This window comes from Urocitellus parryii, unplaced genomic scaffold (genome assembly GCF_045843805.1).
Source record: "Urocitellus parryii isolate mUroPar1 unplaced genomic scaffold, mUroPar1.hap1 Scaffold_37, whole genome shotgun sequence".
NCBI lineage: Eukaryota > Metazoa > Chordata > Mammalia > Rodentia > Sciuridae > Urocitellus > Urocitellus parryii.
This window is the reverse complement of record NW_027553327.1, coordinates 1,498,102-1,570,190: the sequence shown is the minus strand read 5'-3', so window position 1 is coordinate 1,570,190 and position 72,089 is coordinate 1,498,102. Positions and strand designations below refer to the sequence as shown.

General features: G+C 44.1%; 1 long non-coding RNA gene and 1 pseudogene across 2 annotated transcripts; one reads left to right on the top strand and one right to left on the bottom strand.

Moving 5' to 3' along the window:
• Window positions 1-37,690: 37,690 nt before the first annotated feature.
• LOC144252153 (two pore channel protein 2-like) lies at window positions 37,691-53,322 on the top strand (annotated as a pseudogene).
• Window positions 53,323-56,055: 2,733 nt separating this feature from the next.
• Window positions 56,056-63,463, bottom strand: LOC144252204 (uncharacterized). Of its 2 annotated transcripts, none has more exons than XR_013342922.1 (3): window positions 63,394-63,463; window positions 57,716-57,822; window positions 56,056-56,376 (listed from the first exon to the last, which is right to left on the bottom strand). It is a non-coding gene; the product is annotated as an uncharacterized LOC144252204 (long non-coding RNA). The 2 variants fall into 2 exon arrangements; XR_013342923.1 differs by having other exon boundaries at window positions 63,407-63,456.
• Between the last annotated feature and the right edge of the window lie 8,626 nt (window positions 63,464-72,089).

Below are 72,089 nucleotides of genomic sequence, written 5' to 3'. Positions count from 1 at the left end.
ACAGGGTCTCACTAAGTTGCTCAAGCCCTTGCCAAGTTGCTGAGGCTGGCTTTATAATTGTGATCCTTCAACCTCAGCCTCATGAGTCTCTGGCCTTACTCTTTTTCATAAAGAGGGGTAAGAAAATAATTTGTGGCTTTCCTTTTTATTTGTATCTTCACTATCAAGGTCCCTCTCTCTTTATACCAGAAGCTATTTTTTCCAAGACAACCGCACTGGGGATATTCATGAATCAGACACTTGGGTACTTTGGGGATGGCAAGGAAAGCCCAAGGGTGTTTCTTCAGAGCTGTGAGTTCCACACCCTTCCACACAAGAAGCAAAACTAGATAAGGGGATGTGACCAACCAGGGCAACCACACAGAGTTCCAGGTGAATCTGCCCATTAGGAGGGCATGGCCACAGGTGCCTGGCCTGGATTTACCCTGCAGATAGCTAGGCCTTGGTCACTGTGCAGTGGGTGGCTGCACTGGAGGGGCAGTGGAACAAGGCATCTGCTGGGCCCAACAGAATTGTGACTCCTACTGCAGCACACACAGATGACATGTTGGCTGGATGGGGCAGCTGGCCAGGGCAAGAAGAAGTGAGTAGTGTGAGGTTCTGCTCTTCTGCCAGGAACAGATTCCAAGAAAATAGGAGCAGGAAGCAGGAGTGATGGCCTTCTCTGAACAAGGCTGTGCTGTTTGGACCAAATGCTCACTAGAGAGTCAGATTTGCACACCTGTCAGGACCTCTGAGAGTGAACTATGAACCATGGAACATGGGTGCCGATCAGGTGAGACCCACTGCTTCCCTGACCACCCTGGGGTCAGTCAGTTTGGTTAGGACCCTAGGGGCAGGAGAAAAACTGCTTAAGGTGGGAGACAGAAAATTTGGAATCTGACCCCTTCCATTGTTGAGCTCGTGAAGACAGCCAGCCCCAACAAGTCCTCATGCTGTATAAGAAGGGACTGTGTGTCAAATCAATGTGAATTTTTAGGATAGTGGCTATTGTATTTAAGAAATAGAACTTCCACCATGTGGTATGAGGAATGATACCAGAAAAAAAAAAACAACTCATTTTGTGTGCCATCTTGGAAGTCATAATGCATTTAGAATAGGCTTTGGAAAAGGCATCCTGACTACCATATGGGTTAACTTTTATTCCTTTGGTGACCAATCCTTTTTTATTCAAATTCAATCAGGAATAACCCCCGGACAAAAGACTTTGTTAAAGGTGTTCCCACAACTTGGCTACAAGGTCTTTTACATTTGAAATAGGCTTTAATGGTGCTCATTATCATATCTTTCAGTTAGCTGTGTGGTTGAGTGAGGTCCATTATCCTGATTACATGGTCATTATACTATCTATTCTATTTTATACTAAGTCACTGTGAACAGAAAACAACAGTTTTGGATATGTGAACAGAGAGCTAGAAAACTAGGGGTTTATTCTGAGACCTATGGAGAGATACACTGAAGTTCTGGATTTCAGATTTTTGTTCTGGATTTGAGATACTGCTTCCTCTACATTCAAAAATGTCAGGACTCATGAAGAGAATGAGTTAAAAGCCAGCATCATCAAATTTGTTAGGCCCAAAGAAATTGAAAGGGACCCTGTATCTAAATACAAATATTTAAAAAAGGGGGGTGGGAATGTGAATCAGTGGATGAATGCCTCTGGGTTGAATTTCTGGCACCAAAAAAAGAAAACAACACACACCCACACCCCTCACACACACACACACAAAATAAAACAAACAAACAAACCCTCACGAGTATCAAGCCCTAAAATCAACAGCCTCTCTCATGCATGAATACAATAAATGGATTTGTAGTTCTCTCCTTGTAATTATCTCAGTCTTCACCATGCAATCTGGAGACATGCTGGACTCATGGCACGTGGAAGCCCATAAAAGGCTTTAGAAAGAAGCTGAAAACACCATACAATTATGGAAAAAAATGCCCAGGTTTTCAACTGCCAATCTAAGCCTCACTAGACTAGTCAGAGGCAAGTGAAGGCTAAGCTGCCCAACAGAGACCTTCTGGCCACAAGATTCTGGAGAGGACCACGAGGAGTCTATAGACACGATTGCCAGTTTCCACCATTACCACTCCTGTCAGCTTTAAGCCACCTTCCTACCCAGTCTCAAGATAGCAAGGCACACTTACCATTTTCTGGTTTTCAGGGTTCTCAGCATTCTCCCTGTGATTTGTTTTCAGATTTTGCATAGCACAAACACCTGGGCTCTGGATCCAGGACAGAAAGCCTACAAAAGATTGAAAAAATGGAGGCTCCAGACAGGAAGGGAACTGAAGATTATGGAAACCTGCTCCCTCATCACCAGCTGCATGAGGATTGGAGAGTTATCACCTAAGAGACTGATTAGTCAAGGATTCAGGTCATGCCTCCAACCTGAGTCAAGTGGGTGCAGAATCAAAGTCTGAATTATAGGCTTCTCCATTGTCATTGTTAAAAGACTAGAGATCAGGCTTGAGAATATAGCTTAGTCAGTAGAGTGCTTGTTTTGCTTATATAAGGCCATGGATTCAATTCCTTGCACTACAAACACACACTCCTGCCAAAAAAAATTAAGTAAAGGACTTTGGGGACTAGGGTTATGGATCAGTGGTAGAGTGCTTCCCAAGCATGCACGAGATACTGGGTTGAACACCCAGCACCACATTAAAAAGCCAACCAACAAACAAACTACTAATGGTATTGTGTCCATCTACAACAAAAAATATTCAAGAAAAAATAAAGACTGTGTATTGGACTTGTGCACCCTCACTACAGAACTCATAAACAGTTTTTATATATAATTTATACATATATGTCTTCAGATAGTGTATAAAATTCCTCTTGATGGCTTTTCAAGTAACTTATATTACAGGTATGCTTCACAATTCTTAAATCATCCCCACCTCTCCTCCTCCTCTTCTTCTTCTTCTTCTTCTTCTTCTTCTTATTATTATTATTATTATTATTATTATCATTATTATTATTAGAGGGTCTGTGAATGCAGTTATTTTAAGGCAAAGTTTTCTTCCAATACTAGGACCTATCCCAGAAGGAAGTGCATAGACATTCATAACTGTTTATAAGGTTAAAGCAATTTGTGAATAAATGTCTATATTTATGAAAATGATATCACAATTTATTTAATTTTTTTCAACTTCTCTGTTCTTTGTCTCATAAAAAACAGTTTGATCTTTAAACTCATTAGCAATGTCCCCATATCCCTTCCCCCCAAAAAAGTGACTCACAGTTATAATTCAAATTATTGACACTCATAAATTTTGGATCCTTTATTTTAACAAGTGAAGTCTATAGATTTTCTTTTTATTTTCACCCTTAAATGAAGCCCAATTTTTATAGCTTTCTTGTTGTGTAACTGATCCCTAATATTCTGCATATTTTCCCCTGAAATTTGATCACTTTGGACTATTGATGTTTTGATGGAGGGGATCTCAAAGTGGTCATGCACAAGGCAGAAAATGGTAAGATGTAAGACTGGAGATTGCTGAGTATGTAGAATTTGCATTACAAAATAAGTATCAGTGGACTATATGGAAGTAGGGAGAAAAAGAGCAATGAAAAAAAATAGAAAAACTTGAGCAGTAGACAGGTTCATATGCTACAAGTCTACAATGGTGGGATGAATGTAGAGGAGTAGTGTTCTTGGAAGCAGCAATAAAATTTGGAGGGAAAGAAAAGGTAATTTTTTGCACAGTTCCCAATTGAGAGAGCCAGGTGAATGGGTTCTGTGTTCAACTCTTCCCACCTAGGAGTGGAATTTATAGTTCATAGAGTATATCTCAGTAAGCAGGAAAACACCATTTCCATGTACCTTTACATTTTTCATTTCCCATTATTTATTTGTTCCTTTATTAATTCACTTTTTCTTTAGTAGTAATTGTTTTTACATTACTGGTGATTATATAATTGCATAAATATTCTGAATGTTAACTTTTTCTTAAATATTGTTTTATGTGTTTACTCATATACTGACTTTTCATTTAGATGTTTTTTTTCTTTGCCAAGCCTGATTTATATTAGAAGTTAATCTTTGTTTTTGAAGACTAGATAAAATCACATCATTCCAAATGACTCAAGGATCTATCATCTTGGCAGAACCCTAATAACCCACTAAAGTTGACCCAGTCTGGATCAGCTAAAAGCTGTGTTAAAACTCCTTTTTTACTTATATAAACTTTAATAAAGAATTCATCTCTCACTTTTATATGATGGAGAGCAGACTAACTTTCCAAAGCAGCAGTTAATAACCTATATGTGTTTTCCAACTAGCTCATTATTATTTTTAAATTATTTACATCCTTGACACTAAGAGTGTCACTGATTACTTTTTTTTAATTTTGCAAGATATCTCTTTTTCTCTCTCTCATATTACAAATTGAAATCAGATATGCTTTTTTTGCTAGGAAACACTCTCAGCCTTTAATAAAATTTTCTATAAAGAAAAATGATTTGCTGATTTTCTTACAACCTCACTAAGTTGCTGCAGCTGGCTGACTTAAATGTTTTAGGAAATAATGTTATAGATGTTAGCATTATATATATACCATTGTGTGTGTTTGTGTGTGTGTGTGTGTGTGTGTGTATCATTGAATACTCAGCAGTTGTATATACACAATAACAGTAAACCAAAAGTGAATGAAAAAAATGTAATGAATAAATAAATAAATAAATAAATAAATAAAACAGATAAAAAGTACAAAGATTTTATGTGACTGGAATTGTCAAATGTTGATTGTGGCCACAGAAATTTGTAAAGCTACTTGGAAATGGTTTTATACTACCTACTTAAATATACTCTGTGAATTATCAATTCCACTCCGAAGTGGGAAGAAATAAACACATAATCCATTCATCTGACTCTTTCTTTTGGGTACTGTGACAGAGTTACCTTCTTCTTTTGCTTCAACCTTATTTCTGCCTCCAGAGAAACTACTCCATACCCTCATGCTACTATTGATCCACCACTAGACTTTTTAAATCTGAACCCTTGAGCTTGTCATTCTTTCCCTCTTTCCTTCACAGCACTTTTTTTTTCTCTACCCTCCAATACTTTTTCATGAATACTCACTATTACATACTCACCAATACTTTTTCATGAATACTCACTATTACATACTCAGAATCCACCAATCTCACATCCTGACCCATCCCAATCCTGCCTTTTCCATGGATCACTTGAGATCCCCTCCACTCAGATATCAATAGTCCAGAGTAATGTCAGATTAGGGTGTTATATCTACAGGTACTTAGAAGTCATTTACATAACAATAAGCCTATAAAAAGTGGGATGTATTTTAGCTGAGGTTAAAAAGAAAATCTACAGACTGCACTGTTAAACTGAAGGGTCTAAAATTCACTAATCTCAATAATTTGGAAAAAGAAATTCTATAAAAAGGAGAGTAAAGAAAAGAACATAATATATAAAGTGACAAATTTGAAGACACAACAAGTATATATATACAAAGAGTGTCATATATTGGTGCTTTCAAAAGACAAATTAATCTGAAATAAATGTGGTTAATGTGAGATGTAGTAATCATTTATTAATTATATATAATGGTACTATATATATATATATATATATATATATATATATATATATATATATATAATGCATGTCATATAATCATGAGTATATGTTGCAAGAAAAGAACTCTACAGATTTTTTTTTTAATTTTGCTAAAACACTAGAAATACCTAAATCTGGGTTTATGTATTACCAATTATTCAGGATACATTTTACACTTTATAAAGTTTATCACCAACCAACAGACTTTTTTTCAAGTTTTAAAATGAATTGTATTTATTTCCAATTAGAACATAATGCCATCATTTATTTTTCATTTTAATTAGTTTTTAATTTTATATGACAGCAGAATTCATTGCAATTCTAATTAAACATAGAGAACACAATTTTTCATTACTCTGGTCTTATACAAAGAATATTTACATGAATTCACTTCTTTATACATGTACTTTATATAATAATATACATCATATTCCACCATCATTTTTAATAGAGTTTTTTTTTTGAGAGAGGGAGAGAGAGAGAGAATCTTTTTTTTTGTAGACGCACAAAACACAATGCCTTTTTTTTAATGTGGTACTGAGAATTGAACTCAAGTCCCACCCATGATAAGTGAGCATTCTACCAGTAAACCACAATCCCAGCCCTCCACCATCATTTCTAACCCCAATAACCCTCCCCTCCCAACCCCCAACAGTCATTTTGATATACACTGAAGTATGCTATGAAGTTATAGAAAAGAGTATATACCTTATAATAATGTGAACAGATAAACTTTTGTAACTAATACATAGCTTAATAATAATAATAATAATAATAATAATAATAATAATAATAAAAAACAACTTTCCATTTAGAAAACAATAAAGTATACATCTGGTAATACTGATATCTTTTTTTAAAAATGACATCTTTTCCAGAAGAAAAAAGAGGTTTATTTGTGGGAAAAAAATGATATTCTATTCTTTCTTAATATCAAGAATAAATGATTTTCAGAAGTAATATATATTTCAATATAAGAATAAAATAGAGCAAGGTTCCATGGCACACACCTCTAATCCCATTGGATTGGGAGGCTAAGGCAAGATAATCCTGAGTTCAAAACCAGCCTCAGAAACTTAGCAAAGCCCTAAGCAACTATGTATGACACAGTCAATGTGTGCCCCTGATTTAAATTTCCAGTAAGAAACAACAGCAACCAAAAGAATACAGAGTATTGATGAGGACACAAAACAAATTCTCATGAAGTAAAGATGGAGTAGAAATTGCTGTTGTTTCTTCATGAAAACTGTTTATGTATATATGAAGTATTCCTCACCAAGCAGCATAGACCTGTAGAAGTTATAGTATGTGTTTACCATGACAGTGTACAGTTACATAATAGCATAAGGCTAGAGCTGTACTTGTCATAACAGTGGAAATCTGGGGCCTTGGAGGAAAGAGGAGGTACATTCAAAAACATAAAAATAATAAAGCTTGAGAAAAGTTGGTAAATAGAGCCCAGAAATTTTTTTTTATTTAATTAGAGTACAAAATACCACATAAATGTATTATACTGAAGTTACATCTGTTCAATACATTACATGTATAATGGCTTTCAAGGAAAATATATAGAACTTATCACAAACTAAATAAAAATTACAAAACACATAAAATACCATGTGTAAATAAAACTAATCATTACAAAGACAATTATTTTAATTCAATATAATATATAAAATTTTCCAATCAAAATTTTAGCATGTATTTTTTAATAAAATAAGAGAGCTGGATGTGATGGTGCACAATTGTAATCCCAAAACCTTGGGAGACTGAGACAGGTGTATTGTGAACTCAAAGCCAGCATCAGCAAAAGTGAGGCCTTCAGCAACTCAGTGAGACACCATCTCTAAATGTCTTACAAAATAGGTCTTGGAATGTGGCTCAATGGCTAAGTTCCCCTGAGCTGAATTCCCAGTACCAAAGAAAAGAAAAGAAAAGAAAAGACCAAAAAAATTCATCTTGGAAATAAAATATGTAAAATACTTCAAAACCTTTAATAAAAAAAACAAATAATATAGTTATTTTTATGTGATACATTTAATTATATTGCAATAATACAGAAGAATAAATCATAACATGAATCAAATCTGAAACCATATGTATATCAATAGTACTGTTAAGACAAATAGAAAGGCATATGTAAAACCAGCCATATGAAAAATAACATTAGATTGAATGAATGAGTCAATCCAACCTAAAGTTAGAATTGGGACCTAGTGGCAAAATTCATTGAAAGAGTGTGTGTGTGCACAATGTGCAAGGTAGTCAGTTCCAACCTTTGCAACACTATAAAAGGCAAATGTTAAGAAGGAATGATGTTGAAAATAAGGCAGAATATTAAAATGAGACACTCTCTCTTCATCTATAGATACATTTTAGAAAAAACTGCTATGAGTGTCTCTTTGGCAAAATTATAATGAATAGGGAGATTTATATATACTGGATATTAGTCATGTCTTGAGCAATGTATCACATTTAAGACATAATTCCCAATTACCATCATCACTTATAGTAAACACAAATGTGAGAGACGGGCTGAGGATGTAGCTCAGTTTTTAGAGTGCTTGCCGTTTATACACAAGGCCCTGGATTCTATCTTTAGCATCACAAAAAAGAAAGAAAGAAAGAAAGAAAGAAAGAAAGAAAGAAAGAAAGAAAGAAAGAAAGAAAGAAAGAAAGAAAGAAGAAAATATGGGAGAAGTGATACAAAAAAAAATATGGTGATAGCTAGGAGCCATAAAAGCTTTTTCATGTGTTTCATCAGCTGTGATCAAGACACAGAAGTACCCAAATATCAAAGCTGTCAATTTATCTCAAAAAACATCTGCAAGCATATTTTCCCAATTGCTGTTGCTGACAGATGAAGTTCACTTGAGCTTGTATTTTAGGGGAAATAGGGAGGAATCCAGTAATCTACTCTTAGCTTGAGTGACATTTTAGCACTTCCTGAATCTTGCCCCAACCCTGACACACTAGCAATAATGCAAGAACTACCAATTGCTCCTAGAAAAAGTTGTGTGTGTGTGTACTGAATGTCTCAAATTTAACATATTGTTTACATTACTATGTCTCTGATACACTAGTAATAATTCCAGAATTACCAATTGCTCCTAGAAAAAGATTGTGTGTGTGTGTGTGTGTGTGTGTGTGTGTGTGTATGTGTGTACTGAATGTTTCAACTTTCACATATTTTATGTTACTATGTCCTGAAGTTCCAAGCTCTGGAACAAAAGGTGACTGAGCTTATGTAAATCTCTGTAGATTTCAAACAAATGAATTTACATACTTTCCCAGCACTTTTATGAACTATGATACCAAAGAGTAATTCAGAAAGTTTAAAAACCAATGATCCCTGTTTATTCCAACAAATCTTTACTGAATAGTCCTACATTGGCTACTTCATATAAACTTTCCTCAGAGATAAATTGCATCAGTCAAAGAGATTTTTTGTAGCCTGATCAGTGTTGTTGATTAGGTTATTATAATAATCTCAAAGAGCTAGGTGTGGTGGAAAATATACTAGTGGCTGGAGAGGCTGAGTCAGGAGAATTGTAATTTTAAAGACAGCCAAACAAAACATACCTTTAGACTGCACTTGGCCTGTGGGTTGTTGGTTTGCAAGTGGCTATGCTGAAGGACACGAGGTGTTTGTCCTAATGCCTGTTTGCAGTCACTCACTCACTCACTCACCCTTCTTGCCAGAGTGGCCAGTGCAGTGCTCTCCACCTGTGGCTGCTGTCTGTACAGGATGCCTGCTGTATGGGCACTGCCCCAGCTTCTCCGGGTGGTCTTTCAATGTGGAAATGTGGGATCACTCATCCTCCTGGAGAGACTGCAGTGTGAGATGGAGTCCAAGGAAGGACAGTCTAAGGTAGTGCCTAAGCATGAGATCAGGCATGAAGGGGGGGCCCGTGGAGGGCAGTGGACAAGAAATCCCATCTGTTTTTCCAGAGAATGTTGTTCCTGGAGGGAAAGCCAGGGAGAGAAAGTTGGAGAGAGGGGATTGTGGGGCCTCTAAAGGCCAAGCCAAGGATTTCCCACTTGGTTATCTGGGCAAAGGAGAGTAGCTCTAAGGGAAGAGAAGTCACTGGCAGCTTTTGAACAGGGGGCCCTAGGAAACAAGGGCCTTCTCTGTTTATCCACGTGCAGGATGAGTTTATGGCAGGAGTGGAGTCAGGCAAGACAGGGGCAAGACTGTTTGTAGTGACAGATGGAGTGTTGGCATTGGGAGGAAAAACCCAAGTGGAAGAATGTAAGTTAAGACGTGTGGAGACTTCTCTTGACCTTGAGATAGGGCTAGTTTTGCTGATTTTCTTATCTATATCATCAAGACATGTTAGTGTGTTTTCAAAGCACTTCCAACAGCAGCTTCAGATTCCCGGTTCCTGTCGTCTCCTTGAGTTCTGTCGTACCCACCCCCATAAGAATATGTAATGCAACTATGTTTGAATAGAAAAAAATGAGTACTATCAGAAGGATAAGTTGCTTGTTAAGAAGAATACAACTCTGTGTCCTGACAGGGGGATAAAGTCCAGAATATATTGGCTGAAAAGTGTCCACCATGAGTTACATGAAAGCCTTGTGACTGGTTTTCAGTTCCATGTATGTATAGAGATCTACCTTAAGTAGATTTGGAAGACATGGATAATTCACTTGTCAGAATTCGCCTCAAAAATCCCTTCAATCACCCACCAAGTGGCTTGAATATAATTTTGGGTTTCTATACTTGGGTTTGTGTGCATATACTCATATGTATATTTGGACAGATGCAACCTTTATTTATGTGTAAATATGCCACGTAAGCCATGTACATATTCTGTTGAGTGCTTTCTTATTTTCCTTCCTCAAATGAGAACCTGTATTTGAGTTCTATAAAATGCAGTGTGCACATGGCCAGCTCTGCTGCAGGATCCTTGGACCCAGGGGACCCACCAGGAAAGGCACCTATGGCTCTGCTGATGGTGGCAACCTCTAGGGAGCCAGGCTGGAGGTGGAGGGGCAGGGCTCCCCTCCGTGCCTGATGCATTCCCACAAGGAAAAAGCAGTTTAGTTCCTGTGCTGACGTTTTCTCCCTTCCAGAACCTTCTCTTGTAGCTGCCTATGTTTCTGATGCCCAGTACAACAGGAACGTTCCATTCCAAACTTCCCCTCAGGCTATCAGGTAATTTAATCATCTAGCTGTCCCACTTGTCCACCTTAAGTTCTAGAGGTTGAGACAAACCTGGAGGTATTCTTTCTACAGAAACTTTTCAGAGGGGTCTAGGTACTGCACATAATTTGGGTAAAACCCAAGAGTGTTTTGTTCTGCGGTGCTGGGAGCTGACCCAGAGACGGGCCTGTGCTAGGCAAGTGCTCCACCACGGAGCTGCAGCCCAGCCCCTGAGCCTGCTGGTTTGGGTTAAGTTCTAAGAGCGCAGTGTCCCACGTGCAGGGAGCATCCGTTCAGTTAAGAGCAGATCTGGGGTAATGGACACCACCAAGGCCAGGACATGGAATGCCCAAGCTGGGCGCACATGGCCACCTTTCTTTCTAGCCAGCGTTACCTGGAGTGCAAAAGAGGGCTTCTCTTTTCCCTTCTGTCACCTCCTAATGCTACCCACACATTCACTCCTTTCCTGGGAATCCAGCCTTTTCTATCTCCCCCTGAAGTTTCAACTAAGACCAAGCCCTTGGCTAGAGTAAGGAAAAACCCACTCTTACATCAGCGCTCGGTGTCAGTGTCTCCAAAAGCAACAAACACCTCATATGCCCAGACTGCCAAGCAGGAGTGGGGGACTGTCCCACCCTGCAGGGATCTGGCGTGTGGCAGCCACATCTGTCCTGAGTATACCGCATTGAGACTGGCTGTGCACATTTTCACATTGGACTCAGCTACGCCCACATGGCATTAGGTCACTTTAACTGAGGGTTCACCTTGTCAGTCTCTGGTTCAGAGTGTTCTCTTATTACTGTCACAACAACCCCGTAAAGAAGGTGCTAAAGCTGGCTCGAGACTGTCCATCAAGTGTGCTTTGAGATATGATCATCGTCTTGATGTTTTCTGTTAGTGTTTTATAGTTTGAGCTCAAGTAATATCACCCCTGCTCCTGAGAACCTAAAGGGCATGTGACCCATCACGAGTCTTATTTGTTTATTTACCCGTTTATTTGTCAGTGCTGGTGATGGAACACAGGAACTGGTGCATGCTAGGTACTGCTCTACCACTGAGCTGCTGTCCCACCACGAGCCCCTGTTCCTCTTAGCACAGAAGTTTGAGTTTTTATATAACTCCTGCTCAGTGGTTATAACCACCTTTACTGTTTTTCCTCTACAGACTTTACTATTTTTATAATCACTGGGCCATGCAGATGGCCACGTACTTCTTCATCTGTGTCAACCTCTCTCTTGCCCTGTTTGAGAAACTGGTGCTATTTCTGCTACCGTTCTTGGTAAGCATTAGATAAAAGATGTTCAACCAGACCTTGTCACCAATGAGTGGGGCCCCTTGTTTCTCCCTTGTTTTCCTCAAATGTCAACAAATAGGAATTTGACTTTATTTTTTTCTTGCTGGGGCTTCAGAGAATTCTGCTTGTTGGCTAATGTGCCAATCATAAGGGATTTTGAGGGCAATGGAACTTCAGAATAAGCTGCTGAATTTGTAAAATGAATCAATTTTTAAAACCTGTCAATATGATGTCTCAGGGTAAGCTACAACAAATTTATGTTTATTCAGTGCAACGTGTTTGTTTCCTTCAAGAAAATGTTTCCTGATACATATAGGCCAGGAGCCAAAACCTGGAGACTTTCTCAGTTGAGAGAAGCCAGGAACTTTGTGTTTCATTGGAGAGTTTCTGCCTAAATCTCAGAAGCTGGACCTCAGTGACACGATCTGATAGTGGGTTTATTGGAGAATGTCCCCCATTCCTAAAATGATAGTATGGACCATATCCCGCTAGGCCAAGGGTACTTTTGGCTTCTGCCTTCTATTTGATGATATTTTACCCTCTCTGCTCCCCCCAGCTCACTCTTGAAAGGCCTTCTGTTCTGCCAGCCATAGTGACATCTGCTGGCGGACATGGGAAGTCACAAATCTGGGGGACCCTCTCAACCAAACCTTGTTAATGCTGCCATTTATCACAGGGGCAGGGGTGCGGGCTCTGGAGGGCTGGGCATCCTGTCATTTCTCCCATACCCTCTCCCAAGAGAGCAACCATGTCTCAAGCAGCCAGTTCCCACCTTCCATTCGCAGAACTGAAATTCAGGCAGATGCAAACCCCAATGCTAGCGTGGGCCCTGGAAAAGAAGCCACCATTCCAGGTGACAATAGACTTGACTGGATGCTTGGGGACTGAAGCAAGGTAGTTCTCATCCACCTCTGCTCACTCCTCATTTTCAGCAGGCCTCTGCCTGTGGCTAGGAGAGGAGTGGAGTTCTGTCCCCCACCTGGCCCCGTTGTCTCAGCGCTGCTTTAAGGGCAAATTTGCAACTAGGTGAGTCCAAAGAGGATTATTCCAACTCAGAGTTTCTTTCCTTCTGAACCAATGCAGGAGATGACCACTTTGCGTTTCTGAGAAGTTCATGGTGTCCTAAGAACTCCACTTCACTTTGGCTACTCAAAGTGTGGTCGCTTGGTCAGCAGCACCAGCATCCCTGCTCAGAGCTTGTCAGAAACGCTGCCACTCAGAGGTGCTGGAGTTTTGCACTGACAGAAGCCACGTTTGAAACAAGCCCCAAGGCCATACCTTCACACACCCAAGTTCATGTGCTTGTACTCCACACTGGGTTCCTCACCTTGGCACCCTTGGCCCATCAGGCCATATCCTTCTTAGTCTGCAGAGGTCTTCCCCGTGCAGTGTAGACATTCAGCAGCACCCATGGCCTCTACCTGAGATTTGTACCAGCACCCCTGACTTGTGATAACACAAAAGGTCTTCAGGCATTGTCAAATGACCCAAGGGGAGGGGGAAAGTCACCTGTGTTGAGACCCGTCACCTTCAGGGTCACCTGAGACCTTGTTACAAACACACATTCTCAGACCCCACCCCAGATTGGCAAAACCAGGAACTCCAGTGGGGCCCAGGAAACTGGTTAACTCTCTGTGAGACACAGGCACTCTGAGGTGGAAGAGGACTCGGGAAAGGCCCTGTAGTGAATCACTGTTTGGTGACAGACAAGTCACAGGGGCCACAGCATGACCAAGAGGTTGCAGGCTGTGGGTGATAAAGAGCCCAAAGCTGTAGCCACCTGGGAGGGTTTGCAGCCAACACTTCCCCCTGTGCTATCTCCATGACCTTGGCCAAGTGACCTGATCTTTCAGTGCCTCAGTTGTCACCTATGGAAAATGGGGACAACCAAAGCACTCTTCCTCCTGCAACTATTGAGAGATGAGGAAGCTTTTATGATAAGGTGCTTAGAAGAGTGCTTGGCTCCAAGACCTTTGGACAAGCCAACTAACTGGTCTTGTCTTCACCATCACAGGCCTGTCTTGCCCCCGATTGTTGAGTCCCCTACAAGCCAGCCAGGCATGTGCTTCATTCTCTGCCACATCCTCAGCAGGGAGCCCTGGCCTGGCCTGGACCATGCTCTCAATGAACATCGGTGGAGAAAGGCATTGCAGTGCCCATGAGGACATGAGGACACCAGCAGAAACCCTCTGTCTCAGGGGCTGGAACTTTGCTGTGGATCCTGTATGTTCTGCAAAGGGACTCCAGCTTCCTAGATCCGATTCTATTAGAAGGTGTCCTTGCAAATCTGGCAACTGAGCAAAAGTGAGCTTCTCCATCCGTGTGGATTAGACGGGACCTCAGGTAGATCTACAGGCATGCTGTAACCAATCGTCAATCAACACATGCTTAGAAAATCATGGAAAGACTAATGATGGTGGCAGGGTGCTTCACAGATGCTGTGTGTTTTCTTCCTCTACTTCTAGGATTCTCTCTACCCACCTCCTGAAGTCAGTCATACAACTATCCCCATTTCAGATATCCAAACACTGAGGTCCCAAGAGGTTACAGAACATGCCCAAGCTCATTGTCTAGTAAGCAGTGAAAGTGTTCTTCTCATGCTGGTGTCTGATTCCAAACCCACACCTGCCTTTCTTCCCAGGGCACTTCCTGGTCTGCACACAGGGATTACATGCCTTAAGATTGGGAGGACAATCCTAATTTCAAACCTTCTACCTCATGTTATGCTGAAGACAATCCTAAGCAGCAGAGCACGTGTCTTATTTGGTTTAAAAACTCCATCACTGGTAGTAATGAGATCTCTCTGCCACAGTCCCACCAGACAGCCATTTGGGACCACAGGAGTGTAGAGAAAGAGTGACCACAGGAGTGTGGAGAAAGAGGACATAATTCAGGAAAGCGAAATACAAAGAAGCAAGAGCTGAATATACTAGAACAGACAGGACCAGCAGAGAGAGCCCAGCTGAGAGAAGCCTGGAGCAGGGCTGGGGCGAGCCAGTGCATTCCACGGGTATTGATGAAGTTCTGCTGTGTGCCTGGCACTATGCTGAGAAGTAGACACTGCATTGAGTATAGTCTCTGACCTTGCCCTGCTAAAGATCCCAGTCTGGGGATTTAAAGCTGGATGACATTGTCCAGCACTATGCCATTTCTTCACACCCCAGCTGACCTAGAGCCCCCAGCACCATGGCCCATTTGCCTACAGTGAAGGCCAGCAGCAGAATCCTGCCATGGCTGGCAGGAGTGGGTGGAGAACCCCAGCTCTCTCACCCTGTAGTAAGGCTTCTATTAGTAGCATGATCTACATGGACCCCCAGCACTCCTTATCAGAACTGTGCTTAGTCACTCAGTGACAACTGGCTGGTACACCCTGTGTTCCAGTTCCTAATCACTTCCTGTTCCCACCTGGAGTTTTCTAGCATCGCCTTCCAAGGAAACTACTTTCTAACAAATCTGGATCCCAGAGTCCCCACACTTTACCTCAGGGAAGCCATAGCATGAAAGAAGGTTCTAGAAAGATGTACAGTGATCCCAGTCTATCTGGCCATTTTATGTCTGAATTTATAGTACTCCTTGGCTGCTCTGACTGCCCTGATAGGTTTAGGAGGAAAGACAAGCCATATTTTGGGATGTAAAATGCATTCAGGCCGAGTCACTTTCACACAACCTACCAAGCAGGGGTAGAATCTCATGAAATTTTAAGTACAACAGGATGCCGAATGCCTACTCATTCCAGTGAAGACATGCTGCAAATAAGACTTAGAAGACGTGCTGCAAAGAAGTCTTAGAAAAGTGTCCTCAGAGAAGATTCTGTCATTCTGCATTTGCTTCTGAAAGTTGAAGCACACAGTTCTAATGAGCCCAGGAGGACAAGGTTGATACCCAGTTGAGTTGGCATATGATGTGCCAGAGCTCAGGACTTCAGGGCTGCTGTCAGGTGGTTCCCGGGCTCTTCTGGTCCTCACCTTCACTCAGTGTCTTTTTGTTGGTGATGTAGTTCAGCAATGGATTACTGGCCCAGAGACTTTTTCAGTATTGCTCAGCAGTAGCAAAACAGTGTCACCAGTTGTAGGTAGCCAACTCCAGGTGAGAAACTTGATAGATGTTAATGCTCACGGCTTCAAACCGGCAAGCTGCTTCTCAGTGATCATGCTCTCTAAAATATACACCATGCTAAATTGTGTGGAAGAATTCTACGTCTAGCCAAACCACAGGAGCTCTCAAAAGCCATTGCAATAATATTTAGAGGATTCACTCTCCAAAGCAAGCTTGCCAATGCCTGAGCGCCCACACACTCTATTGGCGCCAACCTCACCTCCTTTTAGAATGCACACATCCACCAAGATATCACTGCCTGTGGTAGTTGAACAACTTTTCCAATGGACGAGGTGGATGTGAATGTAACACGTGAATGAATTAGCATTTACCAACAACTGGAAGAAAAAAATCCATTCTCTAAGATATGATGGCGGAGCTGCTCTGTGATCTAGATCATCCCCCGCTCTCCTGCATCCTCTCTGTTTGCCTCTGCCTGGATGGACCTCCAACTCAGCCCAGAAGGATGTGTCCTTTCTAGTCAGAAGCCCTGTCATGGCTTCCAATTCCAGGCCCTGATTCCTGGTTAACTGCAGCCAGAGCTCGCTTTCAAGGTAGTCTCTTCAGAACCCTTCCCTACCCTAACCACAGTGTGGGCTCTGGCCCCACCCTGACTCTCTACACCACCATTCCACATTATTGTCTTCTTCTCCCTCATTGTGACCCAGGACTACCCATGACCATGACCAACAGTTGAACCAGGTTCCTCAGAGGGTAGAAATGACCAGAGATTGCTAACTTGAAGATTTCACAAATAGTTAATAAGACATCCTGACTAGTCAAATGACATAAGAGAAAGTCAATGAATTATAACCTCAAGAGAAAATCCTACAGTACACTGGCTATCAAATTCAGCTACACACTGGAGCCACCTGGGAGCTGTGCATAGTACTGACCGTTGGACCACCCACTGGCCCTGGGCTGATGGAATGGTTCTGGGCTAAGATGGGACACTGGGGTTTGTAAATTACCAGTTAAGTATAATATAAAGCAAACTTTGAGAACACTGCTTTTTCCCCACATGAAGAACTGTGTGCATACAGATGCAGAAGTACACAAATCTGCAGCATAAGGCTCCTTGAGATCCATAGATTAAATGCACTGCAGTCACCAGCATCCTGGCTAGGAACACCACCAGCCTCCTATTTTCACCTTCCCAGGTGATCACAGCCCTGCCATCCAAGCATGGAGGAGTCCTCCCTGCTGAGAGATTTCTCCTCAGAGTCCCTGCTTTGACAACAAGTGCACTGGAGAAGTTTGAATCAAGTGGGAGGCACATGGGCAGGCTCCCTAGATGAGGCCCTATAGAAGGGAATCTACATTTCCAATGGAACAGATGATTAAGAGAGAAACTGAGAGTGCCGGCTCTGAGAAGCGGTTCCACTTCATGCAGCTTCAACCAGAAACAAACCTCAATGTGCTTACAGAGAACAAGACCGTTCCTTCAATTGGAAGTTGCATGCACAAAATGCTTCTGTTCTGCACTTCCAAGCTTTTCTCAGCCAGCACGTTCAGACGACGTTTATACCCAAAGTGCAAATTGTGCTACCCAGAGATCCCTTGGGACATCACCAATATTCACGTGGAACATTGGATGGTTGACAAGATTAATGGCCCAGAGTTTCATTGAAATATTTTTCTCAAATTTTTTGAAAACTCACTGGAAACGAAGGTACCCATGAGCAACAAACTCTGCTTTATACAAGACACAGAAACTTCTAAGTAAATCCTGTAACTGCTGGCTCTAAGAAGGATTCCAATTTCTACTAGTTCAACTAAGCCCAAATCCCAATATGCTCTCTAGAAACACTTTTACATCCTGCAATTGAAGCTGTTTATACACCCTGCTTCTCTTCTGCACTTCACACTCTTCTCATTGGGCACATTCAGAGAACAGTTCAGGCTCAATATCCAAAGTGTGCTAGCAGGAGAGCCCTTGTACCTCGGAGCACTTGCTAAAGATAGGAAGTGATAGGCCTCATGGGTGGGTCAATACCTCAAAGATTCTTTGGAATCCATTCCTCAAATGGATTCTGAAAACTATCTTGAAGTTGCATGACCCTTTCTCCAATGACCTCTGCTTTATTGAGTGCATTGATGGTTCCAAGTGAAATGGTGCCATCAGCTCTGACAAGAGGTTCTGCTTCCTGCATGTTCAACCAAGGAAAACCTGCCATGTGTTCACTGAGAACAAATCCACTTTGTGCACAAACTTTTTCTGTTTGCCCCCTACAAATGCATCTCAGGATGCACATTCAGAACACATTTCCTGCAAAAAACATGAGAAAGTATCATTGCAAAAGTCCACTCTGGTCTAGCATAACCAACATTGATTAGGAAATGAATTACACAAGTTTCATCTTATCCCCTTAGTCTCCTTCTTCTAAAAACTCATTGAAACTGCAGGTACCTGACAGTAACCAACTTGCCATTGACCAAGAGCACAGTTGCTTCCAATGGAAATTGGGCTTGCCAGCTCTCAGAAGCCATTGGATGTAAGGCTACTTCAGCCAGGTACAAAGCTCAATGGGCACGATAAGAAAAAAAAAAAAGTCATTTCCTAATATGAAAGCTGCTTGCCAAAATTCTTCTGTTTTGCACTTCCAAAATATTTTCAGGAAGCACACTCAGAGCACAGTTTCAGCCCATATGCAAAGAGTGCTGGCAAGAGAGCCCTTGGACCTAGGTTCAGCAACTGGAGGAGAACTGTGGGCCCACTGGGAAGAGCAATTTCCCAAGGTTGATTGAAATCCATTGCTCAATTGTTTGTCACAGAATTCACTTGAAATCCAAGTGCCTGCCTGCATTGAACTCACATTGACCAATTGTACAGACGCTTCAGAGGGAAACTGCCACCTCTGAGAAGCGGTGGTTCTTCATGCTAGTTTAAGTAGTGACAAACCCCAATGTGCTCACTGAGAACAAAATGAGCTCCTGAATGTTGAAGCTGCTGAGAGACTGCTTTACTTTTGCACTCCCAAACTACTCTCAGCAAGCACCTTCAGATCCGAGGTCAGGCCCAAAATACAATGTTGGCTGGTAAGAGAGTCCTTGCGCCCAGGATCACCAATTTTGAGAAGCCAATGAGGACTGCTGAAAAGATCAATTCCATGAAATTCCATGGAAATCCACTCATCAGACCTTTCTGAGAACACTTAAAAAGAAGGTTTCTGCATGCAAGGAACTCTGGGTGACAGATGGCAATGTTTGCCAAAAGCAAACATGCCTACCAGCTCTGAGAAGCCATTCTCCTTCACACTGCTTCAACCAGGGAAAAGTCTCCATGTGCTCACTGAGAACAAGTTAGCTTGTGCTACTTGAAGCTGCTTCTGCAAACAGCTTCACTTCTGCACTTCTAAACTGTTCTCGTCAAGCACATTCAGAGCACAGTTCAGGCATGAAACACAAAGTGTGACAGAAAGAGATCACCAACTTGCAGGAGGAAAGAAGACCAGCTAAGAAGGTCCGTTCTCCAAAGTCTCACTGACATCCATTTGTCACACTTGTTTACAATATACAGTTGAAGTGCAGGTGTCCACATGAGTGAACTGTTTTGGATCAACAGCACCAAAGCTTCAATGTGAAAGCATGCCTGTCACCTGTAAGAAGCAGTTTTGCTTTCTTCTAGCTCACACAGGAAAAACACCATGTGCCCACTTACAACAAAGTTAGTCCTGCAAGTTGAAACTGCTTGCAGCAAATGGCTTCCATTCCCCACTTGCAGCCATCACTGGTTGACAGATGGCACAGAGGCTTCAATGTGAAACCGTGAATGCCAATCATTACAAGTGCTTCTGACACTCTAGTTCAACCAGGGACAGCCTAAAGTGCTCAACGAGAACACACTTTGTTCCTGAAAGTGGAAGCAGCTTGCACGAACTGCTTCAGTTAGAAAATTCCAAGTTCTTTTAGCAACCACATTCAGAGCACAGTTCTGGCCCAATAGAAAATGGGTCCTACCAAGAGGATCCCGTATCTATGATCACCTTCATAAGGTAGCTTCCCAACTTCTGTGTGGAAGTGTGTTTCTCCTTGGCCCTTACACTGTTGTGGAGACCACTATGAGTTCAGCTTTGTGCAGGATCATCTGACCTGGACTTTTTGCAAGACCTGTACAGCCCTCACACATGCTCAGATGCTCAGGACTTTTCAGACCAGTCCAGGCAACAGTAGGCATCCATTCATTGTCTGCAGTCTACAGATTCCTAGATGCATGGCATTCATTACCATCAAATGCAGAATTTTCATCAAAAACTCATATATATATCATTCCAATCTGAATCAAGAAAATCGGAAATATCCCCAAATCCAAAGAGTGGATCCCCATTGTGATGCTACAAGTTGAAAATTCCACAGCTGACCTCATGGGATGGTTCACAGTCAAAAGACAGCTGCATGAAAAATATTACATGACATGACCTTCCTGCTATGTGAAAAGTGGCATGTGAAGTACACATGCATGTCTTCCTCAGACATGGGTTCATTTGCAAGACACCTTGTGCACTTGAAAATACTCCAAAAGGGGAGAAATCAGAACCACGTCTCCAAAGTATTTCAGCAGAGACCAACTCCATCTGTCTATCTATCTCTCAGTGAGTGTGTGTGCTCTTGTGTGTGTTTGTGTGTCTTTGTGTTTGTACCATGATAGCCGATACTTCATTGCCCCCATTGGAAAACTGACTCAGATAATGCCATTTGCCAAACTCCTAAAAACCAAAGTTCTTGCTGATAGAATGAAACATTCCTTCCTGTTGGTTTGGATGTGTCCTTTAGGAATCACTGCTACATTTAGTATACTCAAATCATCAGAGTAGATCAGGTAACAAAAACATATATATTTTAAAATAATAATATATTAATGGAAACAACAAATACAGGATAGAGTAACAACTGTGTTACTAAACAAGGTCAAGGACAATGGCAAACTATAGATTCAAACTTTGAAGCAAATAATCATCAATGTAAATATTTCTGGGCTGCCTCAGCCCCGCCCAGGCACACAGCAGCAGAATGGTTTTGCAAGCATCCTCAGGAGGGCTGGAGCCTTCTTTGCAGGACGAGAGGGAGGTTGAGGCTGGATCCATCCATCATTCTTTTGGGAGAGGCTCCTTTTCCTCAGCACAAAGTTGGATTTTTTGTGAGGATTCTTGGCATAAAATACATTGGCCTGCGCTGGAATCCTCAGCTCTGGGGAGAGAGGGTGTACAAAAAGAAGGTGGCATTCAGGAGGTGCTCCCTAGGACACGCCAACATCTGAGAGCCTGTGCCAGAAAAGGCCAGAGCCACACACCTGAGAGCTCTCCAATTCAGCACCAATACCAACAAAGACAGCCTCCACAGTCCTCCCTGAGGAAGAACTAGGCAGAGCACTTCAACAGACCTAATGTCTGTTCCTACCAAAGGCTTTGGACTCCAGAATATCTCAGGTCCTCTTGCATCTGCCAAAGCACACCACTAGATTTACATCTGAAATCTCCCACAAGAGGCTCCTGTGCCGAAGATTCAGTCCCCACATGAGCCATCTTCATAGGTGGGTTTGGAGGGAGGCATTGGATGGTGAGTGCTCTAATGTCAACATGAAATTCTCATTCAAGATGAATACACTACTGGGAGGTGGGAGGGCCTGGAAGAAAGGTTGAGCATGGTTGGAGGAAGACCTAAACAGGGTTGCGCCCTGGGCAACAGTACCTTGTTCCTGTTGGCTCCACTGAATCCTCATTCTCCATGTAGAGGTCCTCCTTCTCTTCTCCATCTTTCTCTCTCTCCCTCTCTGCCAGCCTCGTTCTCTCTCTCCCAGTCTATGCCTGTGTGGCAAGGGCTGAGGAGCTCTCCACTGCCACACACTAGAGCTTTAAGGACAGCCTCAGTGCACAACCAAAGAGAAAGCTATGAAACCCAGAGAAAAGGCCTAGGATTCCTCCTCTGAGTTATTTTTCTCAAGTATGGCCACAGTGAGGACAGGCTGACCAGCACAGATACCACATTAGAGCCATGCTTCTGCGTTGGTGGAGCCCGCCTCCATGTGAACCAGGCTTCTGAGAATGGAGGCCACATTCCAAATGCTGCCCTACTGAGAACAATGGTTCCAAAGACCAGCAAAGGGACTGCTTCCCTCCAACATGGTGTATGGCCCAGTGGTGCCATGACCCCGAGTTGGGGAATACAACAGCCTGCTTCTCCTTCCTCTGAACACCTGTTTCCTGTCACCCTCCTCTAACCTAGAGCCTGTTCTCCATCCCTTCTGGGATGGATGTGGGGATCTCTGCTATGAATTTCTTAGGCTACCAAGGCCCAAGACAGACTTCCTCTTCCATAGACTCTACTAACCTAACAGTAGGTTAAGATAGGAGACAAGTGATCCTAGAACTCATAGGGATGGTGGTCTTCAGGGTACATAGGCTGGGATAATGGCTGCTGTGGTGTTTGGCTCACAAAAAACAACCAACCAACCAAACAAAAAGCACTGGCATTATTATCAGATGAGCTTTGTGGCTAAGTGCTCAGGAAGCCCTCATCTGACTTTAGTTAGGGATCTCACAACCTGGCTATTGTGATCACTCCTTGGCAAGTGGACTCAGGTGCGGAAGACCATGGAATTTATGCAAAAACAAATGATTCAGGCTGTCTCCCAGGCTGTGTTTTCTTCCCAATTTCTTCCTGTTACTGCTTGCTAGAATCCTGGCAATGCTCTGCCCAGGCAGTGGATTTCTGGTCACACAGAAGGCTTTCAATAGTACTGCTTCAGTCCACAAAATGCCAGTTCCATCTTTAGTCCATGCATTCCCATTTTCCTTTGAAACCACTCCTATCACAGACCATGAAAGCATACTGCTCCTGGAAAGAGGCTTTCCTCCTCACTCCTCAATGATGTCAGTTTTGTATGCCTGTTCATGTCCAGGGGAGGGCACCTGGTGGGGAGCCGCAATATCCACTGGGGTATACTATTGGACCTCAAGACCTTCCACCAGCAGAAGTGCAGTTGGCTTTGTGCACGAACCAACACACCTGTTGGAGTGTTCTTGGGTGTCAGAGACTACTCTTTGGTGCTAAGAGTTGACCTGAGTCCACATCCTGACCCTTGCTCTCTGCCATCTGATTGTCTCACTTACTCTGACGGTGAGAGATGATTTGGCCCAGCTCATAATCCTCCGGTTTCTCCTCAGTAAGCAAGTGTAGGTCGAGGGCACTGCAGATGACGACAGGAGCCCTATCGTGGCAGGTTACCTGGAGCAGCATGGGAGACAGGCCTTCAGGAAATGGGCCTTGAAGTGACTACTCAAGGACAGTGGGCAGGGGCATTCCGGAGGCACCTCCACTCTAAATACAAGGGCAACATCCATGTCCCTACTACCTGAGGCTGACCTCCTGCTCATCGTGTGGGCTCTTCCCATAGGCTACTAGCCCAATCCTTGTACATAGGACTTCCTGGGCTTGCCATTGCTCTTTGTGGAGCTGCACTCCTCTCGGAGTGAAAGAACCCCACTACCTGCATACAGATGCAATCTCATCCCACAAGTTGGGAGGAATGGGACAATAGCCTCCAAGACCCCAGGTCTGCCCGAGGATGCAGTAGGCATTGGGAATGGCCTAGGCACAAAACCTAGAGGCTTTGGTCTGGATTGCCAGGGCCAAAAACAGACCCAGGAACATGACCAGACACAGGAGTGCTGAAAGATAGCCACGAGAGCTCCTGGCCTCCAGAGGCTCAGTGCTGGCTGGGATGTAGGAGGTCACCTTATCTGGCAAGTTTGGTCATTGGGTTACCTGGACATTCAGTGTGCTTGCTCCACATCCATATTGACTCTGCAGAGAGACTCTCTCAGCTCCTTGTTCAAGGAACATGGAGAACCCCACACTGCTGTCCTCCTCCATAGACGTCAGCATCCCATACAGGGGAACCTGCAACCTAGGTCCTGTCCTATTCTCATCTGTCACGCATACCTGCCTCTGCCCTTCTGGACTGCATGCTGCCACCTCACACACAGACTCCCTCAGACATGGCAGTGGACAAGCTGCTGCTCTCCCTCATCTCAGCTCCAGCCCTTCACACTGACCTCTCCCTTCTTGATTCCCCTCTATCCTCCTGATCATCCAGAAGCTCCAAATTCAAGAGGGCATGAGTAGTTCATGGTATTGGACCAGTGTCTGCTCCCCACCCACGTGTAAGCACCAGGGGACACCCCTGCTCCCAGGCTTACCAGAACACTCTTGGCCATCTTTGGACTTTGTGTTTCTAAGTGGACACGAATTAAGCAGGTGTCTCCCACCTGCTTGTGGGAAAGTGGCCTGGAGGACTTGCAGGTTGATTCTGAGAACTGTGGGGGATGCAACATCAGCAAACCCAGAAACAGAAAGCCACCCCAGCCTGTCAGTTGGCTCTATGGGCTTCTAGCACATATATCCAGGTGCTGAGGCTTCTTATTTCCTCAGGTGGGAGTGGAATGGCAGCACAAGTACAGCTTGAATAAGGTAGGTGTTTACCTCCTTTCCCTTGACCTGGGGGCGTTTCCTCAAGATGAAATATTTTATTCCCGGATTCATGGACAGACACACGAGTGAGTGGTCAGAGACCTTGATTTCTGCAGAGGGAAGTGGAGAGAATTGTTAGGTGGCACTCAAGGATTATACCACAAAACACCCACAACCCCTGAGAGTCTCCGCCAGGCCCATGACACTTTGGTATTTTGGGGCCAAGGCCCACATTCTCTTGGCTGTGAGTTATCCTGAGCCCACTGTGGATCATGTCTCCCCACTGTCTGATTGTCCTACTTACTCTCATCCTCAGACATCATACTCAGCAGCTCAAAGTTGTCCACATCCTCATGCTGCAACAAATTTTGGTCCAAGGCCCTGCGGATGAGGCTTGTCACCGTCTCCTGACAGGTCACCTGGATCAGGGTGGGACAAATGTCATCAGAGAATGGCTTTTAGAGGAGCTACCCAGAAGCCTGTGGTCAAACATTTAGGAGAAATCTCAGCTACATATACAAGGGCACAATGTTGTTATCCTGCTACCCGAGTGTGTCTTCCATATACCCCCTGGGTTCTTGCAATGTGCTACTAGAACAATCCTGGTACAAATATCTGCCTGTACCTGCCATCTTCCCTCTCCCTGGGGAGCCACATTCCACTCATGTCAAAGGACCAAACTGCCTATGCACAGACACACTCTCATCTCACTGAGATGAGAGCAATGGGCCATCGATCTGCGCACCAAGTGTGCTCTGGGATGCAGGCTGCCTTTGTGGGTGGAAGAGACAGATGCACTGAAAATTTTTGTCCTGACTGCCACGACACAAAACAGACTCAGATACTAGAGTGTGCACTTGAGTGCTTCATGATAGCTTTGAGAGGCCCTGGCCTCTGGAAGCTCGGTGCGGGTCTGGTTGTAATGATGTACTTGACTCAGCACTGGCAGTCACTGAACATGTCTCCTCTGCAGCTGGACACCTGCAGCATTAGCGTGTCTACTGCACATCCATAGAAATTCTGCCAAGAACCCCTTTAGCTCCGTATTTACATACATGCAAAGGCTAACAATCCGAAGCTTTGGCATGACCCCCCAGGTGATCCCGACCCCAAATTCCTACACCTAGTCGTGCTAAGGAGGTTCTCTTCCCTGCCACCAGGAACACATCCCCTCCTACACATGTGACAAGTCACTGCCACCTTCTCTGCTCCAACTTCACTCATTGAGAATACCAAGTTCTAGGCACTGCAGCCTGCACCCTGGACATATCTCTGCCTTCATCTGTCCACAGCACTTCCGTCTGCACTTCTGGCCTGCAAAACCCACAATACACAGGCCCACTCACCACTGGAGCTGGGCATGCTGATGCTCTCCCTCCTCAGGTCAAGCCCTTAAGACAGACCTCTCTCTTCTTTATTTCCCACCACAGCCCCGGAGTTGGCTGTGTCTCCTGCCTTCCACTGTGTGGACACCCAGGAGGCAGCCCTGCTGTAGGACTTACCAGGATGCACTTTGTCTCCCTCAGGCTCTGTCCCTCTAGGAGGACGTGAACAAAGCAGCTGTCTTCCACCTGCTCGCTGGAGTGAAGCAGTGAGGAGCTGCTATTGGTGACTTTTCTCATGCAGCACTCATTGCTTTGGGTGGCCTGGGGCAATGATCCTGCAGCCACTGCAGAGCTGCTGCTCACAGCTGCTGGGTTCATGGATGCCACTGCCACAGAAGGCTCCAAGAACTTTGGGGGATGACAACATAAGCAAAGCCCAGCAACTGCACCCCACCCACCCTGGCAGTTGGTTCTGTGGGCATTCTATAACATCCATCCAGAACCTGAGTTTCTTGTCCCCTTGGAGGATGTGGAGTGGCACCAGGAGTAAAGAGTGAAGAAGGTGGCTGTTTACCTCATTTGGCTTGACCTTCAACGACTTGCTGGCAGCTGTTTCCCGAAGAAGAAAGTTATAATCCACTCCTCCATCCAGGGCGTAATATACTTTCCCATCAGTAGGGATCCTCAGCTCTGGAGAGGCAGGGGCAGAGGCGTGGTAGGTGACACTCAAGGAATAAACTACCCAACATCCCCCACAACTGAGAGCCTCTGCCAGCTCAGGTCTCACACACAGACCTGAGAGCCCCCGAATCCAGCTACTGTTCCACCAAAGACTCCCCACTGATTCCTCCCTGAGGACCCTCTATGCACAGGAGGTCCTCTACAGGAACACCTTTCAAGGAAATAGCCCCTTGTACCCCAGAACCTCTTAGTTCACGTTGGACCCACCAAAGAGAAACAGCTAGACTTTGTATCTGGATTGGTCCCCAAAGACTCATGTGTTCAAGGTTTTCTCCCCACTGCAGCAATGATCACAGGTGGGTTTGGGGAAAAGCACTTGATGGTGGGTGCCTCCACCTTGCCAGTAGATTCATCCACTCATACAGGGCTACACTAATTTGAGGGGTGTGGTTTGGAGGTGTGTTGAGCGTGGGTGGAGGATGTCCACAGCAGGGCTGTGCCATCCAGAGCAATATATTTCTCTTGAGTTCCACACTTCTGCATTTCCTCCTCTTAAGTATAAGTCTCATTCACATGTTTAATCAATTTATTGTTATACTTCTTGTTCGGCTTGTGTTTCTCCTTCTTGTTCTTGTTCTTCTTCATCTTCTCCTCATGCTTCTTCTTATAGTCATCTTGACCTTCTTATTCATGGTCTCCTCCTTCAACTTATTTTCATTTTTCTACTCCTCCTTCTCCTCCTCCTCATCCTCCTCCTCCTAATCCTCCTCCTCCTCCTCCTCCTCCTCCTCCTCCTCCTCCTCTCCTCCTCCTCCTCCTCCTCCTCCTTCTTCTTCTTTTCTCTCTCTCTCTCCTCCTCCTCCTCCTTCTCCTTCTTCTTTCTCTCTCTCTCTCTCTCTCTCTCTCTCTCTCTCTCTCTCTCTCTCTCTCTCTCTCTCTCTCCAATAAGGGTTTACAAGCTGTGAAGGGTTCTATTCTACTACATACTTCTCTCTAGAAATGGCCTCTGGTCCTAAGTGGACTCAGTTTGCAATGAATAGAAAGATTGGAAGCCAGAAATGATTCTTCATTGAACTGCTTTTCTCATGTACTCGTCTAGGTCAGGAAAGGCTGCCAAAGTAGGCACCCTGTGGTTGTCTGTCTTCTTTGACACAAGACAAAGAAGCCTCTCTTCTTGGCCCCACGTGGATAATAGCTTTGCAATGCCTCCTCAGGCCAAGGTAAGAACACATGATATGCAGGTCCACAGCCCCTGGGGAACATGAAGAACCTGCAGATTTATGCCTCATCATTACACTTCGTTTTGTGCACAAGTCCCACCATACTCTTCCTGGGCATTGGGTCAATGCACACTGTGTTTTGGCTCCCAGTTATCGTGAGCCCACTGTGACTCACTGCTCCCTACCCTCTGACACTTACTCTGATGGTTCGAGACAATTTGCAGAAGCTCATAGTTTTCTGGATCCTCCTGCTGGAGCAAGTGTGCATCTAAGGCCCTGCGGATGATGACTGGAGTGCTGTCCTGGCAGGTCACCTGAGCAGGGTTGGAGAAAGCTCATCAGAGAGGGAATTTGGGAGTAGCTACCCAGAGGACAGTGCTCAAGGACAATCAGAGACAAGAGAGCTCTCAACACAAGGGCACTATCTTGTTACCCTGCTACCTGAGGCCTTCATGTGATCATGGTCATATGAGCCTCTAGTCCAATCTTGGTACAAGAGTTTGCTTCAACCTGCTATTCCCTACAGGGTCAAGGGAATAAGGACCAAAAGGCTTTGTACAGACACACTCTAGTCCCATCAAGATGGGAGGAATGGTCCAGTGGACTTCCATATCCCTGCTCTGGTCTGGAATGCAGCTGCATTTTTGTGTGGACCAGGCACAAAACCTAGGTGCTTTGGTCCTGACAGCCAGGGCACAACACACACTAGGACTCTTTAATGATAGGCATGGAAGTTGCTGGGCTCGAGAGTGTCAGTGCTTGCTGGGGTGTCAGGAGGTTTGGACCCAGCAGGTGCAGTGGTTCAAAAAGTCTCCCCTGGAGGTGGACACCAGAGTCTCAGGATAGATACTCCACACCCAGGAAAATTCTGCAGAGAGACCCGCTAAATCTCTATTCACATACATGTAAACTAGGACACTAATGGGCCCCTCCAAGGCACCCAGTTGTCTGTGACCCACACCTACCCACCCTAATCATTTTACAATAGCTCCCTTCAACATCCAGCAACATATCCCCTCCCACACACAAGAAAATGACTGCCAACTCCTCTGCTTCAACCTCCACGGTTCAATATACTCCTCCTCAATACCAAAATCAGTAGAGGATGGCCTGTACCCTCGATATTTCTCTGACTTCCTCTGAACCCAGCACTCACTCCTGCACTTCTGACCTACACACCCCGAAACACGCAGGCCCACTTGCACCCAGACCTGGCATGGTGCTGCTCTCCCGCCTCTCTCTTCCTCATTTTATGCTCTCCTTCCTGACCTTCCATAAGCTCCAGTTCAAGAAGACAGGCCTAGTCCAAGGTGTTTGCTGTGGACTCGGTCTTCCCCAGTGTGGGCTCCCAGGAGACTCCCCTGCTCGAAGACTCACCAGGATGCTCTTATACTGTGTCGTCCTTTCATTTTCCAGGTAGACATGAATGAGGCACCTGCCTCTCACCCTCCTGTTGTACTGGGGCCGTGGGGAGTACCCAGTGGAGACCCCTGATGTCCTGGACTCCGGCTCTGTCCCTTCCCAGGGAGAAGGCTCTGGCTCTGGAGTTGGCTTAGGAGCCGTGACAGGAACTGAGCTTGTAGCTAGAGGAGAAAAGATGCCAACATGACTGCCTTGCCCTGAGCTTCGCACAGACAGACAATACCCCTGCTGCCAGGAAGAACTCAGGCCCTTAGCCCACACGGGACCTCTTTGCAGACTGGGGTCACTTCCTGAATGGACAAAGGCTTATCCTAATTTCCAGCCCAACACCAGGCATACAGACTCCCTGCAGTGGAACAACAGTCGGACCTTTCCTCATATACCCTTAGGTACTCACCCCTGTCCGCCTGGCTCTCAGGCTCTGCCTGGCTTGATATGCCATCTTCAGTTGGGGCCAGGAGGTGGTGTGCTTGATGCTCCAGGTACAAGCCAACCAGCAAGAGCCCCATATATGGCAGCAGCTGCTGTAGACTCAGAGAGCCTGGAGGCTGATGGGAAGCCTCGGAGTAGAAGTTCACCCAGGTCCCCAGGAAGGAAGGTGAGGCACTGTGGGGAGGCAGGTGTGGAGTCAGCAAAACCCTGGCCTTGCCTTCACCATGGCCTCCAGAGAGAACCTCTGACCCTACACTTCTGAACTGTCCCTGGTTCTGAACACACCAGTCCACCTCAGACAAGACACAGTGGCTGTACAGCCAGGGACAGGACAGGTCGCTACAGGCAAAGAACCTTCAACCAAGGAGCGTTAGATCCATGGTATGACCAGCTCTCCCCTCCTCTGGGCAGGCTTGACACTCTTCTTCCCCTTGGCTACGTGCTCTCCAAACTGGAATGCACCTTCCGGGAGTGTCTGTCCTCCTGCCCACTCTTCTTGGGGCTCAAGAGACACCTCCTCCCCTGGCGTGGGCTGCAATGCTACCTCATTCTCTGTGAGCTCTCACTGAGTCCCCCTGAGTAGCGGTGGACCTCTCTTTTCCCATGAGTGCAGACCACATCTCTGTGGCCCTGGGGGAGGACAGGGAGGTGTAGTGTGGGGGGATCCCTTGTCCCAGGGGCTTCCCAGAGGACCATGACTCCACCTACAACTCCCTGCCTTACCCCTCCTACTATTGAAGCCCCACACCTTACACTGCAGGCAGAAAACTGAATTGGGGAGAACAGTCTTTCCTCAGCCTTCCCAAGTCAAATCACCTTGCAGGTCCCTATTCTGGAAACAGGAGTCCACCCTCTTGACCCCAAGCCCATTCTATGTTGAAGTTGGTCCAGGGGTCCACCATAGTCACTGAAGAGGACAACGTGCAGTTATGCCTCATGGAGTCAGGGATGCAGTCACATGTAGGATATTTACTCATGGCACCTGCGGTTTTAGGCTGACCCCCCATGAAAAGGGACACAATGGCAGTCATTTGCACCCCATTTTTCACTGAATTATGAGACGTGACTGGAAACGTGTCTTCACACAGTGGGTGCTTTCTCCATGTTCATCAGTGAATGAGCCCAAACTGCTGATTCCCACATATCTCTGGGGGTGGGAGCTGCCATGTCCAAAGCCCCTATCCAGCTATGTCCCAGCTAGGACGCTCTGTCCCACTATGTATACTAACATGTCTTTATTAACCCAAAAGTGCTTTTCCCAAGGCCTGAGGTTTGAGACACCTCTGGCACAGATCTACGTTCTTCACAAAGCCAACATCAACGAGAAAGGCCACCTGGCCTCGCTGAGTCCACCTGGGAATGAGCTCAGTGCACACCATTGAGCTGTGGTGCCCAGTGTGTGGGGACTGCTCCACGGACCTCTGTGGATCAGCTGGAGTCAGGATGGTTTCTCTGCCTGAGAGGGAAAGTTCACTCCCCTTGCAAGGCTGTGGCAGGCACCTCCAGGACTCGTCCCATTCGGGGATGACATTCCACTATGAGTGTGGTCCTCTATCTCATTAGGTATCACAAACCTTTGGGTCCCTGAGAGGTACATGGCAGCCCCAAGACCCAGGCATGAGGGGGCTGCACACTTGGGCTTGGTGGTCTGGTGCTTACCTTGGGAACAAGAGATCCAGCACCTGCTGGGTGGGGATGGAATCCCAGGAGATTAACCCCATGTTGCTGCTGAAATGTAGGTTCCTCCCACCAATGACAGGCAGGAGCTCATTCCTAAGCTGGTCCTGCCTGTAAGGTTCAAGGCTCTGTACCCTGAAGGGCTCCTCCATGTTCTGATCATTTTCACCCTGGGTTGGAACCAAGAATGGTGGGTTCAAAATGGAAATAGTGACAAACAGAAAAATGACTTGTGCCAATACACTAGAGTCAAAGCAAAATGGGACAGTTCCCATCAGTACAAAGACACACACACACACAAACAAACAAACAAACACACACACACACACACACACAAACACACACACAGAGTAAGAATAGGAGTCCTTTGCCATTCATCAGGGATCAGACTAGAAGGCCTGCTGGGCTCACCTGCCCTGTGCTACTCACTGTTACTCTTGAGCTCCTCTGCGACAATTGCCAGAGGATCTGGCGTCTAAGATGAAGCCTCACCCAGTGTAACCACAAAAGGGCTAGTTGACCCCCCTGAGATTCCTGGGAGCCTGAGGCTCGGCATTGTTTGCAAGGACAGGGGAACATCCTTCTCACTCCAGTGTCTCCATCCAAATGAGCTCAGATGGCTTGGTCAGTGAAGTGGGTGCCTGGATACCAGGGTTCCATGTTCTGTTTGATCCATTGTCAAGGCAATGATGTCATTTCCTGTGCCCATACCTGAGCCTCTTTTCACATAAGACCACTTTCAAAAGCCCTGTGGGCTGCTGATTTCTCCTCCATGCCTACCCATCTCAGGTGCGCAGGTGTTCACCAACAACTACCCAAATACCCCCACCAGCATCTGCCCTGCTTGGTGCCACTAGAGTTCCAGTTTGGAGCCTTCAAATATGCATTCACAACCAGTCCTTCCCTCTCAGCAGCTTTTGGACCCTGGTACCATCATTGTGAAACTCATGGTGTGCCCAGTCTTTTCTGGAAAGTAGGGTAGCATCTAATCAGGGATTGGTGTCCCTGATTCATACATAGCATATGGTTTCTATGAAATCCAGTGAGGGAGCAGGAGTAACAAAGCTGATTGCACAGATGACCTCAGGGAATACTGACAGGCCAAATGAAAAATATGTTCCAGCTAACCATTGGTATTTGGGCTTCTCATCCCAGTCCTGTTTTTAAAAAAGGTGCAGATAGGTAGTGTTCATTAAAAAATGTCTGCCATTTAAAAGTGGGTAATTTAAATGGCATCTAGTTACACATCTGATAGAATGGTCTGGCAACATATGAATTTCATTCTAACAACAACAATAAAACATAGAAAAAAACATAGACATAAAGATAAAACCTTGTCTTCACCAGGATGCCTAGAAATAGGTTTTATTTGGCTCATGCAAATATCTTTCAATAGAACTTCTAATTTCTGAATGAACTCATTCAATTTTATAATGTCTGAAATCCTCTGTGAGCATGGGAAGCACTGCTGACAAGACACCAGAGGGCCAGAGCACTTGTGCCCCCTGTAGGGGTGTCTCTTGGCTATCACCAAAGACCATTCCACTCCTGGGGCAGCTGAGAGCAAGCTGGGCCTTGGAGCAAGGATTAGTGCTTCAGGTATAGACTATGCAAGCAAGGGACAATGTCTTTAATAAAACTAAAATTAAAAAGTCACTTCGAAAAAAAATTTAAAAAGAAGAAGAAAATAATAAGGTCAAGTAGAGGAATGGGCAGAGGCATCCAGAGGAAGCCCATTTTCACAGGAGAAAATCCCCCAGTGAAAAGCATCAGAATAGATACCAAGAAAAATACCAACAAAAACAGTGTGTTCCCCCTATGTATCTACTCCACATTGCAAAAGTTAGAAAGCTAGATAATACAATCCTGGCCACAGGTAGAGCTATTCAGAAGAGCCACCTGGCAGTGCTTAGTCAAAGAAGTAAACATGCAACTTTGACCTAGAAATTCCACCTGTGTGTAAACCAGGTGGTGCTTAAGCAGTTTCACAAGGGGACATGCACAGGGAAATTTATCCTCAGGTTCCTTATAGAGTTGTCTGTGCTTACAGAAGGTTGAGGGCTGTCAGGGTGCCCACAATTGGGAAAGTGAAATGCTTAAAAGGTAATGGATGCCAACCTGGATATATTAATAGAAATCAATGAAAAACAATAGATTGACATGACAGTAAAATCCCTGAGTTCAAGTTCTTGCTAGCCTACCTACCAACAATCATGCTTGGTTAAGACACTGACATACTTCAAGGCAAAAAAGGAGAAAATATAATGTCATTATTACTTTTCTTAAATGCAAAAAAGGAAATGGTAATATTTACCCAGCCATGACCTGTTATGCATAATATGTGAGATTATTGTGGACATGTTGGTAAATGATTATCTACTCAGATACGTTCCATGACTCACCAAATGTAAAGGTCCATGAAGAATTATCGTCTCCACACATGAATTCATCGTCAAAAGCCTTGAGACAACAGGGGCTTCACAAAATGGATTCTTGGCCAACTTGATGAGTGTGTCCTCGGACAATGCTTCCACCTGAAAGATGACACCAACTTGTTCTCATTCACATTTCCACAGTGCCCCAAAGAAGAAACAAAGTCTGATACTCTATTGAGTGAATCCTCAAGTGGACCAAACACCATACTTCCTTCCATATTTTAGAATTAACAAATGCAACTTCAACTCAATAACTTGCATTAGGCAACATGCAACCACAACCTCTTACACGTACTCTTTTACACACTCACGTGTCCTAGGTTCTGATCTAACTGTCCATTGAGCAGTCAGAACACATGCTACTTCACATTCCTTACAGGCGACCATCCCATTCTCTGCCAAGCTGAATACAAATCCCTGGTCACAGGAGAATGGAAGCCTATCTCCCACAACAACATGCATCAGGAAACATCGAGGTTTTCAATAAAAACTCTGGGGACACCCTTTTGAAAATCACTTAACCCCTGAAAAGGCGCCTGCCATTCTCCTTGCTGTGGGGGGCAGCGTATTTGAGTCGATTTTCAAACACCTCTTCACAGTTGAGAACATCACTGCACACACACAAAATAACAGCAATTATAATTATTATTATTATATTATTATTATTTTTAAAAATCACTGCAGAATGGCACGGAGTAGGGAAGCAGCTCAGTACAGGACACCCGGGAAGCTGAGAGAGTGCTCCCCTCACCAGGACAGAGTAGCAACCCCAGGGGCAGTCCCCAGAGACCCACCTCCTCCAGCCACACCCTACTGCCTACAGTTACCACCCAGTTAGTCCCCACCAGGGGTTCAATGCACTAATTAGGTTAAGGCTCTCCTCACTTGCACTGTCTCACATGGGAACTTTTGAGGGACACCAACAAACCATCACATCTGTGAGCTACAAACATCTGTACCCTCACCCTTTCTCATAGGATGTATTCCTGAGCTGTCAGCCCTCAGGCCTTCTGTAGTTTCATGGATTGGAAATATCACTTATAAATGGTGCATCCAACTGAACACACTGCTCTACAGGGAGTCAGGTATTTCTGGTCCTATATACACTGGACAGAGAGATGTTGAGGTCCTACTAGGTGTCAGGTACTGTTCAACATTCCGGGATACAGCACAGACCTGGCCTTGGCCTCCCAGAGCTGTAATTTAGCTACTTGTTTATGTGTAGCCTGAGATTAAGCAAGCTTTCAGGGGAAGGTAGGTGTGTGTGTGTGTGTGTGTGTGTGTGTGTGTGTGTGTTTGAAGATTGTCACCATTCACAGATTACATTTAACTAATTAGTGTTGGGAGCATCAAAGGCAAATGAAACAAAACCTCTTCCCCAGGGCAAAAGAGGGGAGATAGGGTGCATACTCAAATTTTAGTAATTTTATAGGTTACTTCCGATACACTGTTATAATTTTCCTTGGGTCTCTATGGTTCTACCCCTCATAAAAGAAGTCTGTATTTGTTGTAGAGGGATCTTTAAATAATATATTATGGAAAACATCAAAAGATAATGCCTTGCTTAAGAAAACAGCAGGCATACTAATGACCATTATAAAACATTGGGGTTTTTAAAGTCAGCATCCTGTTTTATACACAGCCTACTGCTAAGAATTATGCTTCACACCTGGTGTGGTGGTGCAAAAAATATGTGGTTGGCCATTATTTTTCACATCCAATGGACTGTTTTTTTTAGTGGATTGATGTTATATTTTTATGAACAAAACTTCAGTTTTCATGAAGTCCAATATTTCTATTTTTTTCTAGTTGCCTGTGCTTTTGGCAACTTATAAAAAAAAAAATCATTGTCAACTCCGGTGTCCTGAATCTACTGCCCTATGTTTTCTTTTGTAGGTGTTGTATTAGGTAAGAGTTCAACTTCATTCTTTTGCATGTGTATCTCCAGTTTTCCCCAAAATGATGTGCTGAAAAGACTGTTCTTTTCCTCACTGAATGGTCTTGTGTCCCTTATCAAGAGTCATTCGATCACATACACCAGGGCTTACTTCTGGGCATTCTATTCTGTCCCTTTGGTCTCGGTTTGGCTTCCTGTCAACACCGCCCAAGGAGCGGAGGCCACACAGTCGGCACTGCGGGCCAGCCTTGTGACTGGAGCATGATGTGAGCTCTGAGGCACAGGCCAGCGTTCTGCCAGGTTTCCACCTTAACACACTGAGGAGACTGAAGTACTTTCTCACAAGCTGTATTGCCAGAGGTCCGTGAGGCGAGGCCGCATCCTCTGAGTGGGGTCTCACAGGCGCCCATAAATGCATGGGCTGAGCCTTGCTCCTTCCTGGAGGCCTGGGGCTGCCCCTGCAGGTGGAGGTAACAGCTTTCCAACCTGCCCAGGGTCCTTGGTGGGCTTGGAGCGGTTCACCTCCTCTTCTGTCCTCTGCTGACATTAAGAGCCCTTGGGATTCCATGGGGCCAACACAGGTCATCTAGGGTTACCTCCCTATTTTTAAAGTCACTTGATTAGGAACCTGAATTACATCTGTAAACTCCTCATTTGTCTGAAAAGAAATAGATTATACACTTCCAGGGATAAGGGATAGAATCCTTGGGGCTGTAATTCTGCCCATCTTTCTCTCTCTGACCTTGACCTTGCCAACCATCAGGACCTAGCAGATTCCTGCTGAACCATCCAGAAGGACAGTATGTGCCTACAATCCAACCAGCAGACAGACAGACAGACGAAGCAGCTGTCTCCTGACAGAGCATCGCTCAGAGAGGGAAAAGGCGGACTTGCTGTTTAATCATATTTATTGTACAAGCATTGAAGGATATAAAATTTGACAGTAATGGTAGCCTAAATTTAGACGGGTTCTTTTAAAATGGAAAGCTACAAGAGGTATTTCTAGATATTCTGCTCTTAAGTATTGGAACCCACTTTCTATTCTGGAATCTTCTCTGAGTCTTGATTTAAGGGCCTGCTCTGTCTTTGGGGGGGGGGGAGCCATGGTGGGTTCTCCCAAGCACGCTTGTCGTCGTTTGGCTGCAGGAAACAGGAGAGGCAGGTGAACAGCAGTTGGCATCGCCGTACCCTCCACGTGCCAGTTCTCCGCCTGTGTGGATGCTGCAGTGGAGGAAAACCTGTGTTTCTTTCTGGTGTCCTGTTTGTTATGGATCTCCCTGGTTCCTGGGGCTGAAGTGATGGAGCCATGCTGCTCTGAGCAGAAAGCCCTTCCAGAGTGTGGGCAGGGCTCTCCCTGCACAAGTCCCTGAAGTGCGTGGGGAAGGGGAAGGCAACTGTCATGGAGTGATGGGCAGGACCCTCAGTGTGGCTCTCGCTCCTTCTGGGGCTGGCCCTGGTGAAAACATAAGCCAGGGAAGTCCCTGTCCTGCTGTGTTCTCGTGGGTCTTTTCTTCCAGCCCTCCAATCCCTCCTGTAGGAAATCCAGTTTCCATGGAAGTGGTTTAAGTGTCGCATCTCCTCCTGGCCAGGCGTTCACTGTGGGTGCCCCTTTCATTCTTGCTGACATCGGGGGAATCTATCTGCGCCTCCCGCCATGCAGCGTGACCATGCTTCCAGTTCCCTCCATCGCTCAGGGCAGGTGGCTCTCCTCCTAGGTCTCCATAACTGCATGCGAGGGAGAGAGTTGGACAGCAACATGGCTCAGGTCCTGTCCATGTTGAATGCTGGCGCCTTCCTAAGGCACCGAGAATGTCAGAAGGGCAGGTTTGGAGCAAGCTTCAGCATTAGGGATGGGGATGGCTCTGAGGACCCTTTGCAGCCCACAGGGGAGAGGGAGAGTGGGCAGGTTTTCCAGGGTCTGTGGGAGGGGGGATGTCGCCTGAGGCCAGCCTGAAAGGCCAGAGAACCATGATGGGCACTGGGAAACATGACCGAATCCTCCTAGGATGCCTGCCTACACCTTGCATTGGTTGTTCTCTTCGTACTTCATGACCTGCATCATCATCAAGAGCCACATCTTAATGTCCGTCTTCCTGGCCGTGGTCTACAACAACGACAGGAAGCACCTGCAGGTAAGTGCCTGAACCTGGAGCTGGGGGCCGGGAGGTGGGAGCGCCTCTGCTGACCCTTTGGAGGCGTCCCCTATTGTTTACTTGGGTGGAGCTGAGGGCTCCTTTGACGTCTTGCTCCTTTCTGCTCCACAGAAGTCTCTTACCAGTCTTCCTGGTGGGGCTCAGGATGTATCTGAGGAGATCCAAAGGACAGTGGTTAGCCAGGATACCCACCCTTGTGTGGCTCTGCTTGTTGCTTTTAATGCCTCCTGAAGCTCATGGCTCTTTGCAGTGTGCATGTGCAATGGGACTGGAGATGTTCTCCAAGCTTCCATCCCTTCCCCCTCAAACAGAAGGGAACACTCTAGAGCCAGCCCTGTGTGCTCTGCTTGTGACCACTGGCCTCCTGGGGGCAGAGGCTGGGCAGAGGTTTCTGAGTGCCTGGGTGGTAGGGAGCTGCATTTGCCTGGAGATGCCCAATGCCCAGCCGTCCCACTCCCTCCCTGCATGGACCTTCTTTTACTGTAAAACTTACTGCACAGAGAAACCTTTCCTGAAAGGTTAGTTTTCCTTCTGGTTCTTGACTTTTTGGTCCTGTTTTGAATTTCCTGTTGCTGAGGGGTGTCCCCACTGGGGGCAGGTAGAAAGCTGGGGAGAAAGACAGGGCTTGCGGTAGAGGGCAAGAGAGCAGTGGAACTGAGTCTCAGAGCTGGACTTTGAAGACATTTGGCTCTATCAGGGTCCCAAGGAACCTCGGGGCCTCCTGGCACCAAGGCCAGGCCTCCCCTGGTAGAAGAGGCTGCTCCTCAAGGTCTGGGTCTCTCTTCGCTTGAACTGCTGGACAAACAGTTGATGCGCCTCCTATGCCTCGAAACCAGCCTTCCTTAACATGCATCATCCAGCACACATGTCTTAGATGTGCTTTATGTGCCTGGAACCACCCATGGTTCTGCAGAATCCACAGTGACTGAGACCCTTTAAGCTGGTACCGTTCAGCTGTGGGAGCCCATCACCTGGTTGCCGTGTTGCGGGACAGCCTCAGGGAGCAGTAGGACTGAGCGCGGAAGCTGGATGGCTGGTTCTAACCTGAGGGGCGTTGTTGAGTTTCCTCACCTTCTGGAAAGTTCCCTGTGGTCAGACCAGATGGCAGCTGTAGGAGTCCAGCTCCCACAGGGGGTCTCAGGAGACGAACAGATGGTGAGGAGTCATCGAAAGGGGGTGGAGAAACAACGCAGACACCAAGATGAAGGTGCTGAACCCAATCTTTACTCGTGAAGTTAATCATATATACTTTTCATTTTGGCAGGCTCACAGTACTTTGTGGTTACAAAACAGAAATCATTATTCAAAGAAACAAAGTATTACATAGCTACAATTAGAATAGAAGAATGTATCTTGGCTTATGCATAAGCAAGCATTTTTACTTTCAGTTCACTTTGCTTTGAGCTGTTTCCACTTAGTTTTTAATAATAGTTAGAAATGTCCCAGACTACTGGCCTACACCTTGACTATTCTTTCTTGACTAGAATTGGTGCCACTGTTATGGTAAGCAGTTAACTTTGAAAGAGAGGCTACTAATTTTAATCAAACAAGAGCAAGAGCACAAACCATTGTGCACAGGAACAAGAACAAGTTGCCCAGTACTAAGCACTAATCTGTCTTCTTAACATTAATTCTTCTTCTTTAGATTTTAATTTAATTTCTCAAAAACTTCCTTGACTGATTTTCCTACAAGGGGTTTCTCATTAAACATTAACAATTTACGTTCCACAGTTGAATCATTGCATTTAGAGTAAACAGATCTATTCCTTTGAAGTAGTTGCATTAATTGGGAAATTCATGCTTTTTCCATCATACTTAATGGTCATATGAGAAGTCGCAACTAGACTTATTAAAGGAATACAAAACCAAACCAGCCCATTCCCAGAAACATACTGCGCTCCTCCAGAGGATGGACGCCTGCTGCAGTCCGGCTGCAGCAAAATAGCCGGGGGGGTGGGGGGGTGATGAATAACTTGTGCACGTAGATACAGCAGGAATAGGAGCCGTTTATTGTAGGACAACAGAACTATTTATACATTTTGCATAGCTTATCTTAATTAGCATAAACCAGATACATCAGTCAACCAATAAGGAATCTCCACACTTAATGGCTCGCTTTTGTTACTTCTCAAACCACTCCCTCTGGCATTTTGCCAGGCACCATCCAAACTTGTTTACGAACTCTAACATTTCTCTGGCAAAATACCAGGTGTTATTTTGACTTGTCTACAGACCTTAGCAGACGCCTGGCGCCATCCACCTCAGTAGGGCCTTGCCATTGCCTGAGTCAGGGGAGGCGGGCAGCAGGCAGCCTCGGCTGTCTCCTCGTCTCTCTGGCTGTCTTAATGGAGCCCTGTGTGCCTCTCCCTGTGTCTCTCTCCCCTCAGTGGTGCCCCAGCCCCTTCCCTTCTGGAATCCTTCCTCTGGGGCGGAGTGGAGTCTGGATCCTTCTGCTGTCGGTCTGTTTCTCACCACAGATTGTCCTCCACGGGTTCCCTCATTGACACTTGGTAAGATGAGTCTGTGACCGCAGGCGTGGTCAGCAAAATTGACGTGGAGCAGGGAGGGTGATGTCCTGGTCATTGGCTGACCCGTCAGTGACTCTCCCTGACTCCTCCTTGACCTCCACGTGGTTGGTGTTGAAGAAACGGACATCTTCTTGAATCTTCTCTAAAATTAACCAACTCTCCTTTTCTAAGAACGGGGTTCGAAAACTGGCCTCTCTGAAATGTCCCCAGGTGCTGGAGGCATTCCGCCTTCTGAAGTTCAAGGTGGGCACCGAGGTTGCAGTGAAAGAGGCTGCATGGAAGCAGCTGGTGAAGGTGGTGGTGCCCGACATCAGCACCTCCCACCTGGAGCTACTTCTGAGGACCTCAGACGAGGGACAGAGGGACACGTGGATAAGGAGCCCTCTTCACTGTGCTTCCCAAAGCAATGGGAAGCTGGGGACGTGGCTCAGTGGTCGAGCACCTGCCGAGCGTGGGTGAGACACTGGGTTCGAGTCTCAGCACCACATAAAAACAAATAAATAAAATAGGGGTATTGTGTCCATCTACAACTTAAAAAATAAAATTAAAAAAGCGATAGGAAAAGCAGCAGTGCTGCACAGTCACTCAGGATCTGAGGTGTTGGTCCCAGGATCCCTGTAGACACCAAATCCCAGGATGTCAAGCCCCATGGGGGTATGGCAGAGCAACTGCACAGAACCCAACACATCTTCCTGTACCCTCAGATCATCTCTAGATTTCTTCTAGTAGTTAATGCTGCAAAAATCCTTGTTACACTAGTAGTGACAGGAGAAAAAGTCTGCAAGTGTTCAGTGCAGACACATTTTTTTTTCCCTGAATATTTTTGACTTGAGGTTGGTTGAGTCTGGGAATGTGGAACCCACAAGACAGAGGGATGACTGTTATTTTAATTAAAAAATTTTATAGAAAAGTGGTAGTGAGGATTGAACCCTGGGGTACTTAATCACTGAGCCACATCCTCAGCCCTTTATCTTTTTTATTAAAGATGAGATCGGCAGAGTTGCTGGAGCTTCACCATGATGCTGACCCTGGCCTCGGCCTTGTGATCCTCCTGAGTAACTGGGATCACAGGTGTGAGTCGGCAAGACAGGCACTCAGGAGTTAGCCAGCTCTATTTTGTCACTTGAATCATGATTATAAGTTAAATGAGACCTAGGTTCATCTGATTTGCAAAAGGAATTAGTCATGGCCTTTTTTATAAAGATCCATCCATGTGGTGAGAAGATGCCAGCAAGCCGCTGGGTTGAACAGACTCCCCAGTATTTTGCCTTTAACAAACAGCTGCCTCAATTTAAACATCACTCCTGGGCCAACCTGTTTTTGAGGAAGATAATCAGTCAAATTTGCTGGCTTGCGGGTGGTTGATTACAGAGATACAGCAGAGCTTTCTGCTGACTGGTGGCTCCTTCCTTAACTGTTACTTTCAAAAGACAGTTTTAATAATACAGGTCGTCAATTAAACACTTCACGCGGTCTCACCTCGGAACAGGTGAAGGAGGGAAAGGGTGCTGTGGAGCGTCCCACGTCCCCACTGGGTCAGCAGATGTGAGGACTTGTGGATTCCAAGGCTGACACAGGAATCCTGTTAGCACCCAGAGTGTTGGAACTTGAATCCAGTGTTAAACAGAGAAGCATAAAATATAAGGGCAGAAAAAAAACAGGTGGAGTAGAAGTATAATTTTTTTTCCTTAGTGATATCTACTTTTTGTGGTCTCAAATGTTTTTTTAATCTTTCCTTTTTTTAAAAAAATGATTTTTTTTTAGTTATAGGTGGATACAGTACCTTTATTTTATTTTCATGTGGTGCTGAGGATCCGACCCAGTGCCTCATGCATGTGCTCTACTTCTGAGCCACACCCTCAGCTGGCTTAATCTTTACTTTTTAACTGATACATAATAACATAAAATTGTGTATATTTATGGGGTACCCTGTGATGTTTTGACACATGTGTACATTGTGTAATGTCTTACACTTGTTAATAAATAGAGTATGAGGCAGGCAGTGTGGTCTACACTAAGGATGGGCCAGCCACAGTCCAATGGCCAAGTGGGGCTCCCTGTTTTTATAAATGAAGTTCTATTGGAACACAGCCATGCGCATTCATGTGCTTTCTATGGCCTCTTTCATGCTCTAATGGCAGAATCAAGTAGTTCTGACAGAGATGATGGCCTGAAAAGCCTAATGTAGTTACTATTGGACCTTTTAATGAGAGCTTTCTGATGCCTAAACTATGACATTACATGGCAGATGGGTACAAATTCCTTCTTAACAAAAAATTACTACGGTCTTGATTTTCTTTGGTCTGTCCTATCTGCTGAATCTTCTGGATTAACACAGACACATTCAATTCCATCCACTGATGACATTTCTTTAAGTTATATGCTGTCACTGGACATTCATTCTTTAACTGCTTTGGGAACTGGCCAAGTGGGAGAGAGGTGACAGGGTGGTGAGGACAAGGGCCCCAGGCATTCAGCAGCTCTTGGGACCATTGCCTCATCAGTCAAGTGGGTCCAAGTGGTTTGAGAAAGCACACCTGCATTTCGGCCTGGGCTGGAGGGTGAGCGTGACGAGGCCATGGGTTTGAGAGTTCGTGGGAAAGGACAAGGCAGTCAGGTGGGTGGAGAAGAAGGTCGGGGCCCAGGTAGAAGTACATGGGTTTCACCAGTTGCCATGGTGCATGCCTGTAATCCCAGCACTCAGGAGGCTGAGGCAGAAGATCGAAAGGTTAAGGCCAGCCTCGGCAATTTAGAGAGGCCCTAAGCAACTTAGCAAGACCCTGTCTCAAAATAAAAAAAAAAATAAAAAGGGCTGGGGATGTGGATCAGTGCTTAAGTGCCCCTGGGTTCAATCCCTGGTACTAAAAAAAAGAAGAAGTATATGGGCTTCATATGCTTTGGAGGTGGGGAGAAGGACCGGCAGGACACATCAATGTGGGCAGAGAACCTAGGTGGGGAGGAATGAAGGGACAAGAGACACCAGGGATGACAGCAAGACAGGAGTTCTGATCAAGCTGCAAACTTTTATTGTTCACACAGGGGTATTTATATGCTGGGGATGGGGAAGCTCTCTAATCAGCAATTGCTGGATGTGGGTGGTAAAACTGCCAGCTGCAAGATGTCTGATGATCCTGATAACTGCAGTATGTTCCAGGGAGATAGGTAGCTGCAGGATGTCTCCCAGGCAGGATGTCTCCCAGGGGGCTGTTTCTTGTAAATGTCAGGCTATTCTTTGAAGGAGAATTTCCTTTTAACCCCTGACAGGTCAGGGGATGGCCTGAGGGCAGAGTGAAGGGCGCTGAGTTAGTGGGTAACATGCAAATGAGCAGAATACTGTCCTGCTGCCTTAAGTGGGTGGAGGGTCTGAACAAGGGCAGGCAGGTGGAACACTAGGGGACAGCAGTATGGCTACTTGCCCTCGGGCTCCCCCTTGTGGGGGCTTCAGGTCTTCCTCTGTAAAATGCAGAGCTCAGAGTCTACACCAAATTGACTTCACCCTGGACCTTAGTGAAACACGGATTTGGCTTCATTTTCCTGTTGCACACAAAACGAACTTTCTCCGCTTGGCTGACCTCCTCAATGTCCAGGTGGTCACCGTCAACATCAGGAGACATCTGCTAGAAGCCTGGGTGCCATGGGTGTACCAGTCATCTGCAAGCCTCTTGGTCCAGAGGATGGTCTGGCAAGGTGAGTGACACAGGGACAGTTTTGCTTTAACAGAAGACCCTGCCCACAGCGCCTGCGCTGAGCTTGCCGCATTGCTGAAAGGACAAACCTACAGCTTGTCACTGCTTTGGCTTCTCAGGGAGGCCTGGAAAGGGGTCAGGACACACTGTGTGGGCTCTCCTGGGAGAATAGGCTTCAAGAATGTGCTTCTTCTGGTGATGTCTCCCAGGACACTCAAGGACCATGGAGAGGTGTGCTCCCTGAGCCAGGGAAGCTGACCCCTCTCTGAATTCAGGAGGTCCTGGCCCCACCAGCGTAATCACAAAGTTGACACAAATCTGGCACTTTGATTCTGTGAATTATGGTCAGGACTGATGAGTCAGCTTTGTTGGGATAACTGCTAAAGGAGGACTGTGTATACCTTAATTTTCTAGCCAATGGCCGGCCTCCGGAAAAAGCCATTTATCCTGGTTTAAGGTCTTTCTTTAAACGTGTGCGGCCTATTCTCAGCCATAGTGGCCTCTTGTTTTCTTTACATTTAATGTTTCATAAAAGCAAATGGCTCTGAAGCCCCTGAGACAGATGAATGTCCCTGTTAACTGCCTGCATTTGGAATTTATCAAAGATCTTTACATGGAGACTCTTTTCTGTCAATTCCAATCTTGAATCACAGAAGTTCTCCTCACAGGGGAGGACACTAGGGTGGCCTCTCCATGCTGTCCCCTACCTGTGCATATGGCAGGCTCCCTGGGGCACCTGAACACCTGGGGCAGCTGTGCAAGAGCTGGAAGGGGGAGCTGAAGCGGGGCTGGCAGGCTGGCTTGTTCACCCACTTTGTCTCCAAACTTAGGAAGCTAGACCGGCGGATCACCTGGAAGGTGTGCATGGGGAGTAGGTTTTCTGAAGCTCTCTTATTTAAGGCTGCAATTTTTCCTAGGAACATCCCTGACTGAACCCTAACCACCTCCCTGCCCCCTGATTCTGCCTCAGCTTTCATCTGACCCAGGTGCTGCCCCCTGGGGGAGCCTGGGGAAGCTGTACCTCTCTCCCTCCTTGGTTCCTCTTGGGAAAGGAAGGCTGCACCAGGGTCAGCAGAGGCAGATAAATTCCAGCTCTGCTAGAACCTTCCTGGGTGAGGAGTGGTGTGTGTTGGGGATGCTGAGAAATAAAGTCTCTCCGGTAGGGCCCTAAAGCGGATCGCACTCCTTTCGCTGAAATGCGGGTGACAGGGTCTCTCTCTCCCCCCAAGGCAGGATCTTTGTCTGGGTTTATGATGTCGTCATTCTAATCAACGCCATGTTAATTGCCCTGGATGAGAAGAACCCATTCGTCTCCTACACCGAGTGGCTTTTCCTTTCTCTGTAGTTCTTGAGATCCTCCTGAAGTTCTACACGCATGAGCCCAGAGCCTATTTTGAAAGGAAGCAATTCTGGAACTGGTGAGTGTGTGTCCTAGGGAGGGGACAGGGAGGGACTTCCTGTCACAGTTCAGAGACATGGCTGCAGGTCTCCAAGCTCCACCTGTGTAGAGGCATCTTATAATTAGCTCTTGGAGGGGAACCCTCTGCGTGGGTAAAGGCCGAACTTCCCAAGGTCAATTTGAACTGTCTAATTAAAATGAGAACCACAGACCTTGACATCTTGGAGTTGGGAAGGATCTTTAAAAGAAGGAAGCCCAATGTTTTTCTCTACTTTCTCACAATACTTCTTTTTTAAAAAAATATTTTTGTTCTTTTTAGTTATAAATGACAGTACAGTGTATTTGGACCTATCATACATACATGGAGCATAATCTCCCATTCTTGTGGTTGAACTTGGTGGTATGGAGTTCCACTGGTCGTGTATTCATATATGAACTTAGGAAAGTTAAGTCCGATTCCTTCTACTGTCTTTCCCATTCCCAGCCCCTCCTTTCCCCCCACTCTGCCCTGTCCAACCTGGTGATCTACCCCTATCCCACCTATGGTCACTCACAATACTTCTGACACCAAGTGTGTGTTATTTTTTCTCACACCTACCAACTGTCCAACTCTCTGGTCGTCAATTTTGTGTCCTGCAATTCAATTAAATTTGGACACAATTTGTCCACAGTTAGCATCAAATACCACAGGTTGAGCACTGAGCCAAGACTGAGGACAGTCCCCAAGACTGTCCTCTCTCCAGACACCAACTGCATGTCCAGATTAACACCTGTGCTGCTGACTGATCACCTATAAATCAGAGGTGACCAGAAAAACACTTCGGTTACTAGATTTCTGGTTGTTGTACAAGGGTACAGCTCAGGTCAGCCAGACTGAGAGGTGCAGTGTGCAGGAAAAGGGGTGCGCAGCTCCCATACCCTCTACAGGTGCGCCCTTCCCTGCCCCTCAGTAACCCAGAAGCTCCCCCAACACTATTGTTTTTTGTGGAGGCTTTGTTATGTGTGCATGATGGATTACACATTGGCCATTGGTCATCAACCCAATCTTCAGCCCCTCTGCCCTCCCCAGAGGTAGGGGGCAAGGATGGGGGTGGGGCTGGAAGTTCTAGCTCTCTGATCCCCTGGTAGGTTCCCCTGTCAATTCACATCCCCATCCTGAGGGGCTTTCCCAGGGCGACCTCATTAAGCTCAGGTGGGGTTGAAAAAGGGCTTGTGATGAATAGCAAAGGATGCTCCTTCCACCTCTGTCACTTATCACTGGAGGGACAGGGCTCTTAGGCGTTCAGGTCATGAGACTAGGGATGAAGGCCAGGCATCCTAGAACATCATGGCCAAGGAGGCAATTCCTTTGGCAGCTTCCTTGGCCCGCTCCCTAACCTCACTGTCAGAAACTCAGCCTGTGTGGCTGGCCAGCGGGCTGTTGACCAGCCCTCCCCTGGGTGGTGGATGTGTCTCCCACGAGCCTTCCCTTCTCCAGGCCGCTGGTCTCCACCCTTGGCCCTGGTGCTGTGCGCCAGCTGGTGCGTCTTAAACTGCTGTGTGTCGAGCCCTGCAGGGCACAGAGATGCAAGCCGCAGGCTGACTTTGCTCTTAGTGCCAGGAAACTTCTCCCGAAGTGCACGTGGCTGGGGGGCACCTGGTCGGTGTTTTCTTCTCCTTTAGCACCACTGTCAGGAAAGTCATGGCACGATGAATTCTACTTCCATTAAGTCGTAATGCACATAGTAAAATTAATACCAGGAAAGACCTACTGTGCATTCTGCAAGCATTCTTCATCGGATGGGCACAGTGGTGCACGCCTGTGGTCCCAGTATCTTGGGAAGCCGAGGCAGGAGGATGGTGAGTTCAAAGCCAACCTCAGCAACTTAGCAAGGCCCTAAGAAACTCAGAGAGACCCTGTCTCTAAATAAAATATGGAGAAAAAAAAAAGGCTGAGGATGTGGCTCAGTGGTAAAGCACCCCCTGGTTCAATTTCTGGTGCCCAAAAAATAGAAAAATAAAAATGTTCTTCACCAGTATAGACTTTTGTGGAAAGCGAAGTGATGTGTGGGTTAGTGATTCCTGCATCTCTGTGGGCGACTCAGAGCAGCCAATGGATGATCATGGGATGGTTCAAGCCTAGTGTTTCTTGCTTCCCATGCAGTGACCTAAAAGTTCCAGAAATGAATTTCAGCACTGGCTAGTTATCTCACATAAGCTGTTGGTTCAGTTTTCTGGGGACCCATCAAAGCCTGAGCTTGACATGCCTCTCACTTGATTCTTAATGGACTTTGCTTTTGCCATTAGGTTTGACATGCTGATCGTCATCGCAGCCTGATGGCCACGGTGGCTGATGCCACCATTCAGTCAGGTCAGTGCCTCCAGCTCTAGGCTTCATGGAGGATCAGGTGCTCACTCAGTTCTCTGTTGAAAATCCACCCTGCACTGTGGAGATTTGGGGGCCAGGAGGGGGGACACCAGAAAATTATTAAAAGTGTTCCGTATTCAGGTTGGAGGTGTGGTTCAGTGATAGAGCACTAATCTGGTGTGTGGAGCCCTGGGTTCAATCCCCAACACTGGGAGGAAATATATGTCTCTATGTGTACACACACACACACACACACACACACACACACACACTTATATCCAATGCTCTTGAGAGGGATGGTGCCTTTGTGTGTGTCTAGCCATCCAGTATTTTAGGGATTTCGCGTGTGGGAGTCCATCACACCAGATTCTTACCTGGTCATCTCTCCAACACTAGGCCGTGTCTCAGGGCTGCCCTCTACCCTTCCATCTCCTGCCTGCCTTGGCCTCCCACCCAAGTCCTCCCCACAGCAGGAGCCTGCACCAACCCTGCCCCCGCCTCTTCCTACCACACCTACCTCCACCCTGCGTGGGATTATTTAAGACTTCTTAAGGGAACTTGATGAAAAGAATTCTGGGGGAGGAAGGCTCACTTGAAATGTGCTCTGTAGAACTGGAGCCACTTCCTGAGGACAGTCTATATTTGCTCGCACAGCTCTGGGGCTGGGGGCTGGGGGCTGGGGACAGGGAAGCCTGGCCTCCAAACTCACCTTGGCTCTGACTTGTAGGGATGGTTTCGGATTCAAGGCAGCACTTCTTCGTTGGTGCTCAGACCATTGCTCTCTTCTCTTTTCAGTGCTGGGCCTAGAACCCAGGGCCACCCACATGCTAGGCAAGCGCTCACCACTAAGCCCTACTCCCAGCCCCCTTTCCCATCTTGACAGGAAGTTGCATCACTGCCCAGGGACCCACAGTCCTAGTCCCCCCAGGGCAGAGACTGAGGAAGCACATTATTAAAGGGTTGTGTCTCTTACCAGCAAGAAAATACAACAGTCAGCAGATCCTGGATATTGTCTTGATACCGAGCATCCTCTGGCTCCTAAGGGTCATCGTCAGCATTCAGAGGTAAGGGGGCCGTGGCATGAGGTGGCTGCACTTGGGTGGTTCCCCTGGTCAAGCCGATGGAAAACCGTCTTACATGGGAGCTTCAAACACTCCCAACCTGGAACCAGGAATATAACTCATGTGAAGGGTGTGGGGTCCTCTGGGAACTGAGGAGGAGGGAAGCAGAGAGGAGCCAGAGGCTGGGTTAAGAGCACTCGGCTGTCAGCTCCCTGGGGACGCGTGAGCCACTTTCATCCCTGAGCCTAGCCCTGCATGTGACAGCGTGAGAGTCGTCGTGATGGTGGCTAATGCTAACCCAAGTGTGTTAACCATTCCTTATTAAATCCCACCCACAATCCGTGATGTAGGAACTTTCTCTATCCCTACTTTATAGGTGGTGAGTTGAAGCATAGAGAAGTTAAGTCACTCTTCCAGTGATGCACAACCAAGGTGCATACCCAGGAGTTGGACCCCAAAGCCCTAGATAAACCCCAACCTCAGTAATTATTATTTTTTTTTATACTGGGTGTGGAACCCAGAGCCCTACACATGTTAGACTGAGTTACATCCACACCCCCTTTTTAAAAATGCTGTTTTTTAAAACTTTTTCTTAGTTGTAGAAGGACAATATTTAGTATTTAGTGTTTTTTATCTGGTGCTGGGAACGAACCCAGTGCCTCATGTGTGCTAGGCAAGCACTCTACCACTGAACCACAACCCCAGCCCTAAAATGCAATTTTTAATAACATTTCAGTGAGGGGCTTTCTAAATTGCCCAGGCTGGCCTCAAACTTGTGATCCTCCTGCCTCAGCCTCTTGAGTAACTGCGATTCCAGGCCTGTACCAGCACACCTGGCCCAGCCTCACTTTTTGATTTAGGGCAGCCGCCCATCCGGGGATGCCTGGCAGCCACCTCCGTCTAGGACTGGCCTGCTCCTCTAGGACAGCTTTAAATGGGGTCAACTTTGGTGGAGAAAAGCAGATGAGGCCAAGCAGCTCTCTATTCCTCGTCCACCTTAGTCTCATTGGAGTTCTAGGTTATCATTGCTGCGGGAAGCTGCTTGTGACACCCATTCTGTGAGGCTGGCTTCTGCTACTGGCCAGGGCCACCGTGTGGACAGCTGCAGGACTAGGGAGGGGCTTTATGGAAAACGGGCTGGCCTGGCGTCAGTTTTGTTCTCCTCCTTCTCCTTTGCCTCCTGCCTTGAACTTGGTTTGCTCCTAGGTTCTGGGTGATGGTGACCACTCTGATCAACACTGGCCCTCGATGATCACATTTGGTGGACTTGCCTTTGTGCTCTCCTTTGCTATTCGATGTGAAATCACTCTAAGCCTCAAGGCATGGGAGTATTAGACTCCAGTAGGGAGAATAAGTCAATGAGTGGTATGGGTCTCCAGTGGCCAGTCTTACGGAATACCAAGTTTCTAGAAGCACTGGGCGCACTTCCTGGCTGCCATGTGGAATGCCAGCCGTCCATCAGGCTGACCCAGGCAGTGTCTTCCTCATCCCTGGCCCAGGGGATATTCTTAGCCCCAGGGGGATATTCTTAGGCAGCAGAGGGCTCACAGGGACATGGGGTCCTTCCAGCTCATGGCTCTGCCCCCGCCCCAGGCCTGAGACCCTGTGTTCTGCTTGTGGAGGGAGCCCCCTACATCTCTCTCTCTCTCTCTCTCTCTCTCTTTTTTTTTTTGAGAGAGAGAATTGTTTAATATTTATTTTTTAGTTTTCGGCAGACACAACATCTTTTATTTTAATTTTATGTGGTGCTGAGAATTGAACCCAGCGCCTCACGCATGCCAGGTGAGCACGCTACCGATTGAGCCACATCCCCAGCCCCCTCCTACTTCTCTTGTTCAGTGCTGGTGAGAACAAGATCATAAGAGGCCATTTGGGACTGGGGGCCTCTTGCTTAGAGCTGTTGAGGGAGCCCGAAGGGGTGCACACTGCAGAAGAAGGGCATTTGCTTTTCTTTTTCTGTGTAACGGCAGGTCCATTAGCCTAGGAGAATGGAAAGTCAGCTGTAGGTCCCCCATTCCCAGCTCTGGGATGCCGCTTCCCAGAGGCAGCCGTCAAAGCTCTTGTAGCTCTTCCTAAACCCTTCCACGTGTGCTGGTGTGTGGTTCACACCCCCAGTTCATTGTTCAATCCAGTGGGGTGATCCATGCACAGTGGACTTGGCCGACTTCATTCTACAGCACATATTTGTCACATGCTTTGGAGGTACCTGCATCCAGGGAAGGCCACCATGATGGAAAGTGCCCCAATGGGATGTGGTGGTGCACACCTGTAATCCCAGGAGTTTGGGAGGCTAAGACAGGATGATTACAAGTTCAAGGCCAGCTTCAGCAATTTAGCAAGGCCCTAAGCAATTTAGTGAGGCCTGTCTTGAAAATAAATAAATAAATAAAAGGGCTAGGGATGTGGCTCAGTGGTTAAGTGCCCCTGGGTTCAATCCCTAGTACCAAAAAAAAAAAAAAAAGAGAGACAAGTGTCCCCAAAATAGAAGGCTCTAGAACACCACTGACCAGTGGGTGGGCTTGCCTTTCACCTTCAGAGACCATGTGGTAAGGCCATCCTTGGGCATGCATCTTTGTGTCCTCACACGAGTGTGAGTGTTGGGTGCTCTCCTAGAGGTGAGCAAAGGTAAATGGGTTCATGATTTGGATTGATAGTGACAACTTGCTTTCACAAACATGCTCTAGTATGGATTCCAAATGACATGTGGGATGTATGTTTCTCTGCTCACAGATGGATTTATTCACTGTTTCCATCTCCCTAGATCTGATAGATGAGAAAATAGCACCATGCTGTCTTGACATGCATTGCTTTAGTTGCTCATGAGACTGAGCATCTTTTCCATGTGATTTTGGCCATTTATGCATATTTCCAGTAACATCCGTGGTTCTATTTCTCTATTACCTTCACTTTTATTATTAGCATTATTGTTTTTGGTACCAGGGATCCCAGGGGTGCTTAATAATGGAGCCACATCCTCAGACTTTTTCATATTTTATTTTGAGACAGGGTCTTGCTAAGTTGCTCAGGCCTCGCTAAATTGCTGAGACTGGCTTTGAACTTGGAATCCTCCTGCTTCAGCCTCCTGAGCTGCTGGGATTTTAGTCGTGTGCCCACAAGCCCAGCTGGTACTTTTACTTTTGATATGATTTGTAGGACTCTTTGGCCTATTAAGGAGACAGGTCTGTGGTAATCTATGCATAAGACAATGACTTTTCCTTATCTGTCACTTTCCCCTCTCCCCATAATCTTTTCTTTGGTGGGGAGGCGGTGTGCGGCTATACCCAAGTTTAAATTTATTATATAGTCAGACTTATTGATCTTTTTATAGTTTCTAGGTTTCACAGCATGCTTAGGAAGCCCTTTTCCTGCCCCACTTTCCACCTTGATACCTTTATGGGTTGGTTTTTGTTTGTTTTGGTACCTTTGCAGTTAATTTTGTCGTAAAGAACAGGTAAAGATCCAACTTCAGTTCTCCTTCACTAGGGGACTAACCTGTTTAGTGGGTATTTATCCCACTGCTGCCTTGCCAGCAGCTTAGTTTCTGACTTGGTAAATGTCCTGGGAGGTCCAGGGGGCTCCACCTAGCTGTGCCTTAATCTCTCCACCAACTACCCAGGCTTCTCTGGGGGACCGGCCGAGCAGCGATCCCTTCCCACTCACTCCCCTAAGCTGCGTGGCTCTGGGCTGGAGAGACCACCATCCTTGTGAACACCGCTGCCCTTCTGTGGGACCTCGGGTGCGTCTAGCGCTCCATGCCCCTTGCTTCTGCAACTTTGGGTGACCCCTGGTGTCTGGCGCCTCCCACCCTAGGTGGTCTACTATGCGTTTGCTGTCATCAGGATGGAATTGTTCTGTGACAGAATCCGGTCCTTTGACCCAAGTTTCACTGATGCACTGGTGTGTGGCGACCTGCCCTTGAAGGGGTGGCATTGGCTGGGGCAGGCACTGCAAAAACAGCTTCAGTGATCTGGCCGCTTCCTCCATGCTGCTGGAGGAGCTCATGGTGGTGAACCAGTGGCACGATCACCTTTCTGGGGAGCTGGTGGTTTGGGCGCCTGCCCCAGGGGCGGTGTGTCCTGATTAGTGACCTTGGGGTGCAGGAGGGCACCCTGAGCTCGGGCACCCGCAGTTTTCGAGCGCTGCTTCCTTAGCCGCCCGCCCATTGCAGGCGGCTTTGCCCTGGTGACCCATCAGGTGGTGAAACTGTACTGCATCCTGTTCCATGTCGTGGTGGTCATCCTCATCATCAAGTGAGTGTCCCCACAGGGTTCCCTGTGTTACAGCAGCTTAGCCTGCCATAGCCTAACTAACCCAGAGATGGGTTAGTCTGAACATTCCAGAATGAAACAAATGGGAGAGATGCACGGACTTGAAGGATGGGAGAGGAGGACCAAGGACGCGGGCTCCTTGGGTCAGCGCAGAGAAGGTTGCACGGAGGCCTTCCAGGTTTGCTGTGTCGTGTAACCATGCCTGGCTATCCAGCAGCTTAACTTTTGAGAGTCACAGCCCACCCTTGGGCTTTTCTTTGGGGAGAATGAATGTTAGGACCATTGCCTTAGATCAGATTAAAGCCAGCCAGGAAGGTGCTCAAGCAGGAGTCTCTGTATCCCCTGAGTAAAGAGTCTAGTTTCTTAGCTGGAACTCGAATGTGGAGCAGGGCTCAAGAATGACTAGGAAATGCCTGGGCCCGAGAAACGTCTCACTCTGGACCAGGAGCTGGGTCCAGCCAAGGTTTGCACACTCAGGAGGAGCTGGGGTCGAGACTCAGGTGAACGCACCCCAGCCAGCTCTGTCCTGCAGGGAGGGATACCTGCAGTGGAGTGAGCCAGAACTCTGTGCCCTCCCTGCACGGACCTGTCACTTTCCTCTCAGGTGCCCTCTGGACTCAGGGCTTCTTCCCTGGTGCTGATTAGCTACATGAAATCCAGACCACTGATTACAACTAAAGGAAGTTTTTTTTTTTTGTTGTACCAGGCATATGTACAAAAAGCAAAACAATACCTACTAACTGAAATGATTAAAATAACTAGCTCTGTTGAGATTTGTCCCACCCTGGGGACAAGCCATTGCTAGGAAATCAGATTGAGAAGTTTAATTTAAAGGAAGCCCTTGGATTAGATCACAGACCAGACAGGCAACAGCAGACACGCTGTTGGTGTCACATGGGGATGTTTCTGAGTGTGATCCAAGTTAAAGAGCCAGGAATAGAATATGGGCTGGCAATGACACTGGCCATGCCACCCAGGGCCTAAGGCCCCTGCAGCTGTCTCCCACAGATGAACACGTGCAGTTTCTAGCTGTTCAGTCTTGGTTTCCTTTGAAAACAGCCATTTTCAAAAGGAACAAAATCCTGTCAATCTGGCTTTATGGATGCTCAGTTGTTTAGACACTTCAAGAGTAAGTTTGGTATTGGTTTCCCTGCTGAGGTCTGACCCTGGATCATTTTCAGTTTCCAAGTTTGATATGTGTATGTGTGTAACTGGTCATGTAGGTTACAACCTTTATTTTCAAAATATAATTGCATTTTGGGGTCCCTAACCTAGCAATTTATCCTACAGATATAGTAGCACTCACACTCACTGTTTTGTAGTAAAAAACTGTGAAACCAACTAAGTGTCTCTAAATCGGAGATTGGTTAAATAAATAACAACCAGTTCCAGCAGGGGAATGAGGTATAGCTGGGTCAATATAGATGGAAATGGGCAAGAAAACTGTGAAGTAATGATATACTTCATATTTGCTTATAAAAAGAACAGATAGATTCCCAGCACCTCAAAAGCATCTTACCTCAAGCCAGTATCATGAAGTGAATGGATATGCACTGGAAAAGCTGCTCTTAGAACAGGGGACAAGTATGTTGTGTGTCACCAGTGACCTCTTTCTCAAGGTATCATCAATGACAAGGAAAACCACAAACAAAAATTAGAACAATATAAAATAAGAATTGTTTTCATAAGGATGATTATTTGAAAACTTCAAAAGAATTAATTGAAAATCCTGTTTATAGAAATCAGTAGGCTTCATATATTCAAATTACCAATTGGGGGAAAATGATATGACTTAAATAGTAACCAGAAAAGTTTAGTCCCAAATGCTCAAATTAGTACTAATTTAAAAAAAAAAGGAACATTTTTGTGTTTTTCAGTTGAGTACAACATTTAAGACAAAGTCAAAAGCCATTTAAGACTATGAGTCTGAGTATAAAGCAAAACTTTTTAAAAAATTCTTCACAGCAGTAGAAATATTTACTAGTCCAGAGAGATGACACATTGGGACAAATATGTGTGCCTCATATACAAAGGACTCAGATAAACGAACAAGCAGAGCACAAAGTGGGTGGAGAACAGAGAACACAGAAGAGCACACATGTGCTATAACACATGTACATGCACTTGTCTATGCATCAGAGAAATGCCAAGGAGAGTGCCAACAGGTATGGTCTCTCACCTGTCAACTGGCAAAGGCCAGAGCCCCATCTGTGCTGTCAGGGAAGGAGGGAAAAGGACATTCACAGTCTGGGGAAAACCCTCAGGGGCTACCAGCAGACACAGATTCAAAATTTTAAGTGCACTCACCTTTGACCCAGCAATTTTGCTTCTAGGAATCCATACTACAGATATGCCACAATCAAATATCACACAGCCACTAAAAAGTATGAGGCCATTCTACAGTTACATTCCTGATCAGATATTAAGTGAAAAAAAAGCAAAATGATGCTAGTTCTATTTAAAAAATGCAGTTTATAGAACCAATTTTAGAGATTCACACATACAAAAAATGAGCCATGGTTGCCTCCGGAGTCAGGGACATGGGAGCTGAGAAGGGTGGGAGGAAGCAATTCGCCTGTGCTCCTGGATGGTATCGCCTCAGATTTGTTTTTCATGGTGCTAAGGACACAAAGGGAGGGTGGAGGAAGCCCAGCAGGGTTACAGGCCCTCCCAGGTCCTGGCCAGGAAAGGCTAAGTTGGTCCAGTGGTCTATATAGCTCATGAGAATTCTTTTCAAGATCTGAGATTTTTTCCATTGATGGTACTTTGAAGTAATAGGATTAGAATGCATAATTCATAGATAGCAAACAAAAATGCACCAAAAAGGACATGAATGTCTGTCTGCCAAGAGGGCCGGCAGGTCTGCCCCATAGGGCTTGCCACTTTGTCTATTCTGCTGGATAATTTAATAAAAATTAAGTCACATGGATGTATTTCGTGAACTTTATTTTTAACAAACATTTATATCAACAATACATCTGGAAGAACATCAAGGTTCAAAGAAAGAGAATAGTATTTACAAAATGATTTCTGGGAAAGTGTCCACAGTTAATTTTATTTTCTCAAACGCTTATATTCCAAGAGCAGCACAATGAGCCTGTTTCGCAGGGTCTTGATTTTGTTGGAATAGTGCTGTTGAAACAGACTATTCAGCTTTTGCCTTAGCAAATCCAAAGGTGGAAGGTGATGGCAGTCTGGGATATTCAACATGGTGTGAAAAAACTCATCCCACACATCCAGATGAGGAAGCCTGCAGAGAGAAAGTACCGGCCACGGATGGAACGCAGCCTGCTCTGGCCCTGACTGCCGCAGGTGGGTAGTGAAACAGAACTCTCACCTAAGAGCACTTGGCCATCAGGAGTGGACACATCCAATCTATCCCACATTAGAGAAATTAAAGTTCCAATTAATTGTCTCAACACACCTGGCTCCCAAAACAGGATTTAAGAAAAGCAGTCTTAGCAATAACTCTTCAGTGAAAAAAAATCTATTTTATTTTTTAAAGGAAATCTATCTGTGCTGGGTGTTGTGAGTGCTTGGAACCCCAGGGGCTGGGAAGCCTAAGGCAAGAGGATCATGAGTTAGAGGGTGGTCTGGGTAACATAGTGCTACCTCTCCTCATTTGAAAAAAAGAACAATTTGCTTTTGGCTCCTGTGTCTACCATACTGTCAGCATCTTGTGATCTGGACACGTAGTTCTAAGGAGCCCAACTGCACATGTGCCAGACCAGGTGGACAGGCCGTCCTACTCAGGAGAGAGCTGACTGAAGAGCTCCGGCTACTCTAGTGGTTAAAGTCAACTAGAGGAGCTACAGAGCACAGAAAGATGGCAGCAGGGCCATGCAGAGGGCTGGCTTCAGGCTTTCCTTTACACAAGCGGCCAGAGGTGGAGACCTTCTGGATGACCATCTGGTCCTTCCATTATGAGCAAGAGGAAGCATAAAACACTTGTCAGATATAATGGCTCATTATGCAGAATAAGACATAACAGTTACCAAGTTTTCTCCAGGGACTGAACCTAAGCTTCACTATGTATGGCACAGGCATTTTATAAAATTACTGCCAATTTTCTTTTTCTGTTTTGGAAGTGGGTAGGGAAGGCCAGGGGAATCGCAGTTGAAATTATTCCCAGAAGGTATATATGCACATAAGATTCCATTTGGCTGCGCACAGAAGATGAGTTCACTTTTCTGTATGTTTTAAATATACCTCAAAAAAGTTAAGAGAAGAAAGTGTAACTGGACAAGGAACAAGCATGTAACAAATACTTCCTACGAATTTCCTTGGCTTCTTACAGGAAAGATCTGTGGAAGGCAGGATGAGTACTATTTGCATCTCCACACACAAGAAAACAAGCAAGCACAGCCCTGAGGCTCTGGGGCACCTGCCTGGGCAGGATGCCTGTCACCACCCAGGAGCTCCCAGGGGTTCTGTGGGCTCCTGGCTAAGTGGGAAGCCCTGTGACCACTCCCTGCCCTGGTCCAGCCTTGTGCTGTGCCCACACTGCCTAAGGGATCCCCTTCTGCCAGATGGAACCTGTTACTACCCTAGTTATTCTCTTCCCGCTGTAGCCCGATGCTGACACCTACCTTCTGAAAAGACCTTCAGGCTTCCAGACTCCTCCCTCGTTCTTCACCCTCATGTAGGTCCCCAGCAGCATGCAGTACACCGTGGCTGCCACTCCAAAGTAATCCACCTGGCAAGAAAGCGAGGTCCCATGACTCATGGCGATGCACACGTGATCCCATCACCATGTGCTAACATAGACAGCAAGCTAAGTCACAGGAGTTTATCTTTGAAGAATTCTGGAAGTTGATTTCTGGTGGCTGGGGATTCAAGCAGCAGGAATGCTGTTTCTCAGTGAGGTGAGCAAGAGGGATTTCACTAAAATTCAATGCCAGACAGTCCTAGTGACTAAGAGACTCAGAAATTCAGGTACACCGAACAGAGACAGCACTGGAGCTGAGCTGGTTGCAGCAGTGGTGGTGGTTCACCAGATGGAGGGAGAACACAGAGAAATACAACAGGGAGGTGTGCTGTTAGAAAACCTGAAATCAGAAAAGCAGCCTGCACTGAGCTGATGCGGAGGTGATGGAAAGTGCTCTGTGTTTCTCAAACAGCCACGGGGAGCTGAGGCGGGGAGCCTTGAGCCTCCAGCTGCAGTTCCTGCTGCTGAACAGGGAGAGCAGCGCCAACACTGCCACGCTCTCAGGTGAGCGCCCACCTAGGGTCTAGGCCTAGGGTCTTCCTAGCAGAACGTGAGGGAAATGGACACCAGGATTGTACCCAGGTGGATCCACATCAGAAAAGCGAAGGAGAGCGGAACTCATCTTCTCTGTGCATCTGGTGCTCACATGACCAGCTTAGGAGGGTCGGGACTCAGAACAGGTGTATGTGAAGACGCCAAGGGATTAAGCCTGGGCAGGCACGTTCACAGGCTAGAAAGAGAGAGAGAGAGAATGTGTGTGTGTGTGTGGGGGGGGTGTGTGTGGAGGAGGGGTGGCTCCCCTTCCTCAAGAGTAGAATTTTTGTGAGGCTCCTGAGATTCAGATCCCTTGACAGAGCTGGGCAACTGCCATGCATTAGCAAATACTACCAAACAAAGTCCCCGAGGCCCTGTTAGATCTAAGCCACTGGGCCCCTCATAGAACTCTGCGGCAGCACCCCTGGAGTGACGGGCCTGTGCAGACAGACTCCAGCTGGGGAGAAGGGAGCTGAGAATGGCTTCAGCCAGCTTTAGTCTAGGCCACTCCAACCAGCTGCTCAGGAGCAACACCAAAGGTGTAAGGAGTTAACAATCCCAGGTGCTGCTGGCCCCCTGTGTCATAGCCCAAGAAGAAACAAACACGGGTGGGCACAGCAGTGACCACACATTCTTGTTGACTATTTTGATCACCTCAGTGGAGATGATTCCTTCTTCTCCTTCTCCTTATCCTTCTCCTTCTTCTTCTTTTTTAATTAAGAATCTTTTCTCTTTTTGGGGAGTGTGTGTGAGAGAGTTCTTGATGTGAGAGAGTTCTGATAGGTTCATGGGCATACACACATATTTCTTTCTTTCTGTTTTCTTCTCATTTTTAGCATGCTTTTAATGTTATTTTTCCTTGCCTTTTGAGGATTAGGGCTTGGGGTTCGTATATTTCGGTTTTGTTTTCTTTTCATTGGTTTCTTTCTCTCTTCTGCTGACAGTTAAATTCTCTTGTTTTCTTTCTCTTCCTTCCTTAAAACCATCACCTGCTACATCTCGTCTTCTTCCTGTGTTCACTTTTTTGAATTATAAACACTTTGACCTTCCTATCATGTTTTCTTTTCTCTTAATTAACTGTATTTTACCAAATTTAGCACTAATTGGTTATATAACTCCTTTCCCACCATTAATGCTGTTGTAATGATTACTGCTGTGGATGACATTATTGGCACCTGTTGTTTGCTTTATTGCCAGATATAGTTCATGGCTACTTATTTGTTTGGCAATAGACCACACCATTGTTTTTTGTGGTAATTGACATTAAATGTCATAGTAGATATTTATTTTAACAGAAACAGATATCTACTTTAATGCTGTCTGTTGTTTGCATCAGTTGTTACTATTGTTTGTTTTACCCTATTCTGAGAGATGCTGGGAATCTACAAGGCACTACAAGTTCACAGGGTGGAGATTCTGCTGCTGAACTCAACTCGGTGACAAGACAGCACACCTTGCTCCATGCACATGACAAACATCAGCTATACTTTAACAAAAAGAATAGAAGAAATAAAAACTCAAACTAATGATCAGGCTCCGAATAGAAATGGCTAGGGGTTGTCCTTCAGGTCCCACTACAGACATCCACTGCTATACGAAAAAAGAGAATTAACACAGAGTCTGTGGATACCACATCTACAAGGGTGTCTCAGTCTAGATAACTTGAGGACACTTTGGCAAGTAAAGACTGAGCCCTAAAAAGGCCTACATGTAAGAGTGGCAGAGAAATCCACCCCAACAGATGTAAAAAACCCAACTCAGGAATACAAGAAAAATGAAAAAAACAAGATAACATGATACATCCTAAAGTTCATAATTCACCAGCAACTTACTCCAAAGATACTGAAGTGGATGAAATATCAGATAAAGAATTCAAAAGAATGGTTATAAAAATGACCAATGACTTCCAAGAGAACACAGAAAAAACAGAATGAATTAAGGAAATCAGTACAGGATATGAATGAGAAATTCAACAAAGAGAGATAATAAAAAATAATTAAACAGAAATCTTAGAAATAAAGACATAATAAATCAAATAAACTGTCCAGCTAAAAATCTCTCTAACAGAGTAGAAAATTCTAAGGATAGATTCTTAGAGCTGGAAGACAAAGTGGCTAGTATTGAACATTCAGATAGTGTTAAAGAAAATACATACTGACATTCAGAATAGACAACATTAAGAGACCAAATTTAAGAATCACTGGAATTGAAGAGGGTTGTGAGATTCAGGCTAATAGGATGGATAATCTTTTCAGGGAAATCATTATATTATTATTAATATAATAATTTGGAAATTATTATAACAGAAAATTTTCCAAACCTTGAGAATGAGATGGACATCCAGATATAGGAGGCATTCAGAACCCAAATAGACATGACTGAAAAAGAACCTATCCATGCCATAATATAATTAAAACGACTAACACAGAGAACAAGGATAAAATTGTAAAAGTCTCAAGAAAAAAAAATCAGGTCACATTTAGAGGTAAGCCAATCAGAATCACTTCTAATTTTTTAACAAACTCTAAAAGCCATAAGGTCTTGGAATGATGTGGTCTAAGTTCTGAAAGAAATTAAATGTCAACAAGATTGCTAGAACCAGCAACACTATCCCTCAAAATTGAAAGAGAAATAAAAACCTTCCAAGATAAGCAGAAACTAGAAGAATTCAATACTACTAAACCGGTAATACAAATACTCCACAGAATAACCAAACCCCAGAGCTCACAATTAAACAAATCTCACTGGAAGGGTATCTCTAAGCAAATGAGAAATAGGATCAAATTAAACATTATAAACAAATCAAAATGGCAGGAATTAATAAACATCTCTTTATAATAATAATATTGAATGTAAATGGTCTTAACTCTTCAATTAAAAGACATAGCTGGCAGAATGGATTAAAAAGCAAGACTCAATTATATGTTGTTTGGAAGAGACACACCTTATAGGCAAAGACAGGCTGAAAGTAAACAACGAAATTGATATACCTTGTGCATGGAGCCTGAAAATAAATAGGAGTAGCTACTCTATATCTGACAAAGCAGACTTCAAACCAAAATTAATCAGAAGAGACAAAGACGGTTCATATTGGTAAAGGGACAATTCAGCAAGAAGATATAACAGTAACAAATATTTATGCTCCAAATTGGGTGCAACTAATTACATAAAAGAGATACTACTCAAAGCCTTAGTAAGACCCCAGTACAGTAACACTGGGTGATCTCAACACAATTCTCTCACAATTAGATAGGTCATCAAGACACAGACTCAGTATAGACTCTTAGGACCTGAAAGATATTATAAATCAAATGGACTGAACAGAGATCTATAGAATATTTCATCCAACATCAGATGAATATTTTTGACCATGGTTCATGGAACTTCCTCCAAAGTAGATTATATTTTAGGTCACAAAGCACATCTTAGAAAATACCAAAAAAAAAATTTAAAATTCTTAAATAAGAATAGTGATAAAACAACAACCTGTGGAATACTATGAAGACAGTTCTAAGAGGAAAATTTAAAACCAGCCTAATGATATATCTTAAAGCCCTTGAAAAATAAGAATGAACCAATTCCAAAATGTGTAGGAGAAAACAATTAAAATCAGAGCCAAATCAATTAACTTGAGAATTTAAAGAAAAATTTAGAAAGGATCCATGAAACAAAAATTTGGTCCTTTGAAAAGATAAACAAAATTGATAAGCCCTTAGCCAAATGAACCAAAAGAAAAAAGAGAGAGGACACAAATTCACAAAATTAAAGATAAAAAAGAGAAATCACCACACATGTCAAGAAATCCAGTGGATCATTAGGGACTATTTTGAAAACTTCTACTCCAATAAATTGTAAAACCTAGAAGAAATGGATACATTTCTAGACAAATATGATCTGCTAAAACTGAATCAAGAGACTATAGAAAACCTAAACCCGCCAATAACTTGTGATGACAAAGAGCAGTAATAAAGTCTTTCAACAAACAAAAGTCCAGGACCAGACAGATTCTCAGTTCAATTCTACCAGACCTTTAAAGAACTAATGCCATTGCTCCTCAAATTATTCTATGAAACAGAAAGGGACAGAACGTTTCCAAATTCATTCTATAAAGCCAGTAACACACTCATACCAAAACCAGATAAAGACACATCAAGGAAAGAAAAGTGCTAATCCTTCCATGGGGAGTCCGTGGCTACTCTCTGAATATACTGTAAGACCTTTGGATGGCTGAAAAGAACAGACTGAACTCCTCCCCTTCCCCTGCACTCCAGGAGATGCCAGAACAGCATGTGCTCTGATATACTAGACCTGACTCCCGACCTTACCCTTCTATCACGGGCTTCTGGAAGCCACAGTCCTCACTTGGTAACCAGGCATCTGGTTTTATTAATCCAGGTTCAAAACTTTACATTTATCCTATTAAGTATTCTTTATATTTGTCATCTGTATTCTAATTTGGTGAAATTTCTGAAGCCTTTTATGATAATAATGATCCATTTCTAACACTGTTTGAATCAGGTCCTGCACCTGAGTTTCTGTGCCACTCTCACTGTCAGAACCACCTGCCCACTTGCAAGACATGCGGCTGATTCCCCTGGGGGCAGTGGGGTGGGTCTCTCTATTAACCATGGCCATAAAGAAAACCATTTGCTCTGTTTTTATCTCCCAATCTAAGCTGGCTTCATGTGGCAGACATTCGTTCTGAAGGGTTCACAGATCATTAAATACCTTTCCTAGGGTCAAACTCAGAACATATCTGCCTTCTTTCTTGTGAATGATAACAGGAACAGAATTTCATCCCTCCTTTCCCCTGAGCCTTAAGTCCCATCTCTCCTTTACTACCTTCTCTCTCTTTGAATGCTACAGAGTCAACCCAGGACCTCATGCTTACTGGGCAAGTGCCACATCCCTGGCCCCCATCTCTTCCTCAACTGTGTCCAAGAGACCAGTTCAAACTAACGAGATTCCAAATTCATTTTGAAAATCTGGTAGGTACAACAGAGGAAAATTTTCCAAACCTCTTACTTTAGGTCTGTACCTGGTAGTTCCATGGTTTGTTACTGAGCATCTCAGTACACTGGAAGCCAGACGTTTGACATTTTGCCGTAAAGGCAGTTCCTTTTGGAAAAAGTTTCATATCTATACTCTGACCCAGGTCAATAAGTGCCAAACCAGTAGACAAATCGCCATCTTCATCATTCTGTTCCAAAAACCTAGATTAAATACAATTCAGGACAGGAAATGAGCACAAATGACAAAGGGCTGCTAGATGTTCAGGAAAGAACCCTGTTCAGAGGTCCACACTTGCCTGTTTCCCAGTATGAAATTGTCTGGCTTAATGTCTCCATGAATGATCTCACAGCTGTGGACGTGTTCAATCATGTAGAGCATCCCGATAGCGAAAGAGATGACAAGAGCCTGGGGCATCACTTTTTCGGGGGTATTTCTGTAGAGGTTAATGGCATTCTAGAAACAATGCAAATGGTATCCTGAGTTGGATGAGGATTAATGAAATTTCAAGTCAAGGACTTTGCCCCTGTTTAGCACCCCAACTAAAGCTCTAACCAGAAAATATATGGGTAAGGCACAAACCAGAAATGCACTTAAATTCATATCCATATTATAAAAACAGAACACTTACTAATAGTGGCCCATAGCTGTAGAGATCTCCTACCAAATTTTTGCATTTCTGTGCTTTTTGTTGGGATTTCAGGTGTTTTGCTGAAGTGTGTCTATTGTTCCTAAGCATAGAAGGCTCTGAGATGCCTTACAGAGAAAACAGGTAAGCCTCATCCAGGCACAAGTGCAATGTAAGTCATGAGTAATATGTGTTAAATAAGGTGACTTTAAACAAACATGGCAACAGAGGCCCACAGGATAAGCATGTATTTCCCCTGGACAAGTGTCCAGTATACACTACAAGGAACAATGAGAATCAATCATGTATATCTCTACACCCACATTTAACCCTTACATCTATACATATATAATCACAAATAAATATGTCCCTTTCTCAACTGCGACAATTTCTTAGTGTTCCCTAGTTTCCCAAGACCATGATAGTTCAAATAGTACTGGCCACTATTTGGCTTCTCAAATAGACACTAGGGGAACCTTACCTGTACATTGAAAAATTGTTTCCATACCTTATACTACCGATACTAGTAACATGGGTATCCAAATTACTGTCAATGCATAAATGATTAACAAAATCTTTCTCTCTTGTCCATAAGAATCTGAGTCTGTTAACTGCTAGCTCTTTTCCCCTAAAAACTTACTCTGTCACCATTGGTTATGGTTAAAAATAACCCTTACTGGTTAACTGTATCTAGAGTAGAATTACAAATATCTGCTAGGAACCCATAGTTTCAGTTATTCATTTTTCAGAAAAAAAATGAATTAGCATAAGCATGTAGAAAATGGTTAACTCACCAATAATAAAATAATGCAAATTCAATAAATTTTGGTTTTTAATTGAAATTGTGCCCAGTGGGTTTTCTCATGGGCACCCTGGGACCTGATGGAGGTGTTGCATAAGTCTCTTAAGCGAGGCTCCTGCACTTGGTTCATGTGAGCCTTGCTTCCTTGCAACTGAACTGTCACACGGGGCCAAAGACAACAGTTCCTTGGGTAGGATGCACCCAGCCAGCAACTGGGATTTCTGCCCTATGTATTTCTAAGTTAATCTTACATCAAGGATGGCTTATGGCATTCTTGTGAGTCAAAGGTCTAGCTGGGCTTAGCCACTCCTGATGGCTCTTGTTATCAAAAACTTCATTCAACTGTGACCCAAATAAACAAATGATTGGATAAAAGATGTGAACAGAAATTACTTACGAAAAAAAATAAATGAACATAAACATATAGAAAGTGATTAACATCAATAATAAAATTAATGCAAATTCAATATATTTTTGCTTTTTAATTGAACTTGTGCCTTGTGGGTTTCTAATAAGAGGCAGTGAGAAGAAGGGGTCAGCACTCAGACAAATACAGGTTCACACTCCAATTCTGTAAATTTGCAGCCTTATGACTTTAAGTCAATAATTTATCTGAGACCCAATTTCCTTATCTATAATGGAAAAAGAAAGAATAGTCCCCACAACTCAGTTATTATAAGGACTAACTGAAAGTCAGAGTCCAGGAAAAGCATAAGTACTGTGTCTAGAATAAAATAGTTACCCAGAAGATGGCAGCCTTGGTTAGGATCTCTGAGGTTTACAGCCTGCGCAGACATGGTGGGGTTTACGGTGCCGAATCTGCCTTTACTGCTTATTCCTTAGGAGGCTTAAGTACCCTCTCTTCTCTTAAAAGGAAGTCATCAATTTTCTCAATTTTACTGGGTATGAAAAGCAATTCTGTGTTTGCTCAGTTCTGCAACAGTCTTCACATGGCAGGGTCTCTTTTTGGTAAAAGGCTTTCCAGTTCTAATCTCCAAATGAGTACAAGTCAATTGCAGACTCGGTCACCCTAGCTGCTTCTCTCACTGTCCTGATACCAAGAAGGGGGCTCATTACTAGGCTTAGAGGACCTTCTGACTAAAAGCTGCCAATTGATATGCACTTTATGAGTTGTTTAGGATGGGATTAGGCATTCTCTTACATCTGGAAAAGGAAAGCTCAAGTGGAAATGCAGAGAAGGGCACAACTGTTAATTATGCAGTTGATTCTATTCTAATTTCTGGTGTTTACTGGCTTTCTGAACCTCTTTTACAACAATGCAATAATGAAAATCATATGTAACTTTTTTTTAATGTTTGGGAATTGATTCCAAGGCCTGGGGCACACTAGGAAAGCATTCAACCATTTAGTTCCACAAACACTAAAATCAATCTGTCAACCTACCTTTTTATTTCTGTGACCTTTAAGAAACTATGTCTCCTTTAGTGGTGGTGTGCTTTAGACTTTTCAAATCACCTTATTTTAATAAATCATCTTAGTGATTTTTAGACTTGGTAATTTTTATTTTATGTTAATATGTGGCTGGAATTAATGGTTTCTGATTTAAATGAAACAATGATAATAATTCCTCTTATGATACCTCCTGAATACCTAGCCTCTTGGGATAAAGATATCATGTTGGTAGCATAATGTTTAAATCTTTCCCAAACTTCTGAAAACCAACAGATCAAACAAGATAGAAAAATCAAATAGAAATTTTAAAAAATGGTGACATTCCTACTCTGGGCCATGAGTGTAAAGCACTATCAAAGATCTCAGAAAGATCCAAGGGTCAACCTTAGAGATCACTGGAAACACCCCGCATGTTTTGGCTAGTTCCTAAACATCACTCAGTTTTAAAACCTTTAGCTCCATTTTTTTCCATACCATCTTTGCATTATTGTCATAAATTGTAATTTCTTGTATATTTAACTATATGATGCATTATTATGATCGCATTGTCAATCAACTATAATTTATAAATATCCACATTTTTACTTTTTTATTTTTTTACTCCTTGTAAACTTGTGACTGGGCCTCCCTGAGACTTTCCAAATTTTGGTTGGTCATAAACCAGTGAAGTATTTTCAGTGCAATTCAGAAAGTTGCTTGAAAACACTTGCACGTTTTTGAAACCATCAGTGGTTGCCTGCCATTCTTTTTCCTGATGTACTTTCAGCTTTACCTTTATGTGGATGTGCCATATATAAAGGGTTTTGAGAGTCATTCAACAGCTATTGATTGTAACATCTGTGTTGCAGTTCATATATTTTCTACTGACCTGATTTAAAGTTTAATTCACCAAATTTATATTCTAGCCATTGAATTTTTTATTTCCAATAGTGTATATTTTTAATTTCAAATGAACAAATAACACAGAACTTTATAAAGCAGGAACTACAGAAACTAAGGGATAAAGACCAGAAGTCTGACACTTCCCAGTCAGATTCTATTTATCTCACAAGAGGATATTCAGTGACTTCAGACTTCACAACAGTTTGCAATGATTGATGTAAGTGGATCAACACAGAAAAGAAGGCTGTTATCATGGAACCTCCTCATTCTTACCCCATCAATTAGTTTGTGTGACTGATTTTCCCTAGCCAGTCATGCCCCATAAATCCAGAGGGTCCAGTTTGGTTAACTGTAAACCATCTAGACAGGCCAGGTATATCCTATATATCATTAGGGAATATGGGTGGAAGTTCTTAACAGTGGTCAACACAATCTGATGGGAATATATATTTGGACCTTTTTAAATGAATATATGGGAATATATATTTGGATCTTTTTAAAATGTGAGGTTAATTTTATTCTGTACCATAACCATATATCCTTGAAGGACTGGGGATATCTACCAGCTATCACACATGTACACACAGACACATACACATTTCAAAAGAGCAATTTACATGTAATGTTCTAAAACTCTTCTAGGAAATTTTAACATTATCCAAATTCAAGTTTGTAGAATCAGGAGCCCTAATTCTCAGTCACTTCAAATTTTTTGGCTTCTTTTACTAATGTATAAACTATTAAAATTTTAATATAAATCCACTGCTTTATCTATTTTCTTATTAATATTAATATTTAGAAAGATAATATTTCTATTATTATTATAATTTTTCTTTCCACGTAGAAGGTATCTTTCATTTCTCCTCACATCTGTTAATTATGCAATTTCTCATGAACATTAACAATTCAGTATTAATAAAATTTTTACAGAAATATTGTTATCTTTTATTTTCATTGTGGTGAAATACATATTAAAAAGTTTACCACCTGAATCATTTTAAATGCACAGTTCAGTGTCATTAAATATATTCACATTGTTTTGCTACTATCCCTACCATCCATCTACATAATTCTTTTCATCTTGGAAAACGAAGCTTTCTGCCTACTAAGCAGGAACTTCCTATTTCCCTTCAACTCTGCAACCACTATTCCAAATTTTGTCTTTAGTAAGAAAGATTCTAGGTACTTCATATAGGTTAAATCCTATGGTATTTGGCCTATTACTAGCTTATTTTCTATGGCATAACATCCTCAAGGTTCATCCATGTTGTAGCATGTGCCTGAATGGCTTTCATTTTTTATGACTGAATATCACTCCATTGTATGTGTATACCAAAATTTGTTTACCTATTCATCTACTGATGGACACTTGGATTGTAAATAATGCTACTCTGAGCATGGGTGTACTAATATTATTGAGTCCCTACTTTGAATCCTTTTAGGCATATAACCAGAAGTGGGATTGCTGGATTATATGGTAATTGTAATTTTAAATATTTGAGGAAACTTCATAATCCTTTTCACCCTCCAGACATCATACCATTTTGCTTTCTCCCCAACAATTCACAAATGTTCATCACATCCCCTAACACTTGTTTTCTGTTTTCTTTGATTCTGTTATTTTTTTGTTGTTGTTCATTTAGAGTAACTATCTCATAGGGTATGAGGTTCTATTTCAATATGGTTACAACTTGCATTTTGCTAATGATTAGTGATTTTTTTTTCAAATTCTGAAACTGGATTTTTATTATTTCAGTTTTACATTTAAAATACAATGATTCATAATTTTAAAACATTTTCCACCTCTTTTAAGATCTTGAATTTTTTCAACTTCTCAGAATTACCTTTATTTTTTTTCTTTTTTTTATTGGTTGTTCAAAACATTACAAAGCTCTTGACATATCATATTTCATACATTAGATTCAAGTTGGTTATGAACTAGCAATTTTACCCCAAATACAGATTGCAGAATCACATCCGTTAAACATCCACATTTTTACATAATGCCCTATTAGTAACTGTTGTATTCTGCTACCTTTCCTATCCTCTACTATCCCCCCTCCCCTCCCCTCCCATCTTCTCTCTCTACCCCATCTACTGTAATTCATTTCTCTCCTTGTTTATTTTCCCATTCCCCTCACAACCTCTTATATGTAATTTTGTATAACAATAAGGGTCTCCCTCCATTACCATGCAATTTCCCTTTTCTCTCCCTTTCCCCTCCCACCTAATGTATCTGTTTAATGTTGATCTTTTCTTCCTACTCTTTCTCCCTGCTCTGTTCTTAGTTGCTCTCATTATATCAAAGAAGACATTTGGTATTTGTTTTTTAGGGATTGGCTAGCTTCAGTAAGCATAATCTGCTCTACTGCCATCCATTTCCCTGCAAATTCCATGATTTTGTCATTTGTTAGTGCTGCATAATACTCCATGGTGTATAAATGCCACATTTGTTTTAGCCATTCATGTATTGAAGGGCATCTGGGTTGGTTCCACAGCCTAGCTATTGTGAATTGTGCTGCTATGAACATCGATGTGGCAGTATCCCTGTAGTACGCTCTTTTAAGGTCTTCAGGGAATAGTCTGAGAAGGGCAATAGCTGGGTCAAATGGTGGTTCCATTCCCAGCTTTCCCAGGAATCTCCATACTGCTTTCCAAATTGGCCGCACCAGTTTGCAGTCCCACTAGCAATGTACAAGAGTACTCTTTTCCCCACATCCTCGCCAGCACTTGTTGTTGTTTGACTTCATAATGGCTGCCAATCTTACTGGAGTGAGATGGTATCTTAGGGTGGTTTTGATTTGCATTTCTCTGACTGCTAGAGATGGTGAGCATTTTTTCATGTACTTGTTGATTGATTGTATATCCTCCTCTGAGAAGTGTTTGTTCAGGTCTTTGGCCCATTTGTTGATTGGGTTATTTGTTTTCTTATGGTTTAATTTTTTGAGTTTTTTGTATACTTTGGATATTAGGGCTCTATCTGAAGTGTGAGGAGTAAAAATTTGTTCCCAGGATGTAGGCTCCCTATTTACCTCTCTTATTGTTTCTCTTGCTGAGAAAAAAACTTCAGTTTAAGTAAGTCCCATTTGTTGATTCTTGTTATTAACTCTTGTGCTATGGGTGTCCTATTAAGGAATTTGGAGCCCGACCCCACAATATGTAGATCGGAGCCAACTTTTTCTTCTATCAGACGCAGAGTCTCTGATTTGATATCTAGCTTCTTGATCCACTTTGAGTTAACTTTTGTGCATGGCAAGAGGAGGGGATTCAGTTTCATTTTGTTGCATATGGATTTCCAGTTTTCCCAACACCATTTGTTGAAGATGCTATCCTTCCTCCATTGCATGCTTTTAGCTCCTTTATCAAATATAAGATAGTTGTAGCTTTGTGGATTGGTTTCTGTGTCCTCTATTCTGTACCATTTGTCCACCCGCCTGTTTTGGTACCAGTACCATGCTGTTTTTGTTACTATTGCTCTGTAATATAGTTTCAAATCTGGTATCGCTGTACCACCTGATTCACACTTCCTGCTTAGAATTGCTTTTGCTATTCTGGGTCTTTTATTTTTCCATATGAATTTCATGATTGCTTTATCTATTTCTACAAGAAATGCCTTTGGGATTTTGATTGGCATTGCATTAAACCTATAGAGAACTTTTGGTAACATCGCCATTTTGATGATGTTAGTTCTGCCTATCCATGAACAGTGTATATTTTTCCATCTTCTAAGATTTTCTTCTACTTTTCTTTTTTAGGGTTTTGTAGCTTTCCTTTTGAGGTATGTGTACTTTTAGTGTATAAAAACACTATTGATTTTTGTATGCTGATTTTGTACCTGAGATTTGATGACTTCACTTAACGAGTTATTTTAGTTTTCATTTGTGCATAAAGTCTTTAAGATTTTCTTTTTTTAAAAAAAAGTTTTAAATTCCTTCTTTTTAGATACACATGACAATTGAGTGTATTTTGATATATTTTACATACATGGAGTATAATATATTCTAATTAGGATCTCATTGTAGTGATTGTACATCATGTGGAGTTTCACTGGTGGTGTATTTATATATGAACATAGAAAAGTTATGTCAAATTTATTCTACTGTTTTTTAGATTTTCTATATTAAAAATCAGATTTTTTGTAAACAAATACAACATTATTTCTTTCTGATTTGAATAGACTTAATTATACTACTTTAATTTAAATTACATTAGTTAAAATAGCTTATTATTTCTATTTTTAGAACCCATTTTCAATCTAAGATAACCATAGAAGAACTAGACACATAGTATGCTTTTGTCTATATTTAAAATGTACTTTGAAAAAAAAAAAGTTGCAATGATTGATTCTGTGAACCTAGTTCCTAAAATGATTGTTTAATCTGTCATTAAAATGAAGACATCTATGATTACTAGGTTATGTATAATGCTTTTAGGCAGTCCTATACACAAAACAGCCTTCAATATTTCTGAGACAGCCTTCAATATTTATGACTCAGAGCATATTCTGTGCTGGTTACCTAGCCTAGAGTGCATTCTCTTACTTCACAAAAAGATTTGGAAATAAAACAACAAGAGGAATGCTTTGAGAAGTGAGTACCCATGTACCATCAGGGAATAAAACAGTAGCTTTCTTTTACCTCTAGAAATATGTATTTTTATTGTCAAAATTTTTAATGATTTTACAAAAAAATTCACTTGGTAGATAAGATTTATGCATTTAAGACATAAGAGTTTGATGTTAATCAGTGAATTTGAACTTACACAACTTTTCTCATGAACCCTTTTAATTATGTGTGAAAAGCTGATACATATAATTTGGAAAATTAACTGCTTGAATTAATTCAGCCTGTATTTTAGTTTAGCATAAAGTCGAATTTCAAGAATTTTTCCTAAAAATGATTAATAAAAGCATGTAAATATACATATATCCTTAAACATTGTACATGTATATACATAACATATAGTTTCTCTACAGCTCTATTTATG